The following is a 72,089-nucleotide window of genomic DNA, read 5'->3' as shown; positions in this document are numbered from 1 at the left end:
TGCAGAGCTTTGATGATTTTATGCCCCAAATATTCAACATTTTGTTGGTGGCAAGAATTCTATATAATACTTTTAGCTGAAAAGCACAAAGTCTTGAATCTTGCATTGTTTAAATATCAACTCATACACCCTGTACCACGGAATCGGTACATCAATAATCTCTTCCCAACTATTTTGCGATCTGTATGGCACAGTTGTCAACATCCTGGTCCTCAAATGAAACTGGTATACATTCCTATTTATGCTATTTTTATTCCTCTGCCAGTTTGGATCCTTTATATTGGGCAGACAGATCAGTACCCTACCTCTTCCCGCTGCCACCCGCCAATGCTGTAATCAGTTGGTTGTACTCTTGGATTGAGCAGACCTTCCCATACAATTCTGATAACTCCATGAAGGACATAACTCTACCATTACAAAATAATTTAGGAACAAAATACCCTTTTCAAACATCTTTCCCATAAATACAGATATTTTATCAACCAGCACATTTGAGTTCAGCCATAATATTTGTTGTAATATATATCTTTTCAGGGGGATGAAATTGAAATTGTAGCCAGCTCTGCAATGCTTGTTTGAAAAAGACAGATACTCTGAAAAAAGTATAATTTTTGATTAATCAAAAATGAGACCTGGCAATCTACCTAAAGTCAATAAGGCCATTTTTAAACAATGGATGTGTTTTTCTTATTAATCTATTTGAGAACCATTTAGGGTTAAAATAACACTTTTGAATTAGTGAAGCTTTTAGAGAGGTTTAGTGCTTTTATATTTAATCATCTCAACCCATCCAATTCATTATATAGATTGGCTCGTTTTACTTTGTCTGGTTTAGCTTCCCAGATAAAGCGACATATTTTTTGATCATATGATTTGAAGAACTAAACACCAGGACTAGGCTGCGCCATAAGTAAGTGAGAGAACTGAGATATGACTAAGCAGTTAATCAGGGAAAATTTTTCCATAAATAGACAGGTATTTACCTCTCCATGGTGGCAGGATCTTGTCCGTTTTTACAAGTTTTCTATTGAAATTCATTGTGGTGAGCTTATTTATATATTTTGTGAAATGAATACCAAGTATGTCTACTTCACCATCCAGTTTGCTTTATTTTTGTAATAGATTAAATTAGTTCCACAAGTTCTTTTTGGTTTTTTTCTAACTTACTTTGTACTTATTTTGTATCTCTGTAGTATCATTTTTATTGCTATCTACCTGTACTATTAGTTCATGGATTTCCCTCGTTTGTCTTGTTTCTTTAGCCAGAAACTGCTTTTTTATTATTGATGAATATTGAATTGAATGACCCCTGAAGGTACATTTAAAGGTATCCCAAACAAAAAGGGGATTTGCTGAAACTATATTATACTGGAAAAATTATGTTATAAGTTATTTTGTCTTAGTCAAAAATAAGTTGTCCTCCAGTAAACTTTGATTAAATTTCCAATACCCCTGTCCACGTGGAAAATCTATAAGAGTTTTGATATTGCCAATTAGATTATGATCCGATCGCATTCTGTCTCCTATTTAAACTTTTTTAACCTTTGATGCAAGAGACAAAGTAGTCAAGACGACTAGATTTATTAAGCTATATCGCACTAGGTCAGGGTTTGTTAGTCTCCAAATATCAACTATTTCTAATGTGTCCTTAATATGTGTGATTTCCTTAAGGGTGCGGTGATGATAGTGTTTAGAGCACATATGTCAGAGTCAAGGCCCGCGGGCCACATCCGGCCCGCGAGAAGGTTTTTTACGGCCCCTGGGATGATCTTGATTTATTATTAGAACCGGCCCGCAGACCGCAGCAAGCCGGCAGCCCGCAGATCTTTTACACGCACCAATACTACATTTCCCACAATGCAACGGTGACGCACCGAGCAGTAGGCTGCTTCATTTCAATATTTATTGGCACAGCAGTCGTCAGCATCACAGTAAAATTAACTTTCAGATACCCATCAAAAATGGCAAAACGGAAGGTGGACACTGAGAACCGGGGTTTCAAACAAGGTGGGAGTCGGAGTATATGTTCACGGAGGTAGCTGGAAAACCTGTGTGTCTTCTGTGTGGAGAAAGTGTGGCGGTACTGAAAGAGTATAATCTGAGACGACATTATGAAACGAAACACGCGGACAAAAACAAGAATATGGACATGGAACAAAGGCTACAAAAGGCAGAGGAATTAAAACGAGGCCTCAAATCTCGACAGGCTCTGTTCAAAAAAGCCAAATCACAAGGCCAGGCTGCTGTCAAGGCCAGTTTTATTTTGGCAGAAGAGATCGCTAAATCAGCCCGGCCATTTACGGAGGGGGATTTCATCATGATTTTCAGCATGATTAAAGTTTGTGACGAAGTTTGCCCAGAAAAAAGGCAACTCTTTTTAAATGTGAGTCTGAGCAGAAACACCATTGCCGAGAGAGTAGACCAGTTGTCCATCAATCTAAAAGAGCAGCTTGTGAAAAAGGGAAAAGATTTCATTGCATATTCCTTGGCTGTGGATGAGAGCACCGACATTTCTGACATTGCCCAGTTGTCAATTTTCATCCGCGGAGTGGACTCCAGCCTAAGCGTGACAGAGGAGTTTTTGGCTTTACGTCCTATGCATGGCACAACTACGGGGCATGATTTGTATGAAGAGGTGTCAAGATGTGTAAATGAGATGGAGCTGCCTTGGGAAAAACTCGTGGGTTTGACAACCGACGGAGCACCTGCGATGTGTGGACACAGGAGCGGACTGGTGGCGAAGATACGGGAAAAGATGCAAGAGGAAAACGCGACAGGTGAGCTGACAGCTTATCATTGTATCATACACCAGGAAGCGTTGTGCGGTAAAGCCTTGAAAATGGAGCATGTAATGAGCATCATCACGCGCACAGTTAACTTTATCAGAGCCAAAGGTTTGAATCACCGCCAGTTCAAGGCATTTCTGACAGAGCCATAAGAAAATATTGCTTTATTTATCTGATCATATTGGAATATATTTGTTAGGTTTTCAGTAGGTTCAATTAGGTTCACTAGACTATATGCGTCATTTAAAAAAATTTCAATGAACATTCGAACAGTCCGGCCCTCGGCTTGTAGCTAAATTTTTTATTTGGCCCTCCGTCCATTTGACTTTGACACCCCTGGTTTAGAGGGATTACCTTTACGGTCTATTGAGGTACTTAACACTGTGTACCATACCATAATGATTAGATCAATTGTTGCCTGTAAGTTCAATAAATTGGTATAAATGTTTTGAAGAAGTGTGGATGTGTATGTAAACTTCTGACCCACTGGAATTGTGATACAGTGAATTATAAGTGAAATAATCTATCTGTTAGCAATTTCAGGAAAAATGACTTGTGTCATGCACAAGATGCAAAGTAGATGTCCTAACCAACTTCCCAAAGCTATAGTTTGTTAACAAGAAATTTGTGGAGTGGTTGAAAATGAGTTTTAATGACTCCAAACTAAGTGTATGTAAACTTCTGAATTCAACTGTATATACAGTACTAGTCAAAAGTGTGTACTCACTATTTCATTCTAGGGTTTTTCTTTACTTTTACATTGTAGAGTAATAGTGAAGCCATCAAACTATTAAATAACACATGGAATCATGTAGTAACCAAAAAAATGTTAAACAAATCAAAATATATTTTATATTTTTCAAAGTAACCACCCTTTGCCTTGATGACGGTTTTGCACACTCTATGCATTCTCTCAACCACCTTCATGAGGTAGTCACCTGGAATGCATTTCAATTAACAGGTGTGCCTTGTTAAACATACATTTGTGGAATTGAATTCCTTCTTAATGCGTTTGAGCCAATCAGTTGTGTTGTGACAAGGTAGGTGTGGGGTACAGAATATAGCCTTATTTGGTAAAAGACCAAGTCCATATTATGGCAAGAATAGCTCAAATAAGCAAAGAGAAAGGACAGTCTTCATTACTTCAAGACATGAAGGTCAGTCATTCAGGAAAATTTCAAGAACTTTTAAAGTTAGTGTTGTCTCAAAAACCATCAAGCACTATGATGAAACTGGCTCTCATGAGGACCGCCACAGGAAAGGAAGACCCAGTGTTACCTCTGTTGCAGAGGATAAATTCATTAGAGTTACCAGAGTTCAAGTAACAAACAAATCTCAACATCAACTGTTCAGAGGACACTGCATGAATCAGGCCTTCATGGTCGAATTGCTGCAAAGAAACCACTACTAAAGGACACCAATGAGAAGAAGAGACTTGTTTGGACCAAGAAACACGAGCAATGGACATTGGACCGGTGGAAATCTGTCCTTTGGTCTGATGAGTCCAAATTTTTTATTTTTGGTTTCCAACCGCCTTGTCTTTGTGAGACGCAGAATAGGTGAACTGATGATCTCCGCATGTGTGGTTCCCACCGTGAAGCATGGAGGAGGTGTGATGGTATGGAGGAGGTGCTTTGCTGGTGACACTGTCAGTGATTTATTTAGAATTTAAGGTACACTTAAGAAGCATGGCTACCCCAGTATTCTGCAGCGATACTGCAGCGATCTCTCACGTCCTGACCTTAGTTCCTTTTTTATGTCTCTCTTTTAGTTTGGTCAGGGCGTGAGTTGGGATGGGCAGTCTATGTTTTGTAGTTTAGGTTTTGTATTTCTATTTGTTTGGCCTGGTATGGTTCCCAATCAGAGGCAGCTGGCAATCGTTGTCTCTGATTGAGAACCATACTTAGGCAGCCTATTTTCCCACTATGGGTGTGGGTAGTTGTTTTCTGTCTTTGTGTGTCTGCACCAGACAACTGTTTCATTTGTTCCACTTTGTTGTTTTTTTGTTCTAGTGTTCAGTTTCTCTATTAAATCTACCATGAACACGTACCACGCTGCACCTTGGTCCTCTTCACCTTCTTCCACCTACAACAACCGTTACAGAACTACCCACCAAAAAAGAACCAAGCAGCGTGGTCACCAGGAGCAGCGTGGAATGGACTCATGGACATGGGAGGACATTCTGGACAGGAAGGGTTCATACACATGGGAGGAGATCCTGGCTGGAAGGGATCTCCTCCCATGGCAACAGGTGGAGACAGCCAGGAGAGCGGAGGCAGCAGGTGGCAAGGAACCCCAAGAGGCAGCCCCAAAAATGTATTGGGGGGCACACGGGGAGTGTGGCTAAGTCAGGTTGGAGACCTGAGCCAACTCCCCGTGCTTACCGTGGCGAGAAGTGGACCAGGCAGGCACCGTGTTATGCCGTGAGGCGCACGGTGTCCCCAGTGCGCAGGCATAGCCCGGTGCGCTTCATCGCAGCTCCTCGTATCGGCCAGGCTAGAGTGGGCATCGAGCCAGGAATAATGAAGCCGGCTCAGCAAATCTGGTCTCCAGTACATCTCCTCGGCCCAGGTTATATGACACCAGCCCTACGTACAGTGTCCCCGGTTCGCCAGCACAGCCCAGTGCGGTCTGTTCCACCCCGTCGCACTTGCCGGGCTACAGGGATTATCCAGTCAGGACAGGTTGTGCAGGCTCGATGCTCTAGACCTCCAGTGTGCCTCCATGGTCCGGTCCATCCGGTGCCACCTCCACGCACCAGGCCTCCTGTGGCTGCCCCACGCACCAGGCTGTCTCACAGTCTCCTCCCTCCAGGTGCTCCCTCCTGTCCGGAGCTGCCAGAGTCTCCCTCCTGTCCGGAGCTGCCAGAGTCTCCCTCCTGTCCGGAGCTGCCAGAGTCTCCCTCCTGTCCGGAGCTGCCAGAGTCTCCCTCCTGTCCGGAGCTGCCAGAGTCTCCCTCCTGTCCGGAGCTGCCAGAGTCTCCCTCCTGTCCGGGGCTGCCAGAGTCTCCCTCCTGTCCGGGGCTGCCAGAGTCTCCCTCCTGTCCGGAGCTGCCAGAGTCTCCCTCCTGTCCGGAGCTGCCAGAGCCCGCCGCCCATCAGTCAGGAGCTGCCAGAGCAGCCGTCAGTCAGGAGCTGTCGAAGCCGCCTACGACAACCGTTACACCATCCCACCTGGTTTGTGCTTAGCAGGACTATCATCTGTTTTTCAACAGGACAATGACTCAACACACCTCCAGGCTGTGTAAGGACTATTTGACCAAGAAGGAGAGTGATGGAGTGCAGCATCAGATGACCTGGCCTCCACAATCACCCGACCTCAAACCTATTGAGATGGTTTGGGATGAGTTGGACCCCAGAGTGAAGGAAAAGCAGGCAACAAGTTATCAGCATATGTATGTGGGAACTCCTTGAAGACTGTTGAAAAAGCATTCCAGGTGATGCTGGTTGAGAGAATGCCAAGAGTTTGCAAAGCTGTCATCGAGGCACAGGGTGTCTACTTTGAATAGTCATTTTTGGGGTTCCTACATGATTCCATATATGTTATTTCATAGTTCTGATGTCTTCACTATTATTCTACAATGTAGAAAATAGTAAAAATAAAGAAAAACCCTTGAATGAGTAGGTGTGTCCAAACATTTGACTGGTACTGTATATATACAGTGCCCTCAAAGTATTCACTTACAAAACGTGAGTGATACAATTGGTGCTCTTGCAGTCGCAGCGCAACGAGGGAAGAACACCATCAGATGTTTTACACATCAGCAGTGTCCTGTGATTGGTTGGAATCTGTACTTTAACGATATCCTACAATTCATTGGGCCCCATTTGGTCTATGTAAAAAAAGCAGCCCTTGTGCCAAATGAGGTCCTACACTGCCCATATGAAACTATAGGTTGTTTGAAATTCATACATATCAAACCTGAACTGTACATCAGTTCAAACATGCACTCTTTCATAATGCACGAATGCTTTTACACTGAACAATTTGATACTTTTCTAGATATTCCTAGTAACCAGTTTTGATGAAATAGGGTAATGCCCAATTCAAATGGGATTTTTAGTGCCATTTTTTAAAATGTATTTTACCTTTATTTAACTAGGCAAGAGTTTAGAACAAATTCTTATTTTCAGTGACAGCCTAGGAACAGTGGGTTAACCTCCTTGTTCAGGGGCAGAATGACAGATTTCTACTTTGTCAGCTTGGGGTTTGATCTTGCAACCTTTTGATTACAAGTCCAATGCTCTAACCAATAGGCTACCAGCCGCCCCAAACTAGCCAGTTTTAGTAGCAATTACGTATCAGGTATTTTAATAGTCCAGGAGCTGAGCACAGATAAACCTTGATACGATAATCGCCATTGTGTGTGTATGTTTAAAATAAAGGAATTATAATAATATAGTGGGGGGAAATACAATGATACTGCAACATTACCGAGGTCAAAGTACATCTCTCCTGATGGTAACCATGGTAATAACCAGGCTGAAGTCTGTTAAATAGTAACCCGTTCAGTTTATTGTTACGCCACCATCACCTTGACCTCTCTCTTCTCACTCTCTCCATGTTCCTCTATATTTTCCTCCTCTTCAAGTAAAAATCTCCTTTTGTGCTGCCTGCAGTTAAAAGGAGAATATTCATAGGCATACAGTGCAGTTGTCATGGAAACTGGGAATACTGATTTATCCCCCACATGTCTGGCTTGGTTGGATCCAGGAACCATGATTGGCTAACACCGTCCCATCTGGACTAAACTACTGTAGAACATGGAACAGGTTGTCGGAATACTTATGTGTTCATTCAAAGATGTGTGTAATAAGAATCCTTCTGTTTAGTGAGGGTATTTTGTTTAACGAAAGCCATCTGCATCAGTGGTTGAATTAAGTGTTATACGTTTAGACCTACTCTATCCATTGTTGATCAACAACAAACTAAAATGGTCCAAACACACCAAGACAGTTGTGAAGAGGGCACAACAAAGCCTATTCCCCCTCAGGAAACTAAAGATTTGGCATGGGTCCTGAGATCCTCAAATGGTTCTACAGCTGCAACATCGAGAGCATGCTGACAGGTTGCATCACTGCCTGGTACAGCAACTGTTCGGCCTCTGACCGCAAGGCACTACAGAGGGTAGCCTGCCATCTAGGACCTCTACACCAGGCGGTGTCAAAGGAAGGCCCAAAAAATTGTCTAAGACCCCAGCCACACCAGTCATGGACTGTTCTCTCTACTACCGCATGGCAAGCGTGCAAAGTCTAGGACAAAAAGGCTTCTCAACAGTTTTTACCCTCAAATGGCTACCCAGACTATTTGCATTGTGTGCCTCCCCCCACCCCAACCCCTCCTTTTACACTGCTGTTGCTCTCTGTTTATCATATATGCTTAGTCACTTTAACTATACCTTCATGTACATACTACCTGAATTGGGCAGACCAACCAGTGCTCCCGCACAGTGGCTAACCTGGCTATCTGCATTGTGTCCCACCCACCACCCTCCAACCCCTCTTTTACGCTACTGCTACTCTCTGTTTATCATATGTGCATAGCCACTTTAACCATATCTACATGTACATACTACCTCAATCAGCCTGATTAACCGGTGTCTGTATGTAGCCTCCCTACTTTTATAGACTTGCTACAGTATATAGCCTGTCTTTTTACTGTTGTTTTTATTTCTTTACCTACCTATTGTTCACCTAATACCTTTTTTGCACTAGCCTGTAAGTAAGCATATCACTAAGGTCTACACCTGTTGTATTCAGCGCACGTGACAAATAAACGTTGATATAAATGTAGGGCATGAAGTTTGGGCTTGGAATGGTGAAGGAATTGAAGGCAAACTTCACTGTAACCCTGTAGGAAAATTCTCTCTCTCAAAATGCTTAGCATTTTTTTTCTTGAAGTGCTGATGCTACAGATCTACTAGATTCAGAGAGACAGCATTTGTGTGTAAGTGGTCTTCAATCCTGGTCCTTTGAGACCCAGGTTGTGTACAGTAGGTGTTTTGTTCTAGCCCAGCTCGAACACAACTGATCAAGCCCTTGATTAGTTAAATCAGGTTTCTTATTATTGGTCTTCAACAAAGGGCTACACATCCAGTTGATCGCCAGGACCAGGGTTGAACAACACATGTCTGTGTGTAATAAATGAAGTACACATGCTACTGCTGGAGGAGCATCTTTTGAACAGATGGAGATTTCCTATGAAGTCAAATATGATGTATCAACACTGTTGGTTGGTTTCCTACGCCAATGCCTCAATGACAATGTATAACTGTCAGTATTCTTCAGACGGAATACATATAAATGACTGAAGAGGAAAATATAAAGGTCCACTTACAGTATGCTATAGCTGCCAAAATATCACCCTGTAGGCACATATTTTCAAATACAGTACCTTCAGAAAGTATCCACACCCCTTGACTTATTCCACATTTTGTTGTGTTACGGCCTGAATTCAAAATGAATTAATTTTGTATTTTTCTACCCATCTGTACATAATACCCCTTAATGTTAGAATAACCTTTGGCAGGGATTAAAGATGTGAGGCTTTCTGATAGGTCTCTAAGAGCTTTCCACACCTGGATTGTACAATATGTTCTCCATTATTATTTTCAAAATTCTTTAAGTTCTGTCATTTTTAAGTCTTGCCATGGATTGTCAAACAGATATAAGTGAAAACTGCAACTCGGGAACGTTCACTGTCTTCTTTGTAAGCAACTCCAGTGTAGATGTGGCTTTGTGCTTTAGGTTATTGTCCTACTGAAAGGTGAATTCATCTCCCAATGTGTGGTGGAAAGCAGACTGAACTAGGTTTTCCTCTGGGATTTTGCCTGTTCTTAACACCATTCTGTTTCTTTCTTATCCTGAAAAACTCAGTCCATAACGATTGCAAGCATACCCATAACATGATCAAATCAAATCAAATCAATGCTTGAAAATATGGAGAGTGGTACTCAGTAATGTGTTGTATTTGCCCCAAACATAACACTTTGTATTCAGGAGAAAAAATGAATTTCTTTGCCACATTTTTTACAGTATTACTTTAGTGCCTTGCTACAAACAGGATGCATGTTTTGGAAGATTGTATTCTGTACAGACTTCCTTATTTTCACTCTGTCAATTAGGTTAGTATTGTGGAGTAACTACAATGTTGTTGATCCATCCTCAGTTTTCTCCTATCATGGACATTAAACTCTGTATCTACTTTAAAGTCACCATTGGCCTCGTGGTGAAATCCCTGAGTGGTTTCCTTCCTCTCCGGCAACTGAGTTAGAAAGGTCCAGACGTCTGTATCTTTGTAGTGACTGGGTGTATTGATACACCATTCAAAGTGTAATTAATAACTTCACCATGCTCAAAGGGATAGCCAATGTCTGCTTTTTTAACTTCCAATGCCCTTCTTTGTGAGGCATTGGCAAACCTCACTGGTCTTTGTGGTTAAATCTGTGTTTGAAATGCATTGCTCGACTGAGGAACCTTACAGATAACCAAAAATCATGTTATTAAACACTATTATTGCACACAGAGTGAGTCCATGCAACTTAATATGTGACTTAAGCAATTCTTTAGGCTTGAATATATTTAGGCTTGCCATAACAAAGAGGTTGAATACTTATTGATATTTCAGCTTCTCATATTTAATTAATTTGCAAACATTTGGTAAAACATAATTCAACTTGGACATTATAGGGTATAGGTCAGTCATAAAAAAAAAATAGAAATTTAAAATCCATTTTAAAATCAGGCTATAACACATCAAAATGTAAAAAAAGGTTGAGGGGTGTGAATACTACACAACACACACCAGAGGGAAACCATCAGATGGATTCCAGATGTTAGACAGCCCATCACAATCAATCTTGCATGAAATAACATAAGTTGGTTTATCCAGGGAACAAGGACATGGCTACTATTAAATAATGTAATTACAGTGCATTCAGAAAGTATTCAGAACCCTTCCCATTTTCCACATTTTGTTACGTTCTAGCCTTATTCTAAAATTGATTAACTTATTTTTTTCATCATCAATCGACTCACAATACCCCATAATGACAAAGGGAAAACAGGTTTGCAAATTTGTAAAATGTTTTAAACAGAAATACCTTATTTACATAAGCTCAAGTGCACCCTGTTTCCACTGGTCATCCTTGACAAGTCCCTACGGCTCGATTGGAGTCCACCTGTGGTAAATTCAATTGATTGGACATGATTTTGAAAGGCACACACCTTTCTATATAAGGTCCCACAGTGCATGACAGAGCAAAAACCAAGCTATGAGGTCGAAGGAATAATAATTTTGCAAAACAATTTGCAGCATTAAATGTCCCCAAGAACACTGTGGCCTTCAATTATCTTAAATGGAAGAAGTGTGTAACCACCAAGACTCTTCCTAGAGCTGGCCGCCCGGCCAAACTAAGCAATCAGGGAGAACAGCCTTGGTCAGGGAGGTGACCAAGAACCCAATGGTCACTCTGACAGAGCTCCAGTGTTCCTCTGTGGAGATGGGAGAACCTTCCAAAAGGACAACCATCTCTACAGCACTCTACCAATCAGGCCTTTTATGGTAGAGTGACCAGACGGAATTAAAAAGAACATGACAGCCGCTTGGAGTTTGCAAAAAGGCACCTAAAGTATTAACAGACCATGATGAAACCAAGATTGAATTCTTTGACCTGAATGCCAAGTGTCATGTCTGGAGGAAACCTGGCACCATCCCTACGGTGAAGAATGGTGGTGGGAGCATCATGCTGTGGGGATGTTTTTCAGTTGCAGGGACTGGGAGACTAGTCAGGATCGAGGGAAAGATGAACAGAGCAAAGTACAGAGAGATCCTTGATGAAAACCTGCTCCAGAGCGCTCAGGACCTCAGGCTGGGGCAAAGGTTCACGTTACAAAAGAACAACGACCATAAGCACAAAGCCAAGACAACGTAGAAGTGGGTTCGGGAAAAAAAAGGTTTTGCTTCATCATTATGGGGTTTTTATTGTGTGTAGATTGATGAGGGGGGAAAAACAAGGTAATCATTTTTAGAATAAGGCTGTAACATAACAAAATATGGAAGAAGTCAAGGGGTCTGAATATAGCCAACTGTTATATGCTACACTTTTGATTGTAGCCTAATGATAATACCAGCAATGAGGTGCATAATTGTTATTCTCTCAGATGTGGGCATTTTTCAGACACAATTTAATGTTTTAGTCTTGGGATAGCTGTTTTCTTTTGCCAAAAAGGAATGTGTAGTTGGTTGGCTGTTGTCTGGTTCGTTTGTGACCATTTAGTCTACCGAGCATCCTTTAAACCGATACCGTTATTGAGCACAACCTTCCCACACACTTTCCCCTCTCTCGTAACCTCGTCTTGTTACGCTGCGTGTTTGTGTGTGCGCGAGAGCGAGAGACGGAGAGAGAGTATAATCGAGAGAGATTTCACCAATCACTTTACAACACCTCCTTCGCCTCTTTCTGACTATTTGCGTCTCAATCATCTCGTTGCAAGTGACGGAGCTAGAGGAACAGCGACAAGAGAGATGGGAGACAATGTATACAAGATCACCAACCTGTGCGACGCCATCGATCAATCCATCTTTCCAAGCGACCGATAAAGTCTGACGCAGCACCATAGAGAAATATATTTGACGATAGAACAGAGGGAGCATCAAAGCTGCAAATCCTTTGAATTAATTAACCAGTTACTTTGGATTGTGATGCATTTACAATACATGTCGGTTTATTTTACTTCAATGAAGGATGACAGACTACGGACGCGTCCTCTGCTCCGCTGCTATCAGCAAACAGAATGTAGTCTACGAATTGTAAAATAGTCCATGTTTTACGTATCTTCTGGATTTTGGGCATATGCGCGCATTGGAAAGGTATAATAAGTCTATAGGCTATATTTTCTTTATTGATGGACAGGCGTGGTGTGTAAGCGCACATAGCCTAAGCACGATGATGCATTCGTAGCCTAGCTGTTGGCATACACCCTAAATCTCTACACACGTTTCTGCATGTATGATAACCCCGACCTTGTCATATCGATGAAAGTAGTGGTGATTTATGGTACGCATTTCACCCATCTCAATACTGACACATCGTTCTGGGAATTTCAACCACATTTCTGATGGTTTGCAATAATCAGCAGTTTATTTCACAGAATACGGAATGCATTTGACTAACATTTGACAGAGTCGCCTACTTGTTTATTGATCATTAGGCTACCAGAGAGTGTTTTTTTTAAAGAACGCCAGTTACGTATTGAAAGAGTAATAGGCTGCAAAAATAAACACAACAAAAAGATGAAAAAGATCAGCCTCAGAAGAGATTCTGTAGGTTACCGAGAAAACGGCAAAGGGGTCACATTTCAGCGTTGGGGTTGTGAGACAGTCAGAAGAGAAGGAGCCGCTGCGGCCAAGGAGCCTTCTGTGGGACTGCACGACAAGGAGCTACCGCTGCCAGCGTTGAAAAGCATGGCTTGGGGTTGGTGGAAGAAAGAATCGAATAATCTTGAGACATCATAACGATCATTATAACAATATACATCACGAAATCGTTTGAGTAATAGGCCTACCACATTTTTGATTGTGTTAAGAGGTGTGGCAAGTAGCCATTTCAACAAAATATATATATATTGGTCATTATTAGCATATTTTAACAAAGGCTATTTATAATGTGTATGTTGTATTTACTAATATGTATAATCTAAAGACTGTGTGCAGGTATATTTGAATAATAGTCTACTTGTATTCTTAGTTGCACTGACCATATAGTATTGTAAAAATGGGATGTTTGGAAAGACGTTACCACAGACACAAGCTAAGTCCATGTCACAAGCGACACAAACTCATTTGAAAACAGTATCCTGTGCTTCTCCATAATCTGCACACTGATGAGAACTGCCAGCAAGATGAACAGCCTTATCACTCATTGTCCTCAAAAATGCACAACATTTTGGCAAATGACATATGCTTACTTCACAGAGACCTATCTTCATTTATTGAAAGTGTATTATCATAAATGCAATTGCACACATTCAAAGAACATCTACAGTAAAGGTGAACATTTTCAAATGCATACTAATTTAGCTTAAAATAACGAGATGCACACACTCCTATTCCTGCCCATTGTGATGTGAAATGTACCAATTTGGTAGTGATAAAGGAGCATGGATATCAGGCCACTTTAAATGTCTCAAATGTGGTCACAGAGAATACTGTTAAGCACAAGCTAACTTAAAAAGGAGAGGACCCTATACCCTATTACTGGACACATCTCAGCCTACACCCCCTGTGTTGTGGACCAACAAAACCTGGAACCTTTCTACTAACCCCCCTGCTTAAGCTACTTGGAAACCAACCCTGACTCTGACTCCCTGATATAACTCAGTTGTCGAGCTGCAGTACTTGGAAATCAACGACTCACAGCCTGACTTTTGGGTAAGGCCTGTAAATCTATCAGCGTCTTTGATGATTTGTCCATGTAATCCTCTCCAATGTTGAATGTCAGAAGTGTCTAACTGAGACTGAATTGTAACTGTAAACTGCAATTGCACTGAAGTTCCAATACATAGCCGCCTCGACAACGGCCCTGTCCAGAAACAACCCCTAGCTCCAACCCCTATGGCCATGTGAATCTAAATTTATTTCATAGGTATACGTGATATGGTAGTAGCTCCTTTGCCCTTTGGTATGCTAGATGGAGCTACTACCATATGGTTTTACCTGTCCAATTCCTTCAGATCTACATGAAGTGCCCAGGGATTATTTTTGGACCGGGCCGTGGGCTGTTGTGGAAAGAGAAGGATCCGGAATAGAAATCTGGATAAACACAAGCCAATAAGGGTCAAGGGATGGGACTGGTCGGCTTGTATGTTACTGATTGCTCAAAAGTGTTATTGTAACATTACTTTTGGCCATGCATGCCATGTGCTGTTCAGAGGCTACCTGAACAGTCACATCACATCTTGATCTGTTGATGGAGGACCTGAGGCTCACAATGTTGTTTTTACCAGTATTTCTTCCTGGTTAATGTATTGTAACCAATAATGTAGTGGAGTTTTTTTTATATTTGGTGAATACCCTTATGCACCTATTATTCTAAATTAGCATTGTTAGTGTTAGCTTTAGTGTTTGGTACTCTGCACCCTTTATATTCCCCAATGTCTATGTCCGCTTTTTTACCCCTACATCCCTGCATGTAACACTACAGTATACTTAGGTCCTTAGTTTGTTCCTGTTAAAACGCTAGTCTTACCATTTCCACATTTTAGCCAGAATTAAATAATTACAGATGGTGGATTTTCCACAAATCGTTTTCAGAAGTTTTTGACGTGCACATTCTTGGTGTGTCCTGGATTGGAGAGAGTCGACCCTTGATTTAGCAATAAGCAGTCTCATTCCGTGAGCTGGATGACATTCCATCCAGGTTTGCCACCCGCACTGAATGGGTCACACCATGGGACAGACAATTTCTAAACTCACTAGACCCAGGATGTGCTGCTATGCAAATCAAAGGCACTCCTGATAGCGTTCCAGCCCTTGTTCTGTGCTCAGTCTACCTGGCAAATACATGAGTTCCACACCTTCTTGGATGCTAGTCATAGCTCTGAACTTTTGCCATCAAGATGTCTATTGATGACGTGCTTCCAAATGTGAAGCTCCTGGTTTCTGACTCAGTTTAGTCCCTTATATAGCATTAGCTTTGTACTGTACCTAACAGATTGGAAACTGAAGTTAGTGTGTGCAGTGAGAACTTCAAATGAATAGTTGTCATGGTAACAATAGAAAAAGGGGAGCACTGGGAACAGCATTGAAGCAGATATAAACCTACCATAGATGCTGTGGCAAACTCTTGCAGTATCATTCCTGTTGTTCACACACATCAAATTGTTCAGCCAACACTAATCGAGTGTGCTTGAGTGTAGTTAGCTGCAGATTATGTTAATTAATCCCAGAGTGTAAGGCTTTGGCAATATCTATTAAACTACTAATATTTAGCATTTTCTAAGATGGTCATAAGATGGACGGACCATTGCTATTTGATTTGGAATTGTAGGACCCTTGTAGGTATCCAAAATAAATATTAAAAAAAATATTTGATGAAACATTGAATTCGGATTTACTGCTATTAGCCCATAGAAACACATTGAATAACACATTCGATACAGGGCAAAATAAAATTGTACAACAATAAATAAAAAGGAAGTATGATTTTAAATGTCTGAAATGCATCTAAGAGATATTCAGAAAGCATCAGGGATGGAAAAAAGGTGACATGTGCAACCCTGGTTTCAAAATAAGCCTATTCACCTGTGAAGTTTGTGGGCGTCGTAGAGCAAAACGGACGACACGTTCGTTCCAAATAATGGGCTCAAACCCTTCAGACTTTACAGACGTTTTCATGAGAAGACCTGTGCTGAGTTGGCAAGTCGACGGAACCGACTTTAGATGAGTCCGGTAAATCTTGTGGCCGTTGTTGAACGGAATGGACGACATGTTCCAATTCGTTCTGACTTTACAGATGTTCTCATATAAAAAATATATTTACTAAAATATGTTTTATTGTCACGGACCGGATAGGTGCAGTGAAATGTGTTGTTTTACAGAGTCAGCGATAGTAGAACGGCGCCCCTGTAGCATATTAGGGTCAAGGGCAGAGTGACAGGTTTTTCACCTTGTCGGCTCAGGCATTCAAACCAGCAACCTTTCAGTTACTGGCTCTCCGCTGGTCAACAAAATCCGGAACTATTTTTGAATAGGCTATCTATTCCTATTACTTCTTAAAAATGTAGAGATGTAGGCCGATTTAAAATTTTAGTCCACAAAAATATCTCAAACTCATGAACAGAGAAACATGTGGAAGGCTTGGGGCTATTGTGTACTTCTCAAACACCCACTCTCAATCTTCTTTGCTCTCCCTTCCCTCCCTCTCTCTCCGTTATCTGGAAGCTGTTACCACCCACACACACTCTGGCCTGATATCAAATTTACATTTAGAATATAAACACACACACACAAATACAGAGATTTTCACAACGATGTCATCACACACACAAGACAATAATGTTATTTCAATGTTAAAATATTTTGTTGTGTGATATGTAATAATGTCACAGCAAGAGCCATAAGGCATGTGTTTACACTAGGATACCAGTTGTGTGTCTTATTACTGTTCCATTCCTCTGGTACCAGGCCCTATGCAAAACTATTTGATTTGTTCCTCACACATGATTGTGAAAAATTCACTCTGATTTGCACATTGTGTGGGTGGTGTTTGTATACTGTACGTGTAGAGTGTGTGTGTGTGTGTGTGTGTGTGTGTGTGTGTGTGTGTGTGTGTGTGTGTGTGTGTGTGTGTGTGTGTGTGTGTGTGTGTGTGTGTGTGTGTGTGTGTGTGTGTGTGTGTGTGTGTGTGTGTGTGTGTGTGTGTGGTACTGTATGTTGGTGTGAATCGACTGTGGTTTTGGCCTGGATGATTAACTCTCAAGTCTCTTGCTCCAAATTGTTAGTGTTGCCAATGTCTTATGGTTCAAGTGGAAGCTTTTAGAGTTGTTACCATGGATGCAATACAATGAGCTGGAATCCAGAATAGAACATAGAGCAAGAGAGAGAAAGAACGAGAGAGAGAGAGTGACTCACTGCTCAATGTCAGAATGGCTCACCATCCCATTCTGACATGTGAACACTTATACGATAATGTACACCTTGATCAGGACAGTGTCATAACCTTTGCTAAGGACCTAAAGGATGCAACACTTAGCAGGGACCCACACACCCATCACCCCCCCCGCTCCACTATCTGAAACAACAGCACCCCCACCATCCCCAGGACAGAAGCGCCAGACATGGCTTATTACAGCAGAGATCTACAAGACTGGGCACAACACAGCACAGATTTACCAGACCAGACCAGCCTCTGGACAGTACTACTACACCCGGCTCATCCCAACACAGCTCTACTAGACCCGGTCCATCACAACACAGCTCTACTAGACCCGTCCCATCACAGCACAGCTCTATTAGACCCGACCCACCACAACACAGCTCTACTAGACCCGGCCCACCACAACACAGCTCTACTAGACCCGGCCCATCACAACAAAGCTCTACTAGACCTGGCCCATCACAACACAGCTCTACTAGACCCGGCCCATCACAACACAGCTCTATTAGACCCGACCCACCACAACACAGCTCTACTAGACCCGGCCCACCACAACACAGCTCTACTAGACCCGCCCCATCAAAACACAGCTCTACTAGACCCGGCCCATCACAGCATAGCACTGACCACTACTGTAAGGTTGGGCAGAATACTTTCCTTCAGAGAAGTGGACCACATGATGCAGTCTACACCATGTGTAATTTTCCAGCAGCATACCACCCTGCATCCCACTGCTGGCTTGTTCCTAAAGCTAAGCAGGGTTGGTCCTGGATGGGAGACCAGATGCTGCTGGAAGTGGTTTTGTAGGGCCAGTAGGAGGCACCTTTCCTGTGGTCTAAAATAAATAAAAATACCCCAGGGCAGTGATTTGGGACATTGCCCTGTGTAGGGTGCCTTCTTTTGGATGGGACATTAAACGGGTGTCCTGACTCTCTGTGGTCACTACAGATCCCACGGCACTTATCGTAAAAGTAGAGGTGTTAACCCCAGCGTCCTGGCTAAATTCCCAATCTGGCCTTCATACCATCATGGCCAACTAATCATCCCCAGTTTACAACTGGCTCATTCATCCCCCCTCCTCTCCCCTGTAACTATTCCCCAGATTGTTGATGTAAATTAGGATGTGTTCTCAGCCAGATTTCTTACCTGGTAAAATAAGGGTAAAATACATTTAAAAAATGTATCAGCCAACATATAGTGAGGTAACCTCTCACAAAAGACACCTAGAACTATCAGAGATGGGAGAGGTGCACCAACTACTGCATTTAATATGCAGACTACTGGACTAGACAGACCTTTTAATTCACACACTCACATTCTCACACACAGACACACACACACACAAGAAAAACATATATACAAAGGGTTGAAGATCTTATTCCATTCTTATTGATTTGTTTATACACTTGAAGTCGGAAGTTTACATACACCTTAGCCAACTATATTTAAACTCAGTTTTTCACAATTCCTGACATTTAATCCTAGTAAAAATTCCCTGTCTTAGGTCAGTTAGGATCCCCACTTTATTTTAAGAATGTGAAATGTCTGAATAATAGTAGAGAGAATGATTTATTTCAGCTTTTTTTTCATCACATTCCTAGTGGGTCAGAAGTGTACATACACTCAATTAGTATTTGGTAGCATTGCCTTTAAATTGTTTAACTTGGGTCAAATGTTTTGGGTAGCATTCCACAAGCTTCCCACAATAAGTTGGGTGAATTTTGGCCCATTCCTCTTGACAGAGCTGGTGTAACTGAGTCAGGTTTGTAGGCCTCTTTGCTCGCACACGCTTTTTCAGTTCTGCCCACACATTTTTTATGGGATTGAGGTCAGGGCTTTGTGATGGCCACTCCAATACCTTGACTATGTTGTCCTTAAGCCATTTGCCACAACATTGGAAGTATGCTTGGGGTCATTGTCCATTTGGAAGACCCACTTACGACCAAGCTTTAACTTCCTGACTGATGTCTGGAGATGTTGCTTCAATATATCCACATAAGTACCCTCCTCATGATGCCATCTATTTTGTGAAGTGCACCAGTCCCTCCTGCAGCAAAGTACCCCCACAACATGATGCTGCCACCCCCATGCTTCACGGTTGCGATGGTGTTCTTCAGCTTGCAAGCCTCCCCCTTTTTCCTCCAAGCATAACGATGCTCATTATGGCCAAACAGTTCTATATTTGTTTCATCAGACCAGAGGAAATTTCTCCAAAAAAGTACCATCTTTGTCCCCATGTGCAGTTGCAAACTGTAGTCTGGCTTTTTTTATGGCTGTTTTGGAGCAGTGGCTTCTTCCTTGCTGAGCGGGCTTTCAGGTTATGTTGATATAGGACTCGTTTTACTGTGGATATAGATACTTTTGTACCTGTTTCTCCAGCATCTTCACAAGGTCCTTTGCTGTTATTCTGGGATTGATTTGCACTTTTCACACCAAAGTACGTTCATCTCGAGGAGACAGAACGCGTCTCCTTCCTGAGCGGTATGATGGCTGCATGGTCCCATGGTGTTTTTACTTGCGTATTATTGTTTGTATAGATGAACGTGGCACCTTCAGGCATTTTGAAATTGATCCCAAAAATGAACCAGACTTGCGGAGGTCTACAATTATTTTTCAGAGGTCTTGGCTGATTTCTTTTGATTTTCCCATGATGTCAAGCTAAGAGGCACTAAGATTGAATGTAGGCCTTGAAATACATCCACAGGTACACCTCCAATTGACTCAAATGATGTCAATTTGCCTATCAGAAGCTTCTAAAGCCATGACGTCAGTTTCTGGAATTTTCCAAGCTGTTTAAAAGGCACAGTAAACTTAGTGTATGTAAACTTCTAACCCACTGGAATTGTGAGAGAGTGAATTATAAGTGAAATAATCTGTAAACAATTGTATGAAAAATTATTTTCATGCACAAAGTAGATGTCCTAACCGACTTGCCAAAACTATAGTTTGTTAACAATAAATTTGTTGAGTGGTTGAAAAACAGGTTTTAATGACTCCAACTTAAGTGTATGTAAACTTCTAACTGTAACTATTCTTTATTTTTTTTGGTATCATCATAATAATTATATGTGTAATGATAGGTATGTGTGCATGTATTATTACAGTGCCTTCGGAAAGAAAACAGACCCCCTGACTTTTTCCACATTTTGTTACGTTACAGCCTTATTCCAAAATGTATTAAATTGTTTGTTTTTCCGCTCATCAATCTATACACAATACAACATAATGACAAAACGTAAACAGGATTTTAGAAATGTTTGCTAAAAAAGAAAAAATATATTAAATACCTTATTTACATAAGTATTCAGACCCTTTGCTATTAGACTCGAAATTGAGCTCAGGTGCATCCTGTTTCCATTTATCATCCTTGAGATTTTTCTACAACTTGATTGGAGTCCACCTGTGGTATGTTCAATTGATTGGACATGATTTGGAAAGGTACACACCTGTCTATATAAGGTCGACTGCATGTCAGAGAGAAACCGAGCCATAAGGTCGAAGGAATTGTCCGTAGTGCTCAGAGTCAGGATTGTGTCGAGGCACAGATCTGGGGAAGGATGCAAAAACATTTTTTAGAGCTGAGTAATCAGGGGAGAAGGGTCTTGGCCAGGGAGGTGACCAAGAACCCGATGGTTACTCTGACAGAGCTCTAGAGTTCCTCTGTGGAAGCTCTAGAGTTCCTCTGTGGAATCTCTGCAGCACTCCACCAAAATCAGGCCTTTATTGTACAGTGACCTGACAGAAACCACTCCTAAGTAAAGGGTCATGACAGCCTGCTTGGAGTTTGCTAAAGACTCTCAGACCATCAGAAACAAGATTCTCTGGTCTGAAGAAACCATGATTGAACTCTTTGGCCTGAATGCCAAGCGTAACGTCTGGAGGAAACCTGGCACCATCCCTATGGTGAAACATGGTGGTGGCAGCATCATGCTGTGGGGATGTTTTTCAGCGGCAGGGACTGGGAAACCAGTCTGTATCGAGGAAAAGATGAACGGAGCAAAGTACAGAGATATCATTGATGAAAACCTGCTCCAGAGCACTCAGGCTGGGGTGAAGGTTCACCTTCCAACAGGACCATGACCCTAAGCACACAGCCAAGACAACGCAGGAGTGGCTTCGGGACAAGCCTCTGAATGTCCCTGAGGGGCTCAGCCAGAGTCCTTACTTGAACCTGATCTAACATCTCTGAGAGACCTGAAAATAGCTGTGCAGCAATTCTCCCCATCCAACCTGACAGAGCTTGAGAGGATCCTGCAGCGATGAACAGGAGAAACTCCCCAAATACAGGTGTGCCAAGCTTGTAGAATCATACACAAGAAGACTCAAGGCTGTAATCGCTGCCAAAGGTGCTTCAACAAAGTACTGAGTAAAAGGTCTGAATACTTATTCAAATGTAATATTCCCGTTTTTTCTACATTTCTAAAAATCTGTTTTTGCTTTGTCATTATGGGGTATTGTGTATAGATTAATGAGGGTAAAAAAATATTTTATACATTTTAGAATAAGGCCTAAAATTTAATTTAAAACACATCAAACCCAAGAGCTGAGCCCTGAAACGAGCCCTCTCAGTCATCTGGTGTTGAACCGAACCAACCAAGCTGACACTAGGCACTGTTTAAAATAAATAAATAAATAAACAAAATCATGAACAATCAAAGGACTCATATTTACAACATTGGAAAAAACTAAACAAAATCCCAAAGCCGACTAAATTGCTGTCTGTGTCACGCCTTGGTCTTAGTATTTTGTGTTTTAGTTAATTAGTTGGTCAGGCCAGGGTGTGACATGGGTTTATTGTTTGTTGTAATTCTTAGTGGGGTTTTTTAGTTATTGGGATTGTGGCTGATTTAGGGGTGTGTGTTGCATAGGTTTGGCTGCCTGAGGCGGTTCTCAATCAGAGTCAGGTGATTCTCGTTGTCTCTGATTGGGAACCGTATTTAGGTAGCCTGGGTTTCACTTTGTATTTCGTGGGTGATTGTTCCTGTCTCTGTGTTAGTGTTCACCAGACAGGCTGTATAGGTTTTTCACGTTCCGTTTGTTGTTTTTGTTATTTCATGTATCGTCATTTGTTATATTAAAAACATGAGTAACCAACACGCTGCATTTCGGTCCGACTCTCTTTCGACAAACGAAGAACGCCGTTACAGAATCACCCACCACACACGGACCGAGCAGCGTGTTAACAGGAAGCTGGAGCAGCGAAGGGAGGATGTTATGGACAGCAGAGGATTGGAGTATACGACGTGGGAAGAAATAGACAGGTGGGCGGCCGACCCAGAGAGAGTGCCGGAGCCCGCCTGGGATTCGCTGGAGCAGTGCGAAGAGGGCTATAGGAGAATGGAGTCGAAAAGAAAGACACGGCGGCGCAGAGCGAAACCCGAAGATCAGCCCCAAAAATGTATTGGGGTGGGGCTCAGAGGGAGAGTGGCTGAGTCAGGAGACAGACCGGAGCCAACTCTCCCTGTTTATCGTGAGGAGCCAAGGAGGAGACCAGAACCGGTGTTGGAGGTGAGCGAAGCAGAGACTGTGAAGGAGTTAATGGGGAAATTGGAGGAGAGAGTAATGAGGGAGTTGCTAGTTTGGTGCTTTAGGTATAAGATTCGTCCGACGGAGCGTGTCGGGGATTTAATGGCACCTGGGTCAGCGCTCCATACTAGTCCTGAGGTGTGTGTTAGTCGGCTGGTGAAAAATGTGCCAGCCTCACACACTATGCCTCCTGTGTACCTACCTAGCCTTGCACGTCCTGTGCCAGTCCTGCTCTCAGGCTCTCCAGTACACCTTCACAGTCCAGTCCATCCTGTGCCACCTTCACACACCAGTCCTCCAATGGTAGCTCCCCGCACCAGGCTTCCTGTGCGTGTCCTCGATCCAGTACCACCAGTTCCAGTACCACGCACCAGGCCTTCAGTGCGCCTCGCCTGTTCAGTGCAGCCAGCGCTTTCTCCCTCTCCTGCGCTGTCGGAGTCTCCCGCCTGTTCAGCGTTTCTAGAGCCTTCCTCCTCTACAGCGCTGCCGGAGCCTCCTGCCTGTTCGGAGCAGCCCGAGCTGCCAGTCTGCATGGAGCAGCCTGAGCTGCCAGTCTGCATGGAGCAGCTAGAGCTGCCAGTCTGCATGGAGCAGCCAGAGCTGTCAGTCTGCATGGAGCAGCTAGAGCTGCCAGTCTGCATGGAGCAGCCAGAGTTGCCAGTCTGCATGGAGCAGCTAGAGCTGCCAGTCTGCATGGGGCAGCCAGAGCTGTCAGTCTGCTTGGAGCAGCCAGAGTTGCCAGTCTGCATGGAGTTGCCAGTCTGCATGGAGTTGCCAGTCTGCATGGAGTTGCCAGTCTGCATGGAGTTGCCAGTCTGCAAGGAGCTGCCAGTCTGCAAGGAGCTGCCAGTCGGCAAGGAGCTGCCAAAGCTGTTAGTCTGCATGGAACAGTCAGAGCTGTCAGTCTGCAAGAAGCCACCAGAACTGTCAGTCTGCAAGAAGCCACCAGAGCTGTCAATCTGCATGGAGCAGCCAGAGCCGCCAGTCAGCATGGAGCAGCCAGAGCCGCCAGTCAGCATGGAGCAGCCAGAGCCGCCAGTCAGCATGGAGCAGCCAGATCTGCCAGTCAGCCAGACTCTTCCAGATCTGCCAGACAGCCAGACTCTTCCAGATCTGCCAGACAGCCAGACTCTTCCAGATCTGCCAGACAGCCAGACTCTTCCAGATCTGCCAGTCAGCCAGACTCTTCCAGATCTGCCAGTCAGCCAGACTCTTCCAGATCTGCCAGTCAGCCAGACTCTTCCAGATCTGCCAGTCAGCCAGACTCTTCCAGATCTGCCAGTCAGCAAGACTCTTCCAGATCTGCCAGTCAGCCAGACTCTTCCAGATCTGCCATTCAACCAGACTCTTCCAGATCTGCTAGTCAACCAGACTCTTCCAGACCCGCCAGTCAGCCAGGATCTGCCGGATTCAACTGCCTGGCTGGGCTTCATCTCAGTACTGGGCTTCTTCTCAGTACTGGGCTTCCTCTCAGTACTGGGCTGCCCCTCAGTCCCGAGCTGCCCCTCAGTCCCGGGCTGCCCCTCAGTCCCGAGCTGCCCCTCAGTCCCGAGCTGCCCCTCAGTCACGAGCTGCTCCTCAGTTCAGTGGGGTTCTGGGTGAGGACTATTCGGCCATGGTCGGCGGCAAGGGTGGATCATCCCAGGACGCAAAGGGGAGGAACTATGACATTTATGGAGTGTGGTCCACGTCCCGAGCCGGAACCGCCACCATGGACAGACGCCCACCCGGACCCTCCCTATGGTTTTGAGGTGCGTTCGGGAGTCCGCACCTTAGGGGGGGGTTCTGTCACGCCTTGGTCTTAGTATTTTGTGTTTTAGTTAATTAGTTGGTCAGGCCAGGGTGTGACATGGGTTTATTGTTTGTTGTAATTCTTAGTGGGGTTTTTTAGTTATTGGGATTGTGGCTGATTAGGGGTGTGTGTTGCATAGGTTTGGCTGCCTGAGGCGGTTCTCAATCAGAGTCAGGTGATTCTCGTTGTCTCTGATTGGGAACCGTATTTAGGTAGCCTGGGTTTCACTTTGTATTTCGTGGGTGATTGTTCCTGTCTCTGTGTTAGTTTTCACCGGACAGTTGCGGTCACTTTTGGATTTTCGTTTTTTCTTGTATTGGAAGAGAAAAGAACGAGCGCCATTCTCCTTGCGGAGATGGTGCTAAATACATCATCACGGTCGATCCCTGGGATTGGGCTGGCTAACACGATTCGTTTTGCTTGGAAGGAAAAGGAGTTGGAGCCGTTAGGACGAGAATCTTTTGGAAGAATTATATTGATGGGGATTCTAAAGCTGACTGTGAAGGACGTGTTTTGTTTCCAAGGCAACTCGTTGGAGGGAGCATACGACGTTGCGCTATATACGGAAGAAAAACATGATGATATCCTTAGAAGGGCAAGAGCAGTGGGAGGTGAGAGGCCGATGTGCCACTACGAAATATCAAGTCTGGCGAAGAATAACTTTAGGGTTGTAACTGTTAACATGTACAACCCTTACGTTAAGGATGAAGAGGTGAGGGCTTTTCTGGGGAGATACATGGATAACGTTTCCTCAGCTAGGCACCTCAAAGACTCCCTTGGGTTTTGGAATGGGAGGAGAGGTTTCCAGGCCCTCCTCAGGGAGGACCCAAAGGGACATGGTGGATACCTTCATCCTCCTGCTATGTTCTCCCTTGGGGCTGACAGGGGGACTTTGTTTTATGCACGTCAGCCCCCATTTTGCAGGCGCTGTATGGCCTATGGACACATTTTCACCTCGTGCAGCATGAGAAAATGCAGATTTTGTGGATCTGAGGATCACGAGGCGAGGGATTGTGACAAGCCTAAGACATGCCATGGGTGTGGCTCGTCAGCACACCTGTGGCGGGGTGCCCGGCCCGTCAGAGGTCATATGCGTCTGCGGCTGGGGGGAGCAGGAGCGGGGATGGGGGAAGAAGAGGAGGGGAAGGAAACATGCCTCATGACAAGACTACAAGTCCAGAGGGGAAGGCCACAAGGAAGGAAGAGGAGCAAGAAGCGGTGGATGGAAGAGAGAAGGAAACGGAAGGCACGGGAGTAGGAGAACCAGGAAAAGCGGTGGAAGAAGGCAACCGAGTGGAGGAGAATGAGAGAGAAGAAAGTGAGGGAGGAATGGTAGAGAAGAAGACGGTGGAAGAGCAAGTGGACTGGGGGGAAAGTGACATGGTGGAAGAGATGAGGGGTATGGTGGAGGAGCTGGCGGGGGGAGGGGGTGGTATCTCTCCACTGCCGCCATCACCAAAGAAGAGAATGAAGAGGAGGGTGCGATTGGCCGACAGTGAAGGGGAGGGGATGGCCAAGAGAGTGATGGGGGTGGGAGAAACCTCTGGGTTGCTGCTGGTTTCCCAAGACTCTCAACTTCCTTTGGGTGGGGACACACCTAACAAGACTCAGGACTGGGTACAGGAGGAGGTGGGGAGTTTTTTGTTTGGGGACTCAGCCTCCCCAATTTTCTTCCAAACCAGCTGCAACACTGGGGAGGGGGAGGATTGTGGGGGTAGACCCAGGGTGCAGGGCACCCCGAAGCCAAACACTATTCCTGCATCCTGGGATGGTGTGATGGAGGAAGAGGGGGGATGTCGGGATTACAGATGGTGTTCTCACCAGTAGATATGGAGCAGGGGAGCATCGGGTGAGTCTCCTGTTTTTGTTTTCTGTCTGGGTTTAGTATTTGAGTGTATTACATGTTTTATTTTTATTTTTTTCATGGAGTCTAATTTTACTTTTGTTAGTTTAAATGTAAGGGGTTTAAGAGATATTGTTAAGAGGAGGGTGGTTTTTAGTTATTTGGAGGGTGTGGGGTTTGATTTTTGTTTTTTACAGGAGGTTCACCTGAGGGATGGAGGGGATGTTAGTAGATTTAAGAGGGAGTGGGACAAGGGAGAGTCGTTTTGGGGTGTAGGGGGGGTGCACTCATCTGGGGTAGGGATTTTGTGTGGGCACAGGGAGGTAAAAGTGGAAGATTCCTTTGTTGTAATGCAGGGGAGGGTTATAGGGGTGGATGTCACGATAAGGGATTGTACATTTAGATTAGTGGTGGTGTATGGGCCACAGGTGGTGGCAGACAGGAAGGAGATGGTGGACTGTCTGACGCCTCTGTGTGTTACAAATAGGAAATTAGTGATAGGGGGGATTTTAATACAGATTTAGGAAGAGGGGGGGATGACAGTGCAGGCGCCATTGCTAGGCTAATGGCTTGCCATGGTCTGGTAGATGGTGGTATGCACTGGTAGATGGTGGTATGGACGGTCCTACATGGCGTAACTCCAGGGGGGTTGAGCGGAGGCTCGATTATATTTTTGTACCCAGGTCTTTGGGAAAGTTGTCTGGGCGGCTGTTGCCTGTTTTCTTTTCGGATCACGACGGGGAGCTCCTGCAGGTGGGGTCGTCGGTCTGCCTCTTTGGTAAGGTGTACTGGAAGCTAGATCGGGATGTGCTGGAGGAGCAGGCTTTTGTTGACGGGTTTTATGTTTTCTTTAGGAGGCTTGAGGGTCTCCGGTCCATGTGTGAGGGGGTGTTAGAGTGGTGGGATTTAGTTAAGGTGAGGATTAGGGCTTTTATAATAGGGTATTGCAAGAGGAAAAAAAGGGAGGAGAGGAGGGAGGTGGATCGTATCCAAAGGTTAATTGAACTCGAATACGAGGCAGGCAACCTCGGCGGGTCGTTTGACTGGGAGAGATCCTCAACCCTAAAGGCGCAGCTCAGGGAGTTGCAGGAGCGGAAGGCTCGAGCTTTCCTGGAGCGTGCGCATAGCGGCTTTCTAGAACATAATGAGACTTGTTCTGCTATGTTCTTTAAGTTGGTTAGGGCAAGACAGAGTAGGAAGGTAATGCATGGTGTTAGGGAAGAAAATGGTAGTATAGTTAGAGAACCAGAGGATATGGTCCGGGTGACAACTGATCATTTCCAAGGTTTATTTAAGGAAAGGGAAATAGATGTAGAGCAGTGTAGAGTGTTTTTAGAACACTTGTCCAGGCGGTTGCCGGAGGACATTAGAGAAGTGATGGAGGCCCAGATTTCACTAGAAGAGGTTGAGAGCGCTCTTAGGAGGATGGGAAAAGGGAAGGTGCCTGGGATGGATGGGCTGCCGGCTGAGTTTTATCTCAAGTTTTGGGGTATACTTGGACCAGTGGTCCTCAAAGTCTTGAAGGCCATCCTTGAGACGGGGGTCCCGGGGGGATCAATGGCTGTTGGTGTGCTGTCACTTTTATATAAGAAGGGGGAAGTAACTGACCTTGGCAACTGGCGGCCGTTGACCATGCTGTGTGTAGATTACAAGCTACTTGCAAAGGTTTTAGCAGACCGGTTGCGCACAGCCCTTCCCTACGTCGTTCATGAGGATCAGACGTGCGGGGTAGAGGGCCGCTCTATTAGATGGAACCTACAGTTAATCAGGGACTCCATCGCTTGGGTTGAAGATAGAGGACTGCCTTTTATGGTAGCAGCGCTAGATCAGGCGAAAGCCTTTGATCGCGTGAATAGATCCTTTTTATTCAGAGTGTTAGGTCGATTAGGATTTGGGGAGAAGTTTATAGGATGGATTCGTACATTATATGTCGGAGCGGGGTGTCGAGTTAGTGTAAATAGTCACTTGGGTGACGTTTTGACCTCTCGTCTGGGGTCAGGCAGGGGTGCCCACTCTCGGCTCTCCTCTTCGTTCTGTACATGGAGCCTCTGGGGGCTGCCATTAGGGCAGACACAGGGGTGGAAGGTCTGCTGATCCCTGGAAGTGGTGGACTGCGTGTTAAGATGACGCAGTACGCCGACGACACTTCCTTGTTGTTGTGCAAGGACTCGTGCCTGACAAGGTCCCTTGCCATCTTTGGGGATTTCACTCGAGCGTCGGGAGCAGTTCTGAACCATGCAAAGTCTTCCGTCAAGTTTTTCGGAAGATGGCGCGGTAGAACGGATGTGCCTGGGGGTTATCTCTCTGTGAGGGGGCCCTGAGGATTCTCGGGGTCCATTTTGAGACCTCCGGCTCTGCGACGCTAAACTGGAACATGCGTATTGCAGTGGTACAGAGGAAGCTAGCAATGTGGAAAGCTAGGTATTTGTCTTTTATGGGCAAAGTCCTGGTCCTAAAGGTGGATGTGTTGCCGTCGCTTTTGTATTTGGCATACATCTACCCATTGCCGGCTTGTCTGAGAAGGCCTCTAGTGAAGCTTGTGTTTCAGTTTATGTGGAGTGGCAGGTATGAGTGGGTCGCCAGGGCACGCATGATCTGTCCCATCGGGGAGGGAGGTAGGGGGTACCACATTTCCCCCTCAAGCTGGACACAATTTTTGTTTCTTTCTTGTTAACGGAGCTTGCTCAGCCAGTGATACACCCGTCCGGTTACCTCCTGCGGGTGTTTTTCTCGTATCAGGCGAGAAGCATAATGGTGTGGTCTAACACGGGTCCTCGGGCGGAACAGCTGCCGTGGCACTTTGGTCATGCGGCCAAGTGGCTGCGTGCGCACCCTGAGGTTGAAGTTGCCCGAGTAGGTTTAGATCATAGGCACCTGTACGAGGAGGTCAGAAAGGCAGAGAGTCGGGCGCCTGTAGTAGGCATCTCGGAAGCGGTCTGGGAGGGAGTGCAGGTGCGGGGTCTGGACAACAGGCTCAAGGACCTGAATTGGTTGAGCCTTCATAAGTGTTTGCCGGTACGTTCCATCTTGTACCGGTTTAGTTTAGTGCAATCCCCCACCTGTCCAAGATCCTCTTGTGGCAGGGAGGAGACTGTGCGTCATGTCTTTTGGGACTGTGCCTTTGCCGGAGTAGTATGGGCTAGGGCATGGGGGTTGTTAGGTTTGGTAAAGGGGGATTTTGTATTGACGTGGGCCAGGTTAGAGAGGGGTGTAGGGAGAGTGAGAGGGACGGATAGGGACAGGTTTCTGCTCTGGCTTCTCATGAGTCTCTTTAAACGGGGGCTGTGGGAAGCAAGGCTGAACATGGAGAAGACAGGGAGAGATTGGGGGGTGGAAGGGATAGTGAGGAGAGTGGAAGGAGATTTGAGGGGGAGGAGAGGAAGTGGGGGCAGCATGCTGCTCGGGAGAGGTGGAAGGGGGGTTTAGGGCTGGGTGTCATTTAGATTTGTAAAAGGATAGATTAGGGACGGGGAGATAGGGAAAGGTGTTTTGTAGGGTGACGGGGAGGGAAGATGCTCCCCTGAGGTTTTTGTTTGGGGTTTATGTTTAGTTTAATTTAATTAGTTTAATTAAAAAATATCATTATTTGTGTATGTATGTAAATTATGATTTGTAAAGAATGAATGGTACTGAAGATAATAAATTATTTTTTATTAAAAAAAAGACAGGCTGTATAGGTTTTTCACGTTCCGTTTGTTGTTTTTGTTATTTCATGTATCGTCATTTGTTATATTAAAAACATGAGTAACCAACACGCTGCATTTCGGTCCGACTCTCTTTCGACAAACGAAGAACGCCGTTACAGTCTGGCCCTAAACAGAGAATAGGAATTGGCTGATTATTTCTACTCTGTCAGAGATACGAAGCAGAGACCGATCCTTACCAAGTACAGGCTGGCAATAGAAACCGGCAGACATAAAAAGACATGGCTACCCAAAGAGGAGTGTGTATATGGTCACTGTACAACAGGGGAGGTAGAAACAGAGGATGCACTTTCTCTTTTAGTGTGATAAATATTCCCCACCAAGATATTCATTATTCACAGAAATTCTACATTTATTTCAAATGTTAACTTATTAAACCCAGAGGAAAAACACAAAATACTCATGGGCGAAGGAGCAATGGCTCCTCTTCCAGCCAAATATATATTTGCCTGCCATAGCCTAATAGCATCTGGATAATAGCATCTGCATAGCAAACAGTAACTTTAGTATTATTGTTATTATTATTATTAGTGTTATTATTCTTATTACTCTTATTATTATTGTTGTTGTGATTATTATTCCAAAAAGTTGTGGTATGGGTAGTAGGGGTGATGGAAATGATAGCAGTTTAGTGATGGTGGTGATGGTAGTTGTAGTACTGAGAGTTAGTTAGTTTTAAATTAGTTATAGTTTAATCTTCCACGTTTAGCCTTTGATATTTATTATATTTATACTATTGACTTACCATTTTATTGTTGTTATTTTTGTATTTTTTTTAGTATTATTATTTGCTACCTTTTTATCTTATTATTTTTTATTCTTTATCATTTTATTACAATGCATATTGTATACATTGTTGCTTTGGCAATATTGCCGCAATATTTTTCATACCAATAAAGCAGCGTGCATTTAAATGTGAATTTGAGAGAGAGACAGTTCGATATAGGTCAATATCAATATCAATAAAACGTCACAATAAGGTGCAGCGCGATTGATTTGTCTGCCGGCGGCAAGGAGACACCAGCTCTGGTAAAACGTTTGACAATACATGCCGTTTTCAGGGGATTGTTAAATTCATTTGAATTATTTGGTTGTAATATCATCACCTTAGTCAGAACAATTGCGCACATTTAGCTCTATTGTCAGAGTTATACAGCAAGTAACTGCATGCTTTTCATGACCAGTAAACATCAATTGATCATGTCATTTCAGATACGTGAGGATAGACTCACGATATCGCTCAGTTTTGTCCACCATTAATTGGATGTTTGAGTGATTTCAAATAAAAGTGAACTATACCTGAGTGTGAGTGGTTTAGGTTAATTTCCCATCCTTGTTGGGCTCTGCCTGTCAAGCAGCAGAAAGGCTCATTTGTCGATGTACCGTTAGCTGATAATGTTTACTTTGCAGGCTACTGGTAGAAACGTTGTACAGTTGGCTAATGTACTTTTTTCTTCAACCAACATAGGGCTGGCTACCTTGTAAAGTTAGCTAACATTATCCCTTTTCAACATTGTTCTGAGCTCTTGAACACAAACATTTCAATTAATAATGTTATTGTTAACATTGTAGTAAATGTGTATGAGGCCTAAGAAATGTTTGTGTCCATCTGATCAATGGAAACAGGATGCATCTGAGCTCAATTTTGAGTCTCATAGAAAAGGGTCTGAATACTTTATCTAAATAAGGTATTTCATTTTTTTTATTATATAAATTTGCTCTCATTTCTAAAAACCTGTTTTTGCTTTGTCATTATGTGGTTGATTGATGAGGGAAACAATTAATTCAATCAATTTTAGAATACAGCTGTAACGTAACAATATGTGGAAAAGGGGAAGGCTTCTGAATACTTTCCCAATGCACTGTACCATCAACTTTTAAGATCTTGTAAGAACCTAAAGCCTGAAATAATAGGTTGTACTGAATGACACCTTTGGCCATGTTTTGGAAAGATGCTATTTTTGTCAAGATATGCTACTCAGGACAATGTAGCATTTAGAAGAGCCAAGTGAAACTAAATAAAAAAAATAGTTACTCTGAAATGAAAAGGCTAGTAACAATATAAATCCATATGTGAATCGACTGTATGTGACTCAGTCCCTTCCTATGTGAGTCATTGGGACACAAAAAGACAAAGAATGTGTTATGAAATAGAGGGTATTTTATCCAGGACATTTCTGACACTAGGTGAGTTTACAAAGAATCTTCACTGTATACATATTCACCAGGGTGAAATCCTTGGCTGTTAGAAAATATCATTTCCACCGTTCCAGCTGTGTGAATGAGATTGAGGAAAAAGCCCTGCATTTTTAGATACAAATTTATAGGAAACAAGGTGGATCTTTGGTGATGCTGGTTTTATCTGATATAAATATGGAAATAATGGTCTATGGCTCTATGGTAGTCAGGATTTTGTCAGGATTTTGTCTGCTTTGAGTCACACTGTGGCAGGGATGTTCAAGGTTATTCTAAATGGGGCCTGTGCAGTTTGATGCATTCTCACCAATGTGCTCAGGCGCACGACCTTGGATTGCATTAAAGTTGATCTCTCATCTTTTTTTCATACATAGTTTTGCAACATTGCCACAAAAACCTGCAAACCAATGTGAACGTTCTAGTTTAATCCTTTTCTAGGATGATGTGGTGATTTTATTTTCTTCTCCTTCATAGAATGTGCTCATGAATGCCTTTTGTATTACCAACTCATATTGAAGTACACATAAGTCCATATAATAGTTTATTATTATAGACACTTATTTCAGGGTGTTCACAGTTCACAGCATCTGATTGCCCTCAGCAAGATTAATTATGCATGTTCAATGAGAGTGAGCAAACTAACTTTCGTAATGCCATCGCATTGATCAAAGCTTGCATTCCGTTAGGACAAATTTCACTCTTGTTCGATCTTTCAAAATCAAATGGGATTTCCTTGTTGTGTATCAGCAGGTTTAAGCTGGAAAAGGCTGGCTGAATATTGATGTTGTGAGCCGACTCCAGTAAAACATTGTCAGCACACATATTAATACAAATCTATGTTGATTCCTTTTTCAGGTCCATTGTAGATAAGTACTTTTTTAAAGCTGTTTACACATCAATGACTGGGGCAGTTATATTTTGGTGATAATCTACGGTACCTCAGATTGTACATCTTTCAAATGACCCTGGAATAATGGAATAATATACATTATTTAAGACTGTGGGATGAAATTCGTTAAACTCTTCCTGTTTTATTTGTTCTATCTGGAGAACCCACATTACTTATTACCTCATGATGTAAAATACATGGAATCTATTGATTTCTACCATCCATTACATACATATTTTAATGTGAGTTGATGCATATCAATTCAGCATAGGTCTAAGAAGTAATGCACTTCAACAGCTGTTATAAACAGGTCTTTTATTAAATTAAAATTAGTCAAGACTTTCATAAGGATTTGTGTGGGTGGTTGTGTGCATGCATGTACTGTATGTACTGTATGCATGTATGCATGTACTGTATGTACTGTATGTACTGTATGTACTGTATGCATGTATGTATGTATGTATGTATGTATGTATGTATGTATGTATGTATACAACCTAAATAAGGGTCAGCTTTTAGGGTCTGTTATTTTTTCTTCACTAATTGTTATGTATCAACTCACATTAAAATATGTTGCCCTTCTAAGAGAAATGACGAGGAGGGGAAATTTGTTAGACAGTAGGATAGAATGAAAAAAGAGAGAGAAGAGAGCATGCAGAGTTGAGGGGAGGGGATGATGACAGATAGACGAGAGACGAGAGGAGGGGGAGTACACCACTGGAATTATGTAAAAAAGTGCGTGGGAGAGAAGAACAGATAGAAAGAGAAAGAAGGAGAGTGAGTATTTATGGTGCCTTAAGTATCCACTGGGAAACTGATGAGAGTGTAGCCAGGAGTGTCAGATATTTAGGGGAAAATAAAAGGGGTGTGGGTCAATGTTCCCTCAAATTTGTTTCGGCACTGAGCAAATTTCAAGTCTACTGAGCGCGAACTTGAAAGCTGTGAAAATTCTGTGTTACTTCCAGCATGCGTTTACTGGGAACACTGAGGCTGTACTCGCTTTAAGTTACAGTTTTAACAGTGGCCATGTAGACTACTGTGGCTATTTGTTAATAATGTAAGTCTACCAGAGTGGCCTACCATCCAAAACAATGGAGAAAATCCTATAATATTTTAACATGGAAATAGCTCATATATCAGTAGCCTATAGTGGCAGCCAATGTGTGTTGTTCAATATAGGCCTACATTCCATGAGACTTTTGAGAAGAAAAAAAACATGCAGGGCTTGACATTAACCTGTTTATCCACCTCAGACAAGAATATGACTGAAAATGTTGTGTTGTTTGATGCAAGAAACCACTTTACAAAATAAAATGAATTATTATTCCCATACCATTAATACAGAGAATAAGACATATTATGCTACCCTCTGCCTATTGGCTTCGTAGCTTATTCATACCTATCTCAAAATACTACTCCTTTAAGTAAAAAAAAAAGCTGTGTACCTTCTAAGATGTCTAGAAATGTACACATTTTGTGCTCTTGTATGAAGCAATCACTCCTATATTGCCGACTACAAATGATCTATAACTGGGCTAATAACTCAACTAGCAAAATATCTGAACAAAATGTGCACATGTGGCTACATGCAGTTCTCGCATTGATCTCAAAACAAGTGAATCTACTCATGACCGCTCATGCTGTAAACACAGTCCCCTTGAATGTAAATGACACAGATCCATATATGGCAATGGTCTATTTGCATAAAGGCCTACTGCAGCTCTGATTGTTTATGCTGCATGGGTCTGGGTAGACTACTGGCTGAGTAGTGTGTGTCAATGCAATAGACTCCTACTCCGATGTGTTCTGCCTACAACAAAATATCTTGCATAGTTTGTTTTGTTTCGGTATGTTGCACTGAAAGTGGGAAATATGTTGCACTGAAAGTGGATAATATTGCGTTGATTCGATCACAGTTACCACAGTAAAGGAAAAGGTTGATAGAATTAACAGGGAAAACTCAAGAACAGTGGTCACCAACCTTTTGTAACGTCTGCTTCCAACTGACTTTCTAGCCCACTTTCCAGCTCACACTCTCAAACACCTAGATCCACTGAACTTAGCTCACTCTCTAGATCCCAATCACCTGAATTCTAATCACCTGTTCACACACCTGTATGTCATTATCAGACACTATTTAGTTCAGTTCAGACCCCATCACTGTGAAGTATTGTTTGCTTTGTGACAGATATCTTTCAGAGCTCTTTTTTCCCCGTGATTTACTCCTCCCATGTTTAATAGTTTTTGCCTGCCTCACAAACGACACCTTTTGCCTATTCCCTGCCTGTACTTTAGCCTATCAGATTTCCTGTTATCTACCTATTGCCTGATCTCCCGGACTATGTTACTAGCCTTCTCCCTGCCTATACTGTTGCACCTGTGGACCCCTGTGTATGATCTTCTGCCTGCCCCTGGAACTAGCTACCTGCCTCCTCCTGTGGTCCTTTGCAATAAACACCTGCTGCGCCTTGCGCTTGAGACCAGCTCTCTGCCTCCCCTCATGTTCATTACACCTTTCCTGAGTCAAGATCACTTTGAGTCAAAAGGCAAGCCAAGATCAACCACCCCACTTGTTTTAACATGACTTTAAAAAACGTAAGCTATTGTCATGACTTGGCTTGATGGGGGGGGGCTTATGACCCCATAAATACCCCCCCCCCCCCCCGTTTCTCTCTCTATCCTATAGAATTTACTCTTGAAAAGCCCTTTGTTAACATAGAGATTCTGGTGACATCAAAAGATGGGAAACAGAGCCATATTTCACTAATCCAACCAGTTGAAAATATGCGTGGGGACTTAATGAATATGATGTCAGTTCAGTTGGCGTCTGAGACATGATTACTGATGAAAGGACGACATAAACTCTATCTTGGAAAGTCTACACATTATAGTTTTCAGATTCACATGGAATTGTTGTCAATTTAAATGTTTAAATATGAAACTATTTGTGAAAAGATTAAATGTAATTTAGCTTCTTAATGAGAGAACAGTTTGTCATAGAGTGAACTCTGCCAACTCAGTGGCCCCGCCCATGTGAACAGACAGTGGTTGTAAACTATGAAACACGGCCCTCTCTCCCAATCCTATTTAAGCCCCTTGACGGAAATGTAACTCCCTATTCTGAGGACGTTAGGGTGATGGTCTGCTAAACACTTGTATGTGACCAATAACAATTGATTTGACACTGAACCAAAGAAGGCACAATCTTCCAGCTGATGGTGAAACTCGAGTTGTACCGCATTATTTCACCGTAAAGCACAAATTCATGATGTTACTGCTATGAACGGAGAAAGTTAAATATTCCTCGCTATTAAAAAGACTAAAGCCACTAATAATAACAACGCAAGCCTATAGATACACTTTCCTACTTATTCATTACTGCTGCAGTGCTTGTTGTAGCGCTGGGTGGAAATAGGAAGAACGTGCATTTTATGGCTTATAAAAGTGTTGAACACAAAGTATTGACAGTGCTGAGTAAGAACTTAAACATGAACTCACTCATAAAAACAACAGCTCTTTGCTGTATTTGTTGACAGTCTCTCTCTAGTAATTTTTTATTTTTTTTAAATTTTGAAATCTCACAGTATCAACTTTGCTGGACATTTTTTGTATGCCTGCTTCGTTACTGCAGACATGGTCATCTGAGCCATCCGATTGGCCAGTGGTTAGCTTATATTGCACTTAATTTGATCTCTGGGCCGGGAAGGAAGAGTTTGTACCTTCCGACACATGAAATGGTACAAAATGGCAACAGTTCGCCTACCCGGCGCGTAGGGCAGCTGAATCGCATGCACCTACCGCCAACAGCCCGAGACTAATACAAAAACACGGCTTTATCGTTGTTTTTTTTACAGAAATGTTTGGTGCTCGACTAGAAATGCCTTGGAGATCGACCAATGGGTCGCGATCGACCGTTTAATGACCACTGCTCTAGAAAGTTTAGTGAAGTTCAATCTCGTGCTTCTCTCAGTAGGCATCTGTGCGGCAGTCCTGGGGGAGCTGCACGGGCAGTCTCGGGGCTACGCACGTGTGCAGCTTAGAGTGAACATTGGTGTGGGTTTAACCATACAAATAGAATTGATAGAAAATAGCTGAACATAAGAGCAGCTCTTGTTTACAGTCTGGCAACCATCTTGGTGTTGTGGTTTTAAGATATTCAAGTTACCATTGCTTTCAGGAACAAAGTCGATGACCTTGTGTTATAGGTTGTGTAATAGTAGAGTAGAGGCAGTCCTATTCTTATATAATTGACTTCCCCTGTTGGCTAGCCAACTGAAGCTCCCTCAGCCACTTGGCGAGATGATGTCGGGGGAACAAACGAATTGACGCAGATGATCAATCTATTCTGCCCATATTCCAAGGAGTATTTTAATGTAGTCTGCTTGCCAGTTGGTGGTTATTTTCCATGTTCACATAATTTTGCTGGTGGCCTACTTTTTGATCTGCTTCTGAATGTAGACCTACATGATGGATGACAGATAAATAGAGACGAGAGGAGGGGGAGTACACAGCTGGAATTATGTAAAAAAAAATGTGTGGGAGAGAAGAACAGAGAAGGAGAGTGAGTATTTATGGTGCCTTAATATGTATTAAAAGGTTATTATTGCTCTACTGGGAAACTGAGGAGAATGTAGCCAGGAGTGTCAGATATTGAGGGAAAAATAAAGGGGGTGTGGGTCAATGTTCCCTCAAATTTGTTTCGGCACTGCTGAGCGCAAACTTGAACGTTGTGAAAATTCAGTGCAACTTCCAGCATGCGTTTACTGTGAACACTGAGGCTGTACACACTTTAAGTTACAGTTTAAACATTGGCCTTGCAGGCTACTGTGGCTATTTGATAATAATGTAGGTCTACCAGAGTGGCCTACCGTTCAAAACAATGGAGAAATTGCAGCCCATAACATTTTTAACATGGAAATAGCTCTTCTATCATTATCCCACAGTAGCAGCCAATGTGTGGTGCTCAATGTAGGCCGGGCTTGACATTAACCTGTTTATCCACCTCAGACAAGGAGATGACTGAAAATGTTGTTGTGTTGTGTAATGCAAGAAACCACTTTACAAAATAAAATGCATTATTATTCCCATACCATTAATACAGAGAATCAGACAAATAATGCTACTCTCTGCCTACTGACTACTTAGCTTATTCAAGCCCGTCTCAAAATACAACACTGCTCAGTGCTCCTTTGATACAAAAAAAAGCTCTTTACCTGACTTGATTTTCTAAGATGTTTAGAAAAGTACATGTTTTGTGCTCTTGTAGGAAGCAATCACTCCCCTAATGCTTTCGACAGATGATCTATAACTGGGCTAATAACTCACTAACTAGCAAAGGATATGAACAAAATGTGCACATGTGGCTACATGCAGCTCTCGCTTTGATCTCAAAACAAGTGCATCTACTCATGGCCACTCATGCTGTAAACACAGTCCAGTTGAATGTAAATGACACAGATCCATATATGGCAATGGTCTATATGCATATAGGCCTACTGCAGCTCTGATTGTTTATGCCGCACAGGTCTGGGTAGATTATGGGCTGAGTAGTGCGTGTCAATGCAATAGAATCCTACTCCAATGTGTTCTGCCTGCAACAAAATATCTTGCATAGCTTGTTGTAGTGCTGAGACGAAATAGGAAGAACGCGCATTTTATAGTTTCTATAAGTGTTGAACACAAAGTGTTGACAGTGCTGAGTAAGAACTTAAACCTGAACTCACTCCTAAAAACAGCATATATTTGCTGCATTCGTTGACAGTCTCTCTCTAGTCATGGTTTTAAACGTTTTGAAATCTCACAGTATCAACTGTGCTGTGCCGTATCTTATTGCTGCTCCATTGCTGCAGACACGGTTATCTGAGCCATCCGGTAAGTTTATAGTGCACATGATTAGCTCTCTGAGCCCGCCGGGAAGGAAGAGTTTATACCTTCAGGCACATGAACTGGAACAAAATGCCAAAAGTTAACCTACCCGGAGCTCAGGACTGCTGAATCGCGTGCATCTACCGGCAACAGCCCGAGACTAATAATGACAATATCTTTGGGGTTTTTACAGAAATTAATTCCTTGGAGATCGACCAGTGGATCGCGATTGACTGTTTGGTGACCACCATTCGAGAAAGTTTTGTCAAATTCAGTCTCGTTCTCTCTGTTGGCTTCTGGGCGGCAGTCCGGGGGGAGCTGTGCATGCAGCTTAGAGTGAACATGGGTGTAACCATAGAAATAGAATTGGTAGAAAATAGCTGAACATAAGAGCAGCTCTTGTTTACAGTCTGGCAACCATCTTGGTGTTGTGGTTTAAGATATTCAAGTTACCATTGCTTTCAGGAACAAAGTCGATGACCTTGTGTTATGGGTTATGTAATAGTAGAGTAGAGGCAGTCCTATTCTTATATAATTGACTTCCCCTGTTGGCTAGCCAACTGAAGCTCCCTCAGCCACTTGGCGAGATGATGTCGGGGCAACAGAAGTGTTGACGCAGATTCTAATTCTCATCTTCCCTTATTCTAAGGAGTATTTTAATGTAGTCCGCCCGCCAGTTGGTGGTTATTTTCCATGTTCACGTAATTTTGCTGGTGGCCTACTTCTTGATCTGCTTCTGAATGTAGACCTACATGACGTGGACATATGGCCAACATTTATTTATTGTGTAGCTGACAAACTGTACTTGTGATTTCTTCATCCTTTATCTCGACTTCGTCTCGGGCCTAACAACACCCGTGCCAATACATGCTCCAAACAACGGCTTATCTGGCATTATCACTTAAATAGAACAAACACGCCTCTCTAACATTTAGAACTTCTCAGAACAAAAGTGTTGCTTTGTGTTTGTAATCTTGTACTTTTTCCCATGGTTACAGTTTCAGGTTGCACTTTTTAAGGTTCTGGTGTTCCTTATCTCCTTTCTCTCTTTGACCCTCTCTCTGCCTCCCCCCCCCCCTCTCTTTCTCTAATTTTCAATTTAATGGGCGTTATAAGCTTGGGAAACATATCTTTACATTGCCAAAGCAAGTGAAATAGATAATAAACAAAAGTGAAATAAACAATAACAAATTAACAGTAAACGTTCGTTACACATTCCAAAAGAATAACAATATTTCAAATGTCATATTACATCTATATACAGTGTTGTAATTGTGTGCAAATAGTTACAAAAAGTACAAAAGGGAAAATAAATAAACATAAATATAGGTTGTATTTACAATGGTGTTTGTTCTTCACTGGTTGCCCCTTTTCCCTTTTTACATTTGTCAGGAGGTTAGGAAGTGCAGCTCAGTTTCCACCTCATTTTGTGGGCAGTGTGCACATAGCCTGTCTTCTCTTGAGAGCCAGGTCTGCCTTCGGCGGCCTTTCTCAATAGCAAGGCTTTGCTTGTTGAGTCTGTACATGGTCAAAGAGTTCCTTCATTTTGGGTCAGTCCCAGTGGTCAGGTATTCTGCCACTGTGTACTCTTTGTTTAGGGCCAAATAGCATTCTTAGTTTGTTCTTTTTTTTTTGTAAATTCTTTCCAACGTCTCAAGTAATTATCTTTTTGTTTTCTCATGATTTGGTTGGGTCTAACTGTGTTGCTGTCCTGTGTCTCTGTCGGGTCTGTTTGTGTTTGTGAACAGAGCCCCAGGACCAGCTTGCTTAGGGGGCCCTTCTCCAGGTTAATTTCTCTGTTGTTGATGGCTTTTGGAATCGCTTCCTTTTAGGTGGTTGTAGAACTTAACGTCTCTTTTCTGGATGTTGATCATTAGTGGTATCGGCCTAATTCTGCTCTGCAGGCATTATTTTGTGTTTTACGTTGTAAATGGAGGATATTTTTGCAGAATTCTGCATGCAGTCTCAATTTGAGCTTTGTCCCATTTTGTGAATTCTTTGGATGGGGAGCGGACCTCAGAACTCACAACCATAAAGGGCAATGGGTTCTATAACTGATTCAAGTATTTTAAGCCAGATCCTAATTGGTATGTCGAATTTTACATACAGTTGAAGTGGGAAGTTTACATACACTTAGGTTGGAGACATTAAAACTTGTTTTTCAGCCACTCCACAAATTTCTTGTTAACAAACTATTGTTTTGGCAAGTCGGTTAGGACATCAACTTTGTGCATGACACAAGTCATTTTTCAAAAAATGGTTTACAGACAAATTATTTCACTTATAACTCACTGTATCACAATTCCAATGGGTCAGAAGTTTAAATACACTAAGTTGACTGTGCCTTTAAACAGCTGGGAAAATTCCAGAAAATGATGTCAGGGCTTTAGAAGCTTCTGGTAGGCTAACTTACATTATTTGAGTCAAGTGAAAGTATACCTGTGGATGTATTTCAATGCCTACCTTCAAACTCCTCTTTGCTTGACATCGTTGGAAAATCAAAAGAAATCAGCCAAGATCTCAGAAAATAAATTGTAGACCTCCACAAGTCTGGTTCATCCTTGGGAGTAATTTCCACACACTTGAAGGTACCACGTTCATCTGTACAAACAATAGTACGCAAGTATAAACACCATGGGACCACGCAGCTGTCATACCGCTCAGGAAGGAGATGCATTCTGTCTCCTAGAGATGGACGTACTTTGGTGTGAAAAGTGCAAATTAATCCCAGAACAACAGCAAAGGACCTTGTGGAGATGCTGGAGGAAACGGGTACAAAAGTATTTATATCCACAGTAAAACAAGTCCTATGTCAACATAACCTGAAAGGCCGCTCAGCAAGGAGGAAGCCACTGCTCCAAAACAGCCATAAAAAAGCCAGACTACAGTTTGCAACTGCACATGGGGACAAAGATCGTACTTTTTGGAGAAATGTCCTCTGGTCTTATGAAACAAAAATAGAACTGTTTGGCCATAATGAGCATCGTTATGTTTTGAGGAAAAAGTGGGAGGCTTGCAAGCTGAAGAACACCATCCCAACCATGGTGGCAGCATCATGTTGTGGGGGTGCTTTTCTGGAGGAGGGACTGGTGCACTTCACAAAATAGCTTGCATTTTGAGGAAGTAAAATTATGTGGATATATTGAAGCAGCATCTCAAGACATCAGTCAGGACGTCAAAGCTTGGTCGCAAATGGGTCTTCCAAATGGACGATGACCCCAAGCATACTTCCAAAGTTGTGGCAAAATGGCTTAAGGACAACAAAGTCAAGGTATTGGAGTGGCCATCACAAAGCCCTGACCGCAATCCAATTGAAAATTAGTGGGCAGAACTGAACAAGTGTATGCGAGCAAGGAGGACTACAAACCTGACTCAGTTACACCAGCTCTGTCAGGAGGAATGGGCCAGAATTCACCCAACTTATTGTGGGAAGGTTGTGAAAGGCTACCGGAAACGTTTGACCCAAGTTAAACAATGTAAAGGCAATGCTACCAAATACTAATTGAGTGTATGTAAACTTCTGACCCACTGGGAATGTGATGAAAGAAATAAAGCTGAAATAAACCATTCTCTGTTATTATTCTGGTATTTCACATTCTTCAATAAAATGGTGATCCTAACTGACCTCAGACTATAATTTTTACTACGATTAAATATCAGGAATTGTGAAAAACTGAGTTGAAATGTATTTAAATGTATGTGTATGTAAACTTCTGACTTAAACTGTATGTTCCTTTTGATGGCATAGAAGGCCCTTCTTGCCTTGTCTCTCAGATCGTTCACGTCTTTGTGGAAGTTACCTGTGGCGCTGATGTTTAGGCCGAGGTATGTATCGTTTTTTTGTGTGCTCTAGGGCAACGGTGTCTAGATGGAATTTGTATTCGTGGTCCTGGCAACTGGACCTTTTTTGGAATACCATTATTTTTGTCTTACTGAGATTTACTCTCTCTCACAGAGCACGCTCGCGCTCGCAGGAAGAGCATTGCCACTGCGAGACAGCCAAGCATGGAAATCCCTCCCACTGCCCCCCAACAACCCTTCAGACAACAAGTAAGTACTCGAAAATGCTATATCACCTCTTTCCATTATTATCGTGTCATTTCCACTTATTCTGGGCCATACAGTAAAGTGCTACCCACTATTAGCTTCACTTCTCTATCATTATTCTCCCTCATTACCCTGTTCTCTTTTGTTCAGAGCAGAATTGATAATAGTCATTCTTTCATTTTGTATTTAACCTTTATTTAACTAGGCAAGTCAGTTTAAGAACAAACAGGCCAAACACACCCCTAACCCGGACCATGCTGTGCCAATTGTGCACCGCCCTATGGGACTCCCGATCACTGCCGGTTGTGACACAGCCTGGGAACAAACCAGGGTCTGTAGTGACGCCTCTAGCCTTGCAATGCAGTGCCTTAGACTGCTGCGCCACGCAGGAGGCTAGTAATAGATAGTAGGCTAACTGTAATGCTACTAATTTACCGATTCCAAATTAAAAGTACATTATAGCAGTATGGGATACACCTGTACATTTCACCAGTTCAACCCCAGAAGAATACTCATGCCCGTTGAGTTTTCAAGTCTTCAAATAGCCTTACAACATCCATCTTAGTGGCTGAATTCGCATAGCCCACTGAAAGAACAATATTGAATTAGCCATTGTTGCTTCATCTGTAGCCCAATAGGCTCCTCCAGTGGTCATCTGAAGGAAGAAAAACACAAACACTTCCAAAGTGGGTTCCTCTCCTCAACCTCCATCAGTACCACAACCATCACCACCACCAATAACATGGATTCATGCTAACACTGATTTTGCAGATAGCGCCTATTTTGAAAGAAGGGTTTAATGCACTGATTGTAAGTCGGTCTGGAGCGAATTACAAGAGCTTCTGCTATATTACATATTTTTTTTTATGAAATTGACATCCCCACCTGTGTAATGGTCTCCACTCTTGTCCCCAACAGAGCTTCCTCAGTCGAAAGTTGAAGGGCTCCATCAAAAGGGCAAAGAGCCAGCCCAAGCTGGATCGAACCAGCAGCTTCCGCCACATGATTCTACCCCGTTTCCGTAGTGCTGATCAGGAGAGGTAGGTAACGCTTTCCCAAACGATTGGATGTGTGACACTCTATAAATATTTATTTTACACTCCTTTTTTTGTGTATTTCCCTGGTGTTTTCCAATATGTACAGTTTATGTTAACAGTGATTGCTTTTGGGTACTTATTGCAAGAATTTAACACAATTTTTAACCCTACCTGGTACCAGATTTTATGTTTAGTAGTGTTTGTTTCAATGCACTGTGTCCCTTAACATTGTAATGGGACCACAGTGTGTCTTAACCACTATCTCTCTCTCTCTCTGTCTCTCTCTGTCTCTCTCTCTCTAGGACTCGTCTAATGCAGAGCTTCAAGGAGTCCCACTCTCATGAGTCCCTGCTTTCCCCTAGCAGTGCAGCGGAGGCTCTGGACCTCACGCTGGATGAAGATGCTGTCATCAAACCTGTCCACTCCAGCATATTGGGCCAGGAGTATTGCTTTGAGGTGAGTGCCCTTCTGGGAGAAGAATAGTGTATAGTATCTCTCCTAATATTAAATCTAAAACAGTTATTATAGCTCGGTCTTCCAAGTTGATGTGTCATGGTGATAGTAATTGATCAACTGTTACACACTAACAAGCAACAAACGATATCATTGATGAATTCACTTCTGTGTCTGTTTGACTGTAGGTGACCACCATTTCAGGGACAAAATGCTTTGCCTGCCGCTCGGCTGCAGAGAGAGACAAATGGATTGAGAATCTACAGAGAGCTGTCAAGCCCAACAAGGTGAAAAAAATAGAGAGGAACAAGGACCCTGCTTGCAGTCCACACTCAAAATGCCTTTCATCTCCATTAGTTTCAGCAGTCTTCAGCTCTCTCTCCAATGCTCCCATTTTAGGACAACAGTCGACGGGTGGACAATGTGCTTAAGCTGTGGATCATTGAGGCCAGGGACCTTCCTCCTAAGAAGCGGTACTATTGTGAGCTGTGTCTGGATGACATGCTGTATGCTCGCACCACCAGCAAGCCCCGCACGGACACTGTCTTCTGGGGCGAGCACTTTGAGTTCAACAACTTGCCTGCCATCCGTAGCCTACGCCTGCACCTTTACAAGGAGACAGACAAAAAGCGACGCAAGGTGTGTGTCTGTCTATGGCGGTTGTATTTTTCCTTGTGTATCTTTTGTGTTTGCAGAGTTACTCAAACATTTACTTCTATTCTATTCTCCGTTCTGTTCTCTAACCTAGGAGAAGAGCACGTACCTCGGCCTGGTCACTATCCCCATATCGAGCATCACAGGCAGGCAGTTTGTGGAGCAGTGGTACCCGGTGATCCAGCCCAGTGCTTTGGCTAAGGGTGGCGGTGTAGGCGGTGGCAAGGTCATCAATGCCTCAATCCGCCTCAAGTCCCGCTACCAGACCATGAGTATCCTGCCCATGGAGCTGTACAAGGAGTTCGCTGAGTACATCACCAATAACTACCGTACGCTGTGTGCCGTGCTGGAGCCTCTGCTCAGTGTCAAAAGCAAAGAGGAGGTGGCGTTCGCGCTGGTGCACATTCTCCAGAGCACGGGCAAGGCGAAGGTAGGAAGGAAGGCACTAAAGCAGGGGTGGCCAAGCACTCCTGTTGGAGAGTAACCTCTTTCTGAAGTTATTGTAAATGAGGCCTTTAGCATCTTTCCTGGCCCCTGTGTCTGTTGTACAATGTGTTTGTGTTGTTTGATTGAGGAGCATGTTCTTTCTTCAGGACTTCCTGTCAGACATGGCGATGTGCGAGGTGGATAGATTCATGGAACGAGAGCATCTGATCTTTCGAGAGAACACCCTTGCTACTAAAGCCATAGAGGAGTACCTCAAATTGATAGGGCACCGGTACCTCAAGGATGCCATAGGTAAAACTGCAAATTATTTTATTTTATACCAATACCAGTGTAAAATGACCAAATCCAGACCTGGGTTCAAATACTATTTGAAATCATTGAAATACTTTTAGCGTTTGCTTTAGCCTGCCTGGAGTGCCCACTGAGCGAGCTTTGCTAAAGTATTTGAAATGATGAGTGACAATGATGTTGATTAGAAGACTATGATGGTGATGATGAAGAAGATACTGATGAGGACTAATGGACGGTTGTCTCGTTGACAGGGGAGTTCATTCGAGCTTTATACGAGTCAGAGGAGAATTGTGAAGTGGATCCCATGCGTACTCCACCGTCTGTCCTGGCTGACCACCAAGCCAATCTTCGCATGTGCTGCGAGCTGGCACTCTGCAAGATTGTCAACTCTCATTGGTCAGAATTTCTTCCACATGACTACGCCATTGTACAAATGTGTCAGTAACACAGTGTCCTTTCTAGTATGATGGGCTGTTTGTTCCCCCCCCCCCCCCAAAAAAAGTATGCAATGAAAAATAAAGTACTATTCTATCCTTCTGTCCTACCCTTCTCTTCTAGTGTGTTTCCGCGGGAGCTGAAGGACGTATTTGCCTCCTGGAGGGTCCGGTGTGCCGAGCGGGGAAGGGAGGACATCGCAGACCGCCTCATCAGCTCCTCCCTCTTCCTACGCTTCCTGTGTCCCGCCATCATGTCGCCCTCTCTCTTCAACCTCACCCAGGAGTACCCCGGAGAGCGGACCTCCCGCACACTTACACTCATCGCCAAGGTGGTGCAGAACCTGGCCAGCTTCTCCAAGTCAGTCACCACCTTCCCTCCTATGTAGCCTTCCCTTTTTGTTTGCATGACCTTTCTTTTAGCCTTCCCTCACATTTAGCCTCCCCTCACCTGTCCTCTAAAAATTAACCTGCCTTTCCCAAAATGATCCAGTATGTCCACTACCAACCAAGCCTTGTTAAGTCATTATCTATGTCCTCAGCCAGTTCCTCTTCCAGGAACTAATCCATTCATTATTTCCACGACATTGCGATTGGGTCATACATGCTTAAGACTTGCTTGAGTCTTACTATGCGTTATAACTGTATCATTATACATTATATCAGTCAGCATGAAGTAAACTATTCTGAAATAAGCTTGTCCTTTGGTGACAGTGAATGAAGAATTCATCCAACATGATTGTCCACAAACAAGATGATTGTGCACAAAAGTGACCGTAACAGGTTTCAATGGCACAAATGTGGGGTGGAGAAGTCTGTGTGCACAGAAACTATTTCTTTTAACGATGTTCTTGGCACATTGCAGACAAGGTTACAGTACGAATAATTCAATTCTCCCCCTCACCATCACCTGTTTTCATACTGTATCCTTCCATCTTCCTCTCCTGCTCTTTCATTCTTTGCATTCTCACACTGTCTGTCTCCCCTCTCTTGTTTTCTCTCCGTACGCCCTTATCACTATTTCTCTGTACTTCGCCATACTATGTATCTTGTCCCTTTCTCCCTCAATCTTTCACTGCCTGTGGGAACTTCTTTCTCTCTTTCCCCCCACTCTCTCTATTCTTCCTCCACGCTGCTGTCTCTTCTGCCCTAAGGTTTAGTGGCAAAGAGGACCACATGTGTTTCATGAACGAGTTTTTGGAGATGGAGTGGGGCTCCATGCAGCAGTTCCTGTACGAGATCTCCAACATGGACACGGGGAGCAATGCCGGGGGCTTTGAGGGCTACATTGACCTGGGCAGGGAGCTGTCAGTGCTCCACAGCCTGCTGTGGGAAGTCATGGCCCAACTGAGCAAGGTAATGGGGAATGTAACCTCTCCCGGCTGTTGTGCATATAAGCCTGGGACATCAACGATTCAAAGTTGGCCTTTTTGGGAGTGACCATAGAATTCTATGGGAGTGACCTTACTGAGTAAAGTATTTGTCATTTAATTTGAGCAAATCACACGACTGTGAGGCGTGGCTCCAAATGGAGGCAGGACCAGGCACAAGACACCTACGGTGTAGTGTTAGGGGGAAGGTGTTGTGGGAGATGATTGGCTGGTAGATTAAGCCTATTATTAAGCCAATGCCTAAATTTCTCCCAATCTTTCTGTATAATTGCCTAACAAAGGCCAACTTTGACATGTTGGTCCACCAGACTCTTCAGGCATTTGGGCGGAATTGTCTAGGAACGAGATTATGAAGAATGTGACCGTCTAGGTTCAAACCCTGGTCTTCTGAACACCACACACATGCGTAAACCCGCAGAATCTAAAGCCTGGTCACAGTCTTTAGGTCTCAGGTAAGGTTAGTCATCACCCATGAAGAAAATACTGTCGCTCCCTCACTTTTCATTAACCGAAAAGCAAATCTTGGAGGACAAAGGAAGTTAAAAAGACTTATTTCTTACTAAAACCAACATGTTTTTGCGTATTAAACTGTACCCTTCCTTGAGATATCCCATCCTAAATGCATTCGTTTGGATAATACGTGTTTTTGAGGACAAATGCCATTGTCCTCCAAGAGTTGCTGAATATTTTGCCATCTCCAGCTGAGCAAGGTAACAGCAATGCTACACCTGCCACATTTTTCTTCACGGCTTGAGCCACGACTGATTACACTCCTGCTGTTGTCAATGCTGCCCACAACACTGTCCGCATGAGGCGGAGCATGTTAGTGAAGCAGCAAGGCATTAGACATGCCTTTTATCGTACAAAATTAACTTTTTCTATTTGCTACGTTTGCATTTGTGTCTTTAAAGTGTAACAATACATCTAAAGTGACTGTAATACAGCTGTAACACACTTTTATTCTGCTGATATACCTCCTGCTACTAGTTGTTCTCCCCCACCCCTTTACACCTCTTCTCTCACCACCTCTTGGCTAAAATCCATTTGTATTTTCACTCCCTCCACTCCCGCTGTTCACTTGGCTGAATTTCATTTCTTATTTTGGCTCCCTCCACTCTGTTCACTTTAAAATGACAAAATCCATTTTATAAGGGAGCATGCAAATGTTTTGGAGGACTGGCAAAATATCACTTAAGTGAAACTGAAAGGGGAGTGAACGAGGGGGAAGGGAAATCACTTTTTATTGTCTGAGATCAAAATTCATAACAATAGGGTGAAATGACACAACATCTGCAAAATCTACACCTCAACTGAAATATTGGACACGTCCAACTCTAGGGTTTCCCCATCTAATCAATGGGTGGAGTGAGCGACTGAACACGTTTGTTTTAATTGAGCCCGTGGCTGCATCTCAATAGTCTACAGTGGCTTCCTCTCTTCGTCTCCCTTCCTCCATGTGCACTGTTCTGAGAACACAAAACAGGTGATAACAATATGGTTGACATCTGCTTTCACCTGCTCAGCTCCTTCACCTCAGTGTCGATGAATGAGAGGAAAAGAAGCCACACTAGACTATTGAGATGTAGCCAAATTCTCTCCATGATCCCTGTATCCCAATTCCTTGTCCTTTCTTCAGAAGTGTACACTTATGCACTCCTCCCCACTCATTTATAAGCACTGAGGCATGGGCGTGATCAAAGCTGTTCAAGTCCGGTTTTGAAGGGCCAAAACACTTCTCGTTTCTGTTTTTAACTGGAACTTAATTTCACTCATCTCGTATCCCAGGTCTGAATCAGTCCCTGGTTAGAAGGAAAGAATGAAAACCAGAAGTGTTTTAGAACTCCAGGACCGGAAATGAACAGCCCTGCGCTAAATAGAGGTTCCAACACATTTCTTATAACAGTATTTTCCTTTTGAATCCATTAATGGAAGTGAATGAGTGCACTCTTTGAGAGAAAGGACAGAATTTGGGATAAACAGTCACATCTTTTCATTTACGCTTTGTCTCCCAGGACGCTATTCTGAAGCTTGGTCCCTTGCCACGTCTGCTGAATGACATCAGTGTAGCTTTGAGGAACCCCCAGCTCCACCGGCAGGCCAGCCACCAGCCAGACAGGCAGCAGGACAGGCTCATCACACGGCCCTCCTTCAATCGCCTGGTATCATCCGATTTCCAGAGCCTCATGATGCGGGACCTGAACAGGTAACTGCTCCGGGCTTAAACGCACCATCTGTGTAAGATTTCTTCAGGTTCAATAGTCATTTCAATTGATATGCATTGATTATTGAAGAGCATAAGTTATAAATGCCTTGTTTCACCTTTAATATAATCCAACAGCTAGGGTGGTACAATTTCATTGTTGATGCTTTTGGTTGTCGTTTAAGTCTTTGTAAACAAATAATGTTGATGCAAAGAGGGGTGAGGTGTGAGCCTTGAGGGTCCCCTACAATATATACTGTAGTATAGCTTTAAAATACAGCCCCTGACAAAGGCAGTGATGATAGATAATGATGATGATCATCTCCAGCTCTATAGACATCTCCCGTCTCCCCTCCCCAACCGTGGGATCATCTGGGGGTGGGGTCCTCTCGTCTCATGTAAGCATGGGAAGCTTTGCAGAACGAGACCCCCACGGCTCAAAGGATGTTTTCTACGTGACCCGTCCCCCCTTGGCTCGGTCCAGCCCTGCATACTGCACCAGCAGTTCTGATATCACTGACCCAGACCCAAAGGTAAACTTTGATGCATCGATTTATCGCCACTAGCAGACACCAGTAAATTGACCAACAAAAACTTTGAGTTGGACACATACACTGAGTATACAAAACATTAAGAACACCTGCTCTTTCCATGACATAAACTGACCAGGTGAATCCAGGTGAAAGCTATAATCCCTTATTGATGTCACTTTGATGTTAAATCTACTTTAATCAGTGTAGATGAAGAGGAGGCGACAGGTTAAAGAAGGATCTTTAAGCCTTGAGACAATTGAGATGTGGATTGTGTATGTCTGCCATTCAGAAGGTATGTAATGTAATGGGCAAGGCAAAAAATGTAAGTGCCTTTGAACAGGGTATGGTAATAGGTGCCAGGTGCATCGGTTTGTGTCAAGAACTGCAATGCTTTGCTTTTTTATGCTGAACAGTTTTCCGTGTGTATCAAGAATGGTCGACCCCCCAATTGGCATCCAGTCAACTTGACACAACTCAAAATTAGGAAGATGTTCCTAATGCTTGGTATACTCAGTGTATATTACAACTTGTAGTATACCTCAAAATATAGTTATGCATTTCCCGAATAACTAAGTAGTGAACATTGTAATCGTTTATTCCAGTTGACAGGTTATGTTCTGTCTCTCTCCTAGGTCCTCAGTGTGAACAAAAGCGTGTCCATGATGGACCTTCAGGACTCACGGATGAACAGCATCTCCAACCTCCATTCGGTGGGCGATATGCTCAACTCCTCCCAGGCCTCTATAGCAGGCTTGGGCCACAGTTTCGGGAACCTGGGCGGCCCGCTTCGCATGGGAGGCCATATGTCCGCCGGTGGCTCTGGGAGCTCCGGCTTGAGGCTAAGCCAGATGGGGGGACCCCTTCACCACATGGGGGGTCCCACTGACTCTCTCTCCCAGCAGCAGCAACATGCGGCAGCCGCCATGCACTTCCCCCTCTCCTTCCAGAATCCCCTCTTCCATCTGGCTGCCGACAGCCCTCGGGGTCAGCCCCACAGTCGTCCTCAGGCCCAGCCACCTCCCCCTCCACTCTTGTTGGCCCCAGAGCTTGACAATGCCCACCACCAACAGGGCTACGTGCGGGCATTTGGTCACGGCGGCTTCTCGCGTAGCGAGGACCTTTCAGCCCTGCGGCCACAGAGCAGTCTGGTGCAGCCCAGTGTTGTCCACTCGCACAGCTACAGTGACGACTACACGCGGCAAAACCAGAACGCTGAATACGCCCGGCGCCAGCTTTCGCTGCAAGTGCAGGTCGGTATTCCAGGAAAATATCACAAAATCAATTCAACTTTATTCATTCCGGTAGCAGCATTTAAGATGACATTGGCAGAGCCTAACTGCACGTTAACAAGAATACATCCCTTCATACTAAACATACAGCACACAGTCCACACAGTCCACCACACAGTCCATGGGGCGGCAGGGTAGCCTAGTGGTTAGAGCGTTGGACTAGCAACCGGAAGGTTGCAAGTTCAAATCTCTGAGCTGACAAGGTACAAATCTGTCGTTCTGCCCCAGAACAAGCAGTTAACCCACTGTTTAAGGTGTTCTTAACTGACTTGCCTAGTTAAATTAAGGTAAAAAAAAATAAAATGTAGCAGACATTACATTTAGCAATCAGACTGTTGTTGCGGTCTGTTGCATTGATAAACCCCATCATAGATTTAAATAGATATTTCATATCATTTCAAAATAAATTGACAATGTGAATTCACCCAGCAGTCACTTTTTAGAAGCATTGATAGTGAAATGTACAGTATCTGCCTATTGTTTGTATGACTAATGTAGATGCTTGAAAACAAGTTAGACAGGGATTGTCCAATTAAAAGGAGTTGTCCAATTAAATTGACTTCACAACCATTCTTCATCTCCTTCCTTGTCTGTCCTCTTACACTCTCTCCCTCTCTCTCCCTCTCCTATAGTATTTGATCTCAAATACTGTATCTTCTTTTTCTAAATATTTCCTGCCCCCCCTCCCTCTTTCTCCCTCTCTTCCTTTTCCCGCCCACCCCCTCTCTCTCAGGAGAATCTTCAGCAGCAGATTCTTATGGGCATGACCCCTCAGACGGCCACAGGCACGGGCACTCCCACCTCCTTGGCCACTCCCCCCTCCACCGTCTACCCTGTCCGTCATGGCTCCGTAGCACCGCCTCCCCACAGCGCCTCAAATCCCAGCTGTCCATCAGCCCCGGGGCCACCTCCACCCCTCCCAAGGCCCGCCCCCAGAGCAGGAACCTCCTTCTCCAGTCGCCCGACTCCAGCTTTGGCGGCAGGCAGCCCTCGCAACAGCAACAACAGCAGCAGTTGTCCGTCAAACAGTCTGACAGCCCAGCCCCTGGGCTCCCGCACCAGTCGAGCTCTGCCAGGGACGGCCAGGGGGCGCCACAAGGGGGGAACGGAGAGACCACAGACACCCCGACTAAGAGCACAAAGCAGCCTCAGACCACAGACACCCCAACGAAGAACACCAAGCAGCCCCAGCCGCAGTCCCAGCAGCAGCCTCCACAGCAGCACCTGCTCAAGCCGACAGTCAATAAACAGGTCTATTAATGAAACGCCATGGGCTCTGTGTTGGAATGCCTGGGTATCCAGCTGGAGAAATCCAGGAGACTTGAGATCGTGTTAGTCCACTGAGCTAAAGCCTTGGCATTAGCTCTGGGAGCTAAAACGAGTCCAGAGTTCTCAGGCAAGGTTACTTGTCACAAACCACCTCGGCTACATGTACAATCAAACCTGTTAATAACCGGTGCCAATATTAATCACACTTCTGTGATTCTCAGAGTCTCAGCTGATTTAGGAGGGATGGATTACTGAGATATCTTAGCCTGTGTCACAACTTCAGTGTTATAAACATGTCATTTCTGTTCGATTTTAAACTCATCTATATTTGTTTCCCATAATGCAAAAATCATGTAATGTAGATGCAAGATCAAAGAAAATCGATTATGTATTAAAGGCTATTGTTTGAACATTACGGACATATTGTAAAAATCCAAGTACTTGTAAGTCCATAGAGATACATGTAGAAGATGGATAGGCAACCAAAAAGCACAGAAAGGTGTTGCTGGTTTAGCTAGTAATTTAAGTAATCTGTCTTAACAGTTTAGACAACATCACAAGCTTTCCTAAATACTTTCTGAGATAGGAGTACCTTTTAGTCTTAATAATCTTGATAGCATGATCATGCGATTTCTGAGCCTCTTCCTGTATGATCTTGCCTCTTTTCTTTCAGGGTTCTCAGTCCCCCTCCACCCTGACCCCCAACGAGCGCACTGTGGCTTGGGTGTCCAACATGCCACACCTCTCTGCCGACATCGAAATATTGCGTAGCTCATCGAACCTTGAGGACCTCAAGCTGAAGGAGTACTCCAAGAGCATGGACGAGTCACGCATGGATAGGGTGAGTCTATTTTGGTGGTGATGACAGCCTCTCTGGTAAATTATAAAAGGTTTCTAGATTATAAGGGAATGTCTTTATCTGATTTCCATTTTGTTGTATGGTAACATTTGACCTCCAGCATGATGTTCCAAGAATGTTATGGCAGGGTCAAAGGAAAACCTTCACTCTATGTCATAATTTGATGTACCAGGATTGGGACCTGAGAATATTGCTAGACTTTTCCTTGAATTAACAACTGCTCCTTGAAGAAAGGAATGCTTTAATTAATTTAATTCCTCACCTACCAGATGGTACATACATTTTTTCATGCATGTTTTTCACACTGTGAAAAAGTCGACAATAAAGTGCTACAGGTGTGGAATAAAGTGTAGTGTAGAAGCTCTGAAACATTGGGATCAGCCCTAATACCATACCCGTCTCCCTTTTCTGAGGGCAAAAGGGGGGTTCAACTCAATATCAGGAAGGTGTTCTTAATGTTTTGTTAACTCAGTGAATTTGTAAATATCACCATCATCGTTGAAACACCAGCGCTTAATGGTTATTGTGGTATAGCGTGATATAAACAGAATTCAATATAATTCCCCCCGATTTCAACTACACCCTTAGTCACTTTATCCTGGGGCCGGGTATGCCTAATACAGTTGAAGTCGGAAGTTTATATACACCTTAGCCAAATACATTTAAACTCTGTTTGTCACAATTCCTGACATTTAATCCTAGTAAAAATTCCCTGTCTTAGGTCAGTTAGGATCACCACTTTATTTTAAGAATGTGAAATGTCAGAATAATAGTAGAGAGAATGATTTATTTCAGATTTTATTTATTTCATCACATTCCCAGTAGGTCAGAAGTTTACATACACTCAATTTGTATTTGGTAACATTGCTTTTAAATTGTTTAACATTGGTCAAATGTTTCGGGTAGCCTTCCACAAGCTTCTGACAGAGCTGGTCTAAGTGAGTCAGGTTTGTAGGCCCCCTTATACCCACACATTTTCTATAGGATTGAGGTCAGGTCTTTGTGATGGCCACTCCAATACTTTGACTTTGTTGTCCTTAAGCCATTTTGCCACAACTTTGGAAGTATGCTTGGGGTCATTGTCCATTTGGAAGACCCACGTTACCAAGCTTTAACTTCCTGACTGATGTCTGGACATGTTGCTTCAATATAACCATATAATTTTCTTCCTCATGATGCCATCTATTTTGTGAAGTGCACCAGTCCCTCCTGCAGCAAAGCACCCCTACAACATGATGCCACCACCCCCGTGCTTCATGATTGGGATGGTATTCTTCGGCGTGCAAGCATCCCCCTTTTTCCTCAAAACATAACAATGGCCATTATGGCCAAACAGTTCTAATTTTGTTTCATAAGACCAGAGAACATTTCTCCAAAAAGTATGATCTTTGTCCCCATGTGCCGATGCAAACCATAGTCTGGCTTTTTTTATGGCTGTTTTTGAGCAGTGGCTTCTTCCTTGCTGAGTGGCCTTTCAGGTTATGTCGATATAGGACTTGTTTTACTGTGGATATAGATAGTTTTGTACCTGTTTCCTCCAGCATCTTCACAAGGTCCTTTGCTGTTCTGGGATTGATTTGCACTTTTCTCACCAAAGTACATTCATCTCTAGGAGACAGAACGCGTCTCCTTCCTGAGCGGTATGATGGCTGCGTGGTCCCATGGTGTTTATACTTGCGCACTATTGTTTGTACAGATGAACGTGGTACCTTCAGGTGTTTAGAAATTGCTCCCAAGGATGAACCAGACTTGTGGAGGTCTACAATTTATTTTCTGAGATCTTGGCTGATTTCTTTTGATGTTCCAATGATGTTAAGTAATGAGGCACTGAGATTGAAGGTAGGCCTTGAAATACATTCACAGGTACACCTCCAATTGACTCAAATTATGTCAATTATCCGATCAGAAGCTTCTAAAGCCATGACATCTTTTTCTGGAATTTTCCAAGCTGTTTAAAGGCACCGTCAACTTAATGTATGTAAACTTGTGACCCACTGGAATTGTGATAGAGTGAATTATAACTGAAATATTCTGTCTGTTAACAATTGTTGGAAAAATTACTTGCACAAAGTAGTTGTCCAAACCGACTTGCCAAAACTATAGTTTGTTAACAAGAAATTTGTGGAGTGGCTGAAAAAGTAGTTTTACTGACTCCAACCTAAGTCTATGTAAACTTTCCACTTCAACTGTATATACTAATGCATTCAGAATTCCAGAGCATTGATCTCCCTCTCCTGTCGTCTCTCTGCCAGGTAAAGGAATACGAGGAGGAGATCCATTCCCTGAAGGAACGTCTTATAATGTCCCATCGGAAGCTGGAGGAGTATGAGCGCAGGATGCTTTCACAGGAGCAGCAGACCAGCAAGATCCTATCGCAGTACCAGAGCCGGCTGGACGACAGCGAGCGCATGCTGAGGCAGCAGCAGCTGGAGAAGGACAGTCAAATCAAAGGCATTATCAACAGGTGAGCTCGACCAAAACAAGACAAGAAAGAAGGTCCATGTCTGCTTGCTCACTTGCCGAGATAGCATTTACTTTGAATGCATTTACTTTAGAGAGAATTTCAATTCCCTGAACATCATATCTGTTTCAAAAAACGGAAAGGCTAATGTTGGGAGCCAAAATAGTAGAAATAAATGGAAACATGGCTCCGTAGCTGTCTCTCAAATAAACATTGTCTCCTTCTTTTCCAGGCTCATGGCTGTGGAGGATGAGTTGAGAGTGAGTGCCATTCCTGAAATCAAGCCCAGAATGTTCAGAGAGCAGGTCTGTCCGTTTGTCTGTATGGCTGAGAGTGTCTTCTAGTCTCTGAGTCTATGGCGTGTACGTCGACATGGTTTATTATGGATTCACTGGTCTGTCATACGTGCCATTTTTACCTTAGTCGTGGCAGCATGTAGCTAGTGGAATGCATTTGGAAACCTGCCGCTCTGCAACATGCTTACCCAGATATGACTGGGTTACCCAGATATGCCGTAACTGTGGCAAAAAAGACTGTAACATACACTACCAAAAGTTAATGTCCTTGTTTTTGAAAGAAAGGCAACTTTTTTGTTTATTAAAATAACATCAAATTGATCAGAAATACAGCGTAGACATTGTTAGTGTTGTAAATTACTATTGTAGCTGGAAACGGCTGATTTTTTTTAATGGAATATCTTCATAGGTGTACAGAGGGACATTATCAGCAACCATCACTTCTGTGTTCCAATGGCACGTTGTGTTGGCTAATCCACGAATCATTTTAAAAAGGCTAATTGATCGTTAGAAAACTCTTTTGCAATTATGTTAGCACAGCTGAAAATTGTTGTGCTTATTAAAGAAGCAATAAAACTGGCCTTCTTTAGACTTTTTGAGTATCTGGAGCATCAGTATTTGTGGGTTTGATTACAGGCTCAAAATGGCCAGAAACAAAGGACTTTCTTCTGAAACTCATCAGTCTATTCTTGTTCTGGGAAATGAAGGCTATTCCATGTGAGAAATTGGAAAGAAACTGAAGATCTTGTACAATGCTGTGTACTACTCCCTTCACAGAACAGAGCAAACTGGCCCTAACCAGAATAGAAAGAGGAGTGGGAGGCACCAGTGTGCAACTGAGCAAGATGACAAGTACATTAGAGTGTCTAGTTTGAGAAACAGACGCCTCACAAGTCCTCAACTGGCAGCTTCATTAAATAGTACCCACAAAAACACCAGTCGTCGTGAAGAGGCAGCTCCGGGATGCTGGCCTTCTAGGCAGGGTTCCTATGTCTGTGTCTGTGTTCTTTTGCCCATCTTAATCTTTTCTTTTTATTGGCCAGTCTGAGATATGTATTTTTCTTTGCAACTCTGCCTTTCTAAGTAAACCCAAACTTTTGAATGGTCGTGTCCTTAACCCCATAAAGGGCTTTGATAACTCATGGACCCAATCCAGTTTCTCAACTTGACAAAACCCATGCCAAAACATCTACAATGGTGTTCACTTTACATTGATGAATTAGTTTACTTGACAACATACTATATATAAATATATATATGTGCATCATGTCTGTTCCGTTGTATGTAAGCTGTTGAATGTCTGTCTAGGCACAATGTCCCTACATTCTTTAATTTTTACCACCACTGACAAAAGACAAAAGTTTCATATTGAGGCATGTCTAACTCAAAGTTGGTGTGAATGGCATCTACTGTATGATGGAGTAGACCGGATGTATTTATTTTTAATTTTTTTATTTAACCTTTATTTAACCAGGTAGGCCAGTTGAGAACAAGTTCTCATTTACAACTGCGACTTGGCCAAGATAAAGCAAAGCAGTGCGACAACAACAACACAGAGTAACACATAAACAAATGTACAGTCAATAACACAATAGAAAATCTATGTACAGTTTGTGCAAATGTAGAAGAATAGGGAGGTAGGCAAAAAATAGACCATAGAGGTGAAATAATTCGAATTTAGCATTAACACTGGAGTGGTAGATGTGCAGATGATGATGTGCAAGTAGAGATACTGGGGTGCAAAATAGCAAGAGGGTAAGTAATGATATGGGGAGGAGGTAGTTGGGTGGGCTATTTACAGATTTTCTATGTACGGGTACAGTGATCGGTAAGCTGCTCTGACAGCTGATGCTTAAAGTTAGAGAGGGAGATATAAGACTCCAGCTTCAGTGATTTTTGCCATTTGTTCCAGTCATTAGAAGCAGAGAACTGGAAGAAAAGGCGTCCAAAGGAAGTGTTGGCTTTGGGGATGACCAGTGAAATAGCGCGTGCTACGGGTGGGGTGTTGCTATGATGACCAGTGAGCTGAGATAAGGCTGGGCTTTACCTAGCAAAGACTTAGACTTGACCTAGAGCCAGTGGGTTTGGCGATGAATATGTAGTGAACACCAGCCAACGAGAGCCTACAGGTCTCAGTGGTGGGTAGTATATGGGGATTTGGTGACAAAATGGATGGCACTGTGATGGACTGCATCCAATTTGCTGAGTAGAGTGTTGGAGGCTATTTTGTAAATGACAAAGCCAAAGTCAAGGATGGGTAGGATAGTCAGTTTTACGAGGGTATGTTTGGCAGCATGAGTGAAGGAGGCTTTGTTGCGAAATAGGAAGCCGATTTTAGATTTAATTTAGGATTGGAGATGCTTGATGTGAGTCTGGAAGGAGAGTTTACAATCTAACCAGACACCTAGGTATTTGTTGTCCACGTATTCTAAGTCAGAACCGTCCAGAGTAGTGATGCTAGTCGGGCGGGAGGGTGCGGGCAGCAATCGGTTGAAGAGCATGGACTCTATCTAAGAAGTAGTTGGTGAACCAGGCGAGGCAGGCCTGCTCACTGAAGTGTTTTAGGGAGCGTTTGACAGTGATGAGGGGTGGTCATTTGACCATTCGTCATTTGCGCACGCAGGCAATAAGGCAGTAATCGCTGAGATCCTGGTTGAAGACAGCAGAGGTGTATTTAGAGGGAAAGTTGGTCAGGAGGATATCTAAGAGGGTGCCATTGGATACGGATTTAGGGTTGTATCTGTAGGTTCCTTTATAATTTGTGTGAGATTGAGGGTGGTGGGGTGGATACATTAGCATCTTTGTGTACTGATACATCTTTACAGGAAATTATGTTTGTGTACTGATAAATCTTTACATGAAATTATTAATAAAACAAACGTTAAGGGCTATTTATTTTTGTAAGTCTTACAGAGTGCATGTCTAATGCTAGTTTTCCATGCATCTCTGTGTTGAGGATGAGTTTGTGGCATCTGCCAGATGCCTGAAACAGTGGTTTTGATTGATCAGGAGCATGAGTTTTTGATGATCCGAACAGAGGTTAAACATGAGACTGCTTTTATTATTTGAGAAAGGATAGGAGCAAAAGCAGGGAGACAGCATAAATGGAGTACAAATGTGTCGGGCTCATGGTGGAATCAGGATCCAAAGGCGAGAGCATTACCCACTGAACCAGACTGACTCCACGTGACATTTTTCGTAACTTGGCCATATCTAGCTTTACTTGTTCATTGAGTGTATAAGGCCACAGTCTGCAGTGAATTAAGGCAGCCAACACTGCTAGGGTGTCACTGATATGAAGCCCATTGACAAATACATTTTCTCAAATTTTAATGACAAACACTGACTTTTGTATCAATCCCATTACATGAAGGGAAAGGTTTCTACTGCCAGCTGAGGCTGTATTGCCTCAGACAAATGGTTGGACTACACCTGGTTTGTGTTTATTAAGTCATACAACAACAACAAATGTTTTGCAACGCAAAATGAAAAATAGCTTTTCTAAGGTATATCAGTCTGTCTTCTTCAGTTGGGTTCCTAATGAACCCTAAACCGACCCCGTGCCTCCCCCAACCCCCCGTCTCTGTCCTGTGCTTTCTTGTGGGGTCTTTCTTTCTTTTCTTTCTTTCTTTTCTTTCATCTCTGTTTGAATGTATCATTCCTCTACTTTATAACCCATTTTTCTTCTCTCCCTCTCTGCAAAACTCCCCCCATCCCCTTCCCCTATCCCCTCCTGTGTGACGTTCTCTCCCCATGCGTTCTCTTCTGACTCCTTCCCACCCACCATTCCGCCTTTTCTCCCTCCCTCCCTCTATCTTGCTATCGATAGGAAGAGGACTCTTCCTCTCTGGGTTCGGCAGACCCCCATGGTCTCCCCGGAGGTGGGGGGGGGACAGCCACCACCACTGCCAGGCCCGGGGTCTCCTTTTCAGGTGTTTCCTGTGCCAACTCCCCTTGGAAAGGAGCCCTCCCTCCCCTCCCACCTCCCCGCCTACACGTCAGCCACAATGGGGAACTCCATGGCAACCGAGCCTACCCCTCGACTACTACCATGGTTACGCCAGCCAGGAGCACAGCATCATGGACCTCGGCAACAGCAGCATCAAATCCGAGTTTAACCGGGGGGAGAGCAGTCTAATAACGAAATGTGATTACTGAAAGTGGAGAGATGAGCTTTCACTCCCAGAACATCCTCTTGGCTATGTTTCTCCTTTCGGCCTTTTTTCCCCAAATAATAGTAGATTTACTTGATAGGGACAGATTTAATGACATTGACACATTGATTTACCAAATGGCAGATGCATTGCACCGTCTTGCTTTAGCTTGCGCTAATTTCCAGCATCAGTCACGACATGGGCTTTGAAATAATGAGAATTGGTTCTCAGTTAACAAGCCTTGTTGAATAAAGGAATAATAATACAATGACATGTTAGTTTTAAAGACTAAAGGAGCCATGCTCTGATGTTTGATGGCTGATCCAATGATGGTGGTTATGTCGTTTTGAATCCAATGGTCAAATGGGCTTCTATCAGTTTTGAGGTTGACAATTAGTAAATCATAGTTAATAACGTGTGGATTGGGAAGGCTTTTTGGACCTCTTTATTTGCCTCTTCTTTTATTTCCCTACTAGGGGTTTCATGCTCTGTGTGTGTGTGTGTGTGTGTGTGTGTGTGTGTGTGTGTGTGTGTGTGTGTGTGTGTGTGTGTGTGTGTGTGTGTGTGTGTGTGTGTGTGTGTGTGTGTGTGTGTGTGTGTGTGCGTGCGTGCGTGCGTGCGTGCGTGCGTGCGTGCGTGCGTGCGTGCGTGTGTGTTTGTGGAGAGAGACAGGTGGAGAGGGTATTTTGTTTTACCATATAGTTCTATTGCAGGTTGCTAAATGTTTAACTGTATTGCAGTCTAGAGTAACTCAAAGATTCGTATTGTTATTTCATCCATTGCCCTTTCACCATCTTCTTCTTTCCCTCCCTCCCTTCCTGCAGCCAATCCAACCGTTTTACGGAGGACACCCTGGAACCTGACTGGCAGAGGTGATATGGGTCCTGGCATAATTCTATTGGCTGGCAAAACATAGAAGAGGTCTGCAGTACATGGCTGCTCCTGATCTGTTGACTTCCCACAACAAGCTGAACTTTTGGATAATTCAAGGGGGGGGGGTCTTCACATGCTAACACACACACACAAACACACACTCCTTCATGCATTTGCTCTTTCTCTCCCTCTCTCTGCAATACCACTGTAAGTTTTGACCCTGGTGACAATCAGCTCAATATGAGTGGTGATGTTTACATTGTCTGCGTGTTGCAGTGACCCATTCACGAGTGATGAAACATGGCAATATTGAACCTGTTGTTTCTGTTTAAATAGGTATGACAAAGCACAATACTGAGAAAGAGAGAGAAAGAGACTTTGGGGTATCCCAAGATTCCTCCCCCTACCTCAAATATTCACATCACTTTATTAATTCCCCTGTGACAAACCTACTACACTGAGGCCTTCGCGAAAGCAGTAGGTTTTTTAACTGTTATGCTGAACGCGTGACCCGCGGCCAGAGGGTAGAATTCTTAACAGAACCAGCACCCGGGAGCCTGTCGGAGAAACATGCTGCTTACGCCCATGTTTTATTGAAAACAATGGCAGCAATCGGATACTTTTACTGGGTAACGCGTCCAGTTATGCTGTCAAACACTATGGCTCCAATTTATGTTTTTTTTATGTTCTTAGTATTAAACTGAGTAGATTAATACTTAGTATTACAGACGGTGAATGAAATGAAAGCCTAATGCCAATACTGCCCCTGTTCTCAGACTATATATCTCTGTAATGCCGTGAACATATCTATCTCTCTGGCCAAATTGTTTCCTCCATTTTTCCCTTGTACTGCTCTTCTCTATCTCCACCCGAGAGTAAACAAACTAAATATGCACAGCCCTATGTTTCACAACAGAAGGACAAAAGGTTTCGATTATCTGTGTCATCTGGATACAATTTAAACCTAAGGAGCTGGGACATATGGACATTGTTTTACATTTCCTACATATGTGTTTTAATGATATGAATTACTCACCTGGACATGTGTGGTGTTTGTTTCTTTAAATTACTATCCCAGTAAGGTTTCTTTACATTGTGGACAATTCCTCTGGACCACTTCGCTTTTGTAGGTATGGGTTCTCTTTGAGATGGAAAAGAGGTGGATTTGACCTGCTCTGCCTCCATCAAAGTCTGGGACACACTGCCCTCTTGTGACCATAATCTGCACTCGATAGCAGAAGAAGGACGCTTCCTCAAGTGGTGCTCAGCTACAGAGCTCGTGTTTGGCTGGGGATCAGGGATGCTGCAATTGTCATGAGTGACCTGTTCCAGTTGAATTGACGCCACTCTTTCACCTTGGACTCGTGCAGATGCCTGGACTCTAACCTTCAGGTCGTACTCACCTCCCCTTATCATCACATAGGGGTGTGGCAGAACAATCATCAGATGGAATTACTTAATGTCTCAATTATTGAATGGGTGTATCTGTTCCTTGCATATATATATGTAGTACCAGTCAAAAGTTCGGACACACCTACTCATTCAAGTCTTTTTCTTTATTTTTTTACAAATGTATACATTGTAGAATAATAGTGAAGACATCAGAACTATGAAATAACACATATGGGATCATGTAATAACCAAACATGTGTTAAACAAATCAAAATATATTGTATATTTGAGATATTTCAAAGTAGACACCATTTTCCTTGATGACAGCTTTGAGCACTCTTGGCATTCTCTCAACCAGCTTTTTCAACAGTCTTAAAGGAGTTCCCACATATGCTGAGCACTTGTTGGCTGCTTTTTCTTCTTTCTGCAGTCCAACTCATCCCAAACCATCTTAATTGGGTTGAGGTCAGGGGATTGTGGTGGCTAGGTCATCTGATGCAGCACTCCATCACTCTCCTTCTTGGTCAAATAACACTTACACAGCCTGGAGGTGTGTTGGGTCATTGTCCTGTTGAAAAACAAGTGATAGTTCCACTAAGCGCAAACCGTGTGAGATAGCATATCGCTGCACAATGCTGTGGTAGCCATGGTAGTTAAGTGTGCCTTGAATTGTAAATAAATCACTGACAGTGTCACCAGCAAAGCACCCCCACACCATTACCCCTCCTCCTCCTCCATGCTTCTCAGTGGGAACCACACATGCGGAGATCATCCATTCAACTACTCTGCGTCTCACAAAGACACAGCAGTTGGATCCTAAGATCTCAAATTTGAACTAATCAGACCAGAGGACAGATTTCCACCGGTCTAATGTCCATTGCTCGTGTTTCTTGGCCCAAGCACATCTCTTCATCTTATTGGTGTCATTTTGTAGTGGTTTCTTTGCAACAATTCGACAATGGAGGCCAGATCCACGCAGTCTCCTCTGAACAGTTGATGTTGATGTGTCTGTTACTTGAACTCTGAAGCATTTTTGGGGCTGCAATTTCTGGTAAGTCTAATGAGCTTGTCCTCTGCAGCAGAGTCTTCCTTTCCTGTGGCGGTCCTCATGAGAGCCAGTTTCATCATAGCGCTTGATGGTTTTTGTGACTGCACTTGGTAGAACATGTCTTAAAGTAATGATGGACGGTCACTTATCTTTGCTTATTTGAGCTGTTCTTGCCATAATATGGATTTGGTCTTATACATAATAGGGCTATCTTCTGTATACCACCCGACCTTGTCACAAGGCAAAGGGTGGCTACTTTGAAGAATCTCAATTATAAAATATATTTTGATTTGCTTGACTTTTTTGGTTACAACATGATTCCATATGTGTTATTTCATAGTGTTGTTTTCCCTATTATTCTACAATGTAGAAAATAGTAAAAATAAAGAATGAGTAGGTGTGTCCAAACTTTGACTGGTACTGTGTGTATATATATAGTTGAATATACAAGAAAAAGGTTCCATGTACACTGAGTATATCAAAAATGAGGAACACCTTCCTGATATTGAGTTGCCTCTCTGCTTTTTGCCTTCAGAAGAGCATCAATACATCGGGGCACAGTGATGCTGCCCCCATGTTGACTCAAATGCTTCCCACAGTTGTGTCAAATTGGCTGGATGTCCTTTGGGTGGTGGACCATTCTTGATACACACAGGAAACTGTTGAGCATGAAAAACCCAGCAGCGTTGCAGTTTTTGACACAAACCAGTGTACCTGGCATCTACTACCATTTCCCATTCAAAGGTGTTCAAATATTTGGTCACCCTCTGAATGGCACACATACACAATCCATGTCTCAATTGTCTCAAGGCTTAAAAGTCCTTATTTAACCTGTCTCCTCCCCGTCATCTATACTGATTGAAGTGGATTTAACAAGTGATATCAATATGGGATCAAAGCTTTTACCTGGATTTACCTGGTCAGTCTATGTCATGGAAAGACCAGGTGTCCTTAATGTTTTGTACACTCAGTGTATATGGTTGGCTTGTACAGTATGTGTGAATATGCAGTGTGTGTGAAGAATTGTTCCCTAAGACAAAAAAATCTATAAAAAATACACCTCACACCGGCAGGGACGAGAGGGGGTACACAAGCATGGCTACACACAGGAGCAGATCTCATGTCTTCTCATTTGAGTTGTGTATTGTCCTCTCTTGGTTCCCCCCACTCGAAGAAAAACAAAACATAAATATTTTGTTTTCCACCCATGCATATACGCACCACCCTGTTCTGCACACGCATACGCAAAATTAACAATTTCAATCCTCACACACACAAAAGAACACCCTTTCACACAGACTCACATACCAACTCTAACAAAATGAATCCCACAGAGATTTCTGTAAATGTTTTATCTTTCCCTTCTAGTCAAAACTATGGAACTTTGACATTATTTTATGTGTTGGTAATTTCTGTATATAAATTGGGGCAGTGGATATTACAAATTCCTGCTTGAAACTATTTAATTCATTTTATCACTTTTCTTTTTAATATTTTATTTTCTCATAGTTCTATTAAGGTACATATATTTACATACAGATCTTTGTTGGTTTTCTGAGTAGACCTTATGGTACGTTGATTTTGTAGTGTTTGAGATAGTTAAGGATTTAGATAGACTTAAGATCATGCTTTTCATAGATACAGGTGCACTATATTTAAATGATATACTGTGCCTCTGTTCAAATATCAGATTTTTTTTAAACAATGCCACAACCCCATTTCTCTTTTCATCTACAAAAGCCTCAGATCAACATCTTCTCACGTCAATAACCGAGTGGCCAAAATACAAGTGAATAGCATAGAAATGTTTGCTGTAGCCACAAGGAATGAATTGCCATATATTGATTTAGCCAATATAGGCATTTTTTCAAGTTTCAAATGTAAATCATTCTCAGCTGCTTTGCTCTAACATTTCATGCATATTACTCCTAGACACGAGTAGATTGTCATACAAATCAACTGAACCCTTAATCGATCATATTGAAACTACCTATTTATTCATAACATTGAGTGACGTGTTATAATGCCTTTTCTCTTAGCCTTCCCTTTGATGCTACCCTTATGATGGGGCCTTCTCTTAAAGTTAGCCATGCCCCTTGACAAGCCATAACCCCTGAACACCCCACCCCCTCCTATTGTCAAACTTTGAATGGGCATTAGGGAATGTCACAGACATTTGTATGCAGACATTATTTTGTGTGTATACTGTAGATCAATGAAAAACATATTTAACAAAATGTTATGGAGATTTCATATGAATGTTAGTCTCATGATGGTAATGGTTATTGTAATTAGTATGATGATTATTGTAATTATTATTGCTATTACAATGATTTTATTGATATTTACTTAATTATTCAACAGAAATTGCTTTTATGTGAATAAGGGTGAAGTTTATATTTCTGGAGATTTAAATAAGCAAACAAATGAATAAATAGATATATCCCTATCCTCCCACATTGCATTGTGTGTTCTGTCAATTACGTTGCTGTATCTAATCTAACTATAGTCTTTTGCTTTTGCCATTGAGGGCTTCCAATATTTCAAATTATTCAGGGTGGGGTTTCCTATTGGTTGGGAGTGATCAGCCAACAATCAGGGAATTGTCTTCAAATTGGGTTGATTATAATTTGTAAATGGCTTTAAGCTATTTTACCGCCATCTAGTGACCATAACAAATGAATGATAAGATTTGTTCTGGACTGTTTGTAAATCACCAATATTAGCTTTACGTTTTATTCAAACACTAAATAAGAAATTTCACTACTTTAAAATGGAGATAGCCTCAATGCCACTGCCTGTCAGAGATGCCATAATGGCACAGATACAAAGATGAGTCTTCTATCTCTATGGGAAACATATGTACATTTATAATTAACGTGAACTATCCCTTTAAAATAGGTCTGGAAGAGAATCCTGGGTATAGTAAATTAATGGGGAATAATTGGTGTTGACACAAGCACACTAACTACCTTTTTTTTGCACATTGTAAGCAATGAAAATTGTTTAACTGATATTTCAGCTATTGTTGTCACGACTTCTGCCGAAGTCGTTGCCTCTCCTTGTTCGGGCGGTGCTAGGCGGTCGATGTCACCGTCCTTCTAGCCATCATTGTTGCATTTTTCATTTTCCATTGGTTTTGTCTTGTCTTCCCACACCTGTGTTCAATCCCATTCATTACCTGTTGTGTATTTAACCATGTCTTTGTCAGAGATTGTGTTGTTTTTGTTGTATAGGTGCGCGACGGGTCGTCATACCCATGTTCGTTTATGTATTTAGTGTTTGGAGCATGTTAAGTGGACTTATATTAAAAGACTCCATTTACACTCCGTTTGACTCTCCTGCGCCTGACTTCCATGCCACCTATACACACGACTCTGACAGAATCTCTGACCAAAAATATGAAGTCAGCAGGAGAAGACACTTCGACAATGGAGATGGAGGAATGCGTCCAGGAACAAGCAGAAGAGATTGACTGTCTGAGCACCGCCATGGATCGCATTGTCCAGAATATGGACCGCTGGGAGAGACAGGGAGTTTCTCCAGCTCCTCCACCACCACAACCGGGATTTCCCTCGAACGCTTTTCCCCCTCCTGAACCTAATAAATCCATTTATCCCTACCCACGGGATACAACGGAGATACTGCCGGCTGCCAGGGTTTTCTTGTTAAACTGAGCTTGTATCTGGCCACGGTCTCCCCAGTACCATCTGACCGTGAGAAGAGTTGCGCCCTCGTCTCATGCCTCACCGTGAAAGCCCTGGAGTGGGCCAGCACTGTGTAAAGAGGAGGATACAGCGTTGGACCATTTTGAGGAGTTCACCCGCCATTTCAGGACAGTATTCGACCATCCACCCGAAGGCAGAGCGGCGGATGAGCGCCTCTATCATCTGAGGCAGGAGACGAGGAGTGCACGGGAGTTTGCTCTGGAGTTTAGGACCCTGACTGCCGGCACTGGATGGAGCGACAGGGTCCTGATCGACCATCACCATTGTAGTCCGTCGGGAGCTGGCCTGGACATGTCCATCAGGCTGGACAACATGCTGGCTAAATAAATAAAAATAAATAAAATCACAGTGAAATATAGTTACCCACTACCCACTACCTCTAAATACGGTTGAGTCAATGCGTGGGGCACCCTTCTTCACAAAATTGGATCTCAGGAGTGCGTACAATCTGGTGCGTATTCGGAAGGGTGATGAGTGGAAGACTGCATTTAGCACCACCTCAGGTCATTATGAGTACCTTGTCATGCCATATGGGTTGATGAATGCTCCATCAGTCTTCCAATCATTTGTAGATGAGATCTTCAGGGACCTGCGGGGGCAGGGTGTAGTGGTGTATATCTATGATATTCTGATATACTCCGCTACACGCGCCGAGCATGTGTCCCTGGTGCGCAGTGTGCTTGGTCGACTGTTGGAGCATGACCTATACGTCAAGGCTGAGAAATGCCTGTTCTTCATGTATGACACAGAGGACCAGTCCATGGATCCCACTCCCATTCTCCCGGCCTCTGCTTGGTGGCACCGGTAGTGTGGGAGCTGAACGCAGACATCGAGAGGGCGTTACGTACAGAGCCCACTCCCCCCAGCTGGGCGTCTATACGTTCCGTTTGCTGTCCGCGACCATTTGATCTATTGGGCCCACACGTCACCCTCCTCTGGTCATCCGGGCATCGGTTGGACAGTGCGCTGTTTTAGTGGGAAGTACTGGTGGTCCACCTTGGATAATATAGTGCGTCTTCATCCCACAGAGATTGTAGGCTATTGTAGGCTAATAAAGAAGGAGCCTTTTGAACTTAGACTTGGCGATCCAGTACCACTTGCCGTGCTGTAGACGAGAGAACAGTCTATGACTAGGGTGGCTGGAGTCTATGACAATGTTTAGGGCCTTCCTCTGACACTGCCTGCTATAGAGATCCTGGATGGCAGGAAGCTTGGCCCCAGTGATGTTATTGGCCGTATGCACTACCCTCTGTAGTGCCTTGCGGTCGTAGGCCGAGCAGTTCCCATACCAGGCAGTGATGCAAACAGTCAGGTTGCTCTCGATGGTGCAGCTGTATACATTTTTTGAGGATCTGAGGGGGAATAGGCTTTGTCATGCCCTCTTTGTGACTGTCTTGGTGTGTTTGGACCATGATAGTTTGTTGGTGATGTGGACACCAACGAACTTGAAGCTCTCAACCTGCTCCACTACAGCCCATTTGATGAAAATTAGGGGGTGCTCAGTCCTCCTTTTCCTGTAGTCCACAATCATCTCATGGATGCCAAGGGAAGCCAAACTTCCCGCCAAAAATGTACCCCCACCACCCCTAAAAAAACATACAAAATAATGAATCTTTCGTCTCTCTATGCTTCATACATTTCCTACAATTCACAAGAGGCTGACTGTATCTCACTGGAGAAAGCATCTGATCGACCTCAACAGTGGCCCTCTGTCTCAGCATGTGAAGCAAATCTATCTGATGCAGTCTGGTCAGAAAGAGTATGACATTGTTGTCGCACATAGCAATTGAGTACAAGGAAAGCCAGCGAGCATTTGGCCTCCCTTGATAAAAAAAATGAATAAATGCGCTAAACTGAGTCAGCTCAGCTATGAATAGTCCTGGCGTACCAAAACAAAAAGTGTAAAGGGAATATCGTTGTGTTTTTGTCATCAGGTGGGTAGCTAGCTAATAGCGTCCCTTTCCTAAATTAGCCATGCATGGAAATAGGGATTTGGAATTGTGGATTTACCTAATTCTCAGTACTGGCCAATGATTATAATTGCAATTCTGACCCAGTCATAAATTCATACATTTGATAAATGTTTGATAAAATACTTTTTTTTCCTCATCACTCTACACACAATACCCCATAATGACAAAGTGAAAACAAGTTATTAGACATTTTTGAAAATGTATTACGAATAAAAACAGAAATAACCTTATTTACATATGTATTCAGACCCTTTGCTATGAGACTCCAAATTGAGTTCAGGTGTATCCTGTTTCCATTGATCATCCTTAAGATGTTCCTACAACTTGAATGGAGTCCACCTGTGGTAAATTCAATTGATTGGACATGATTTGAAAAGGCACACACCTGTCTATATAAGGTCCCACGGTTAGTGCATGTCAGAGAAAAAAAAAACAAGCCATGAGGTTGAAGGAATTGTCCTTAGAAGTCTGAGACAGGTTTGTGTAGAGGCACAGACATAGGGAAGGGTACCAAAACATGTCTGCAGCATTGAAAGTCCCCAAGAACACAGTGGCCTCCATCAAGCTGGCCGCCCAGCCAAACTGAGCAATCGGGGGAGAAGGGCCTTGGTCAGGGAGGTGACCAAGAACCCAATGGTCAATTTGACAGAGCTCAAGAGTTTCTATGTGGAGATGGGAGAAACTTCCAGAAGGACCACAATCTCTGCCCACTCCGCCAATCAGGCCTTTATGGTAGAGTGGCCAGATGGAAACCACTCCTCAGTAAAATTAGTTCTTACTGGTTGGTAGGTGATCAAATACTTATGTCATGAAATAAAATGCAAATTAATTACTTAAAAATCATACAATGTGATTTTCTAGATTTTTATTTTAGATTCCGTCTCTCACAGTTGAAGTGTACCTATGATAAAAATTACAGACCTCTACATGCTTTGTAAGTAGGAAAACCTGCAAAATTGGCAGTGTATATATATATTCACGGTGTCAAGGCATATGAACTAACAGGTTAAAGAGCAAGCAACACAGTTATCACAACACATAGGTTGTAATATGGCATTTGTTCTGTATTGGCTTCCCCGTAGATTTTACATATGCACAGCTACTGTATTTGAAATACTTTATTGTAGGGATATGAAGGCTATGCCTACATTCAAAGGAAGATGGTGACTGTTTCTTCTACATGACAGGAATCTGATCTCTGGTCATGTCTGTAGGGTCAACACACGTAACGTGTTCATCGGTAGGCCTAATCGACTGGTAAACATGCAGAGAAAATGTTTGTTTTGTTCTGCTACTTAAAGACAGGGAGAGATGGCTTAAAGGTCCAATGCAGCTGTTTTTATCTCATTATCAAATCATTTCTGGATCACATTTCATTCCCTAAATTGTATTGTTTTAAATTAAAACATTACAAAATAAACTGAAATAGCTGCTTAGCAAAGAGCAATTTCTCAAACAATAATTTTGCTACTGTAGGACTGTCTGGGAGTGGTTTGGGTGGGGAGGGGGGAAATTAATATTTTATTTTATTGGCAAAGAGATTTGGAACTCTTTTTCTTATTGGTCTATTAACAAATGTACCGCATGTTGACGTCACCACAGAAGGCCAAAACTCCCTCCCAACAAAGAGTCTGAAATTATTTCAGTTGGTCTTTTCAAACAGCTCTTACACTAGGCAGGCAGGCATAATCATTTTCACAATATTATTACAAACTCGATGTGTGGAAATATATATAAAACATAGGAACTGGGCACTGGGCCTTTAATGCAGAGAGATAAGATAATCCGTGTTAGTCCCTCTGTATCACCCTGCCTTTTCCACAGCTAATCTAATCAACTCATTCATTGCTGATGACCTTTCCAATATCAACAGTGGACTCTGCAATAAAAGAGCCCATTCTTGAAAAATCTAATTTACAGAACGTCATTACCAATTTGAAAAAAATTGATGAAAACAGATAACCTAGTGCCTATTTATAACGTGTCATATACCTTGATCAATA

At 43.2% G+C, this 72,089-nt stretch overlaps 1 pseudogene; it reads left to right on the top strand.

Moving 5' to 3' along the window:
* Positions 1 to 13,511: 13,511 nt before the first annotated feature.
* LOC135552098 (ras/Rap GTPase-activating protein SynGAP-like) lies at positions 13,512 to 66,839 on the top strand (annotated as a pseudogene).
* Positions 66,840 to 72,089: the final 5,250 nt, after the last annotated feature.

The sequence above is a fragment of the Oncorhynchus masou genome, chromosome 13, assembly GCF_036934945.1.
Source record: "Oncorhynchus masou masou isolate Uvic2021 chromosome 13, UVic_Omas_1.1, whole genome shotgun sequence".
In the NCBI taxonomy this organism is placed as follows: domain Eukaryota; kingdom Metazoa; phylum Chordata; class Actinopteri; order Salmoniformes; family Salmonidae; genus Oncorhynchus; species Oncorhynchus masou.
This window is presented reverse-complemented; position numbering and strand designations above follow the sequence as displayed.